Consider the following 70805-nt stretch of genomic DNA (forward strand, 5'->3'; position numbering starts at 1 on the left):
GGCGTGACGCCCGTTCCTTCCTTTGGGGCCGTACGGATAGCCCATAAGGCGCCCGGTACTTCATCCACCTAGCATCCTCCCAAATGATCGAGCCGAGCGCGTAAAATGCGAAGAATTTCCCGGTTGGCTACTTCGGCTTGACCATTGCTTTGGGGATACGCCACGGACGTGAAGTGTTGCTAGATGTCATAGCTTTTGCACCAATCTTCGAGCAATTTTCCCGCAAATTGCCGCCCGTTGTCGGAAACAAGTCGGCGAGGGTGCCGAATCGACAGATGATGTGTTGCCAGATGAACTTTTTGACCATCTGCTTGGTGATCTTGGCTAGCGGCTCGGCCTCTACCCACTTGGAAAAATAATCGACTGCCACCAGTAAAAATTTCCGCTGCCCGGTCGCCATAGGAAATGGACCGACAATATCCATTCCCCACTGATCGAACGGGCAGGCGACCGTGGATGCCTTCATCTCCTCTGCCGGTCGGTGGGAGAAGTTATGATACTTTTGACAAGAAAGGCACGTCGACACGGTCCAAGCGACGTCTGCTTGCATCGTTGGCCAGAAGTACCCGGCCAGCAGGATCTTTCTTGCCAGAGATCGTCCGCCCGGATGTCCCCCACATGAGCCTTGGTGCACTTCCTGGAGGATGTATTCAGCGTCTTCCGAGCTCACACACTTCAAAAGTCGGCGGGAGAAAGCCTTCTTGTAGAGTTGATCACCAACGAGTGTGAACCGACCGGCTCTCCTTCTCAATAGATGGGCTGCCTCCCGGTCGGATGGTGTCGTACCCGAGCACAGAAACTCTGTGATAGCTGCCCTCCAATCGCTCGAGAATGTGATGCCCTCCATCAGATCGATATGTGCCACCAAGGACACTTGCTCGACTGGCCGCGGAAGGATGACTGGTGTTAGTGCACTTGCGAGCTTGGCTAACTCATCTGCCGCATGATTTTCTGCTCGGGGTATCTTCTGGATAATGACTTCTCTGAAATTGGTCTTGAGCTTTTCGAAGGCCTCTGCATAAAGCTTGAGCCGGGCGTTATTGATTTCAAAGGTACCTGAGAGTTGTTGGGCGGCCAGCTGAGAATCCGAGTAGAGTGTCACCCGACCGGCTCCTACATGCTGAGCCGCCTGCAAGCCAGCTATGAGGGCCTCGTACTCCGCTTCGTTGTTGGTGGCTCTGTAGTCCAGCCAGACGGACAGGTGCATTCGCTCGCCTTGAGGAGAGAGCAGTAGGATGCCAATGCCGCTCCCTAGCCGAGTGGAAGATCCATCCACAAATATTTTCCATATAGCTTCGGGCTCCGGCTTCTGCACCTCCATCACAAAATCTGCCAAGGACTGTGCCTTGATTGCCGAGCGGGGTTGATATTGTATATCGAACTCGCTGAGCTCCGTCGTCCATTTGATGAGCCGTCCGGACGCTTCTGGATTGAGGAGTATTCTTCCGAGCGGGCTATTAGTCTTCACAATGATAGTATGCGCCAGGAAGTATGGGCGAAGCCTCCGAGCGGCGAGGACCAAGGCGAAAGCCAATTTCTCGAATCCGGTGTATCGAGATTCAACATCCTTTAAAATGTGACTTAAAAAATACACTGGTCGTTCTTCGCCACTCGAACTCACAAGCGCCGAGCCCACAGCGTGCTCGGTAGAAGACAGATAAATATAAAGCTGCTCACCCCCGGTCGGCTTGGCAAGTATAGGCAGAGAATTGAGATATGCCTTTAACTCCTCGAACGCCCGGTCACATTCTTCATCCCACTGGAATTTAGTGGTCTTTCGCAGGATTTTGAAGAATGGGAAGCTCTAGTCAGCAGTCTTGGATATGAATCTTGATAAGGCAGTTATCCGACCGGTCAAGCGCTATACTTCTCTTAAGTTTCTCGGAGGCAGCATGTCTTGCAACGCTTTCACTTTACTTGGATTTGCTTCGATTCCCCGCTCGGTTACAATATAGCCCAGGAAGCGTCCGCCTTTGGCTCCAAATAAACATTTTTGCGGGTTCAACTTCACTCCATATTTTCTCAGCGTTTGGAATGTCTCTTCCATGTCCGTATAAAGATCGGCCGCTCGGACGGATTTGATGAGAATGTCGTCCACATATACTTCTAGATTGCGTCTGATCTGCTCTTTGAATACTTTATTCATCATGCGCTGGTAAGTTGCTCCTGCGTTTTTTAATCCGAACGACATTACATTGTAACAGTAAGTGCCGTCGGCGGTGATGAAGCTGACCTTTTCTTGATCATCTCGGGCGAGCGGCACCTGATGATAACCCTAATATGCGTCCAACATGTAGATGAACTCGCATCCGGCCGTGGAATCCACTAGTTGATCAATCTGGGGTAGTGGGTAGAAATCCTTCGGACACGCTTTGTTCAGATCCCGGAAGTCGATGCAGACTCTCCACTTGCCGCCCGGCTTGGAGACCAGGACCACATTGGCGAGCCAACTTGGGAACTGTATTTCTCGTATGTGGCCGGCCTCCAGGAGTCTTTCCACCTCCCCTCGAATTATAGCATTCTGCTCGGCACTGAAATCTCTCTTTCTTTGCTTTACTAGCCGAGCGTCCGGTCGGACGTGGAGCTCATGTTGGGCGATGTTTGGAGATACTCCAGGCAGCTCATGTGTTGACCAAGCGAAGACGTCGCGATTTTCCTGGAGGCATTTGATCACATCTTCTTTTTGGCTTGCTCCCAGATCAGATGCTATGAATGTAGTGACTTCCGGTCGGGAGGGATGAATCTGCACCTCCTCCTTTTCTTCATAAACCAAGGAGGGAGGCCTTTCGGTTATGACATTCACCTCAAGGCGTGGCGTCTTCCTCGCGAAGCTAGATTCCGCTCGGACCATCTCAACGTAGCACTTTCGAGCCGCTAACTGGTCTCCTCGTACTTCTCCAACTTTGTCTTTGACGGGAAACTTGATTTTCTGATAAAAGGTGGAGACGGCCGCTCGGAATTCACTGAGCGCTGGTCGGCCCAATATAATATTATAAGTTGAGGGGGAATCAACCACTACGAAATTGGCAGTTCTGGTCCTTCTGAGCGGCTCTTCCCCTAATGAAATAGCGAGCCGGATTTGTCCGACCGGAAGAGCCTCGTCGTTGCCCGTGAACCCATAGAGTGGGGTCGTCATAGGCAGCAGGTCGTGGGTTCGATTCCCACAGACGGCGCCAATTTGATCCTGTCCGAATCGCTGAATCAGCGGACGCTGGGCACGTGGTGCTCTCCTAGTTGATGACGTGGCTCCCCGCTGATCGTGTGGAGCTCCAGTGAACCTGCAAAGAAGTCGGGCCGGGAAGGAGTTCCCGGCGACGACCCTCCGACGCTCAAGTCAGGCAAACGAGCAGCAAACAAGTGGTTTCGAATATGAGAGTCACTCTACCTCCGGCGAAGTCTGTGAGCTCTTATATAGAGCTGGAGGAAGCTCATGCACACCAATCGAGGTGTACACGTGTACTGTGGCCATACCCGAGTATGGTTTGTCAGGTGATCTTGCTTGACGCCATACTGCTACAGTTCGACCATCTTTCTGATGGGACATGAGGACATTCTGTCCTAGGCCTTCGTACATAACATGTCCTTCGACCATACTTCCTGTCAGAGGATGTTCCCTTGCTTCACATTTATGGTGAACGTCCCGCCGATCGGCAATCCCATTCTACCCAGCCAAACTTAAATGCTAGTCTGCTCGGGAGAATCTGGGTCGTGCGCTCGGCTACGCCTATTCAGTCTGATTGATTTATGCATTGGCCGAGCGGACCTCCATGTCGGCTTGGCGTCCTTGTTTATCATGAGCGTCGGAAACCCAACCCCTCGTCGGGTCTATGCTTCTGTTTATGCCCTTGGGCCGTTCCGCCCCTACTGCCCGGTCTGTCGCCATTCCCCAATCGGCCTCTGGCCTTGGTCTTCACATGGTGTTGACTTCTCTATGAAAAGAAAAAGGGGGGCCCACCTTATCACCGGATCACACATAATTTATCTTAAATTTTACATTTTATATAACAAAAACTTTTACATAGTTAACCTATTCATTCTCTAAATTTAAATTTACTTCTCTAAATTTAGGAATGCAATATATTCCCTAAATATTAAAATATCATTTAATTTGATAGAGAAAAAAAATAAAGGAAATGGATTGAGTAATGAAAAATAGATATTATATAGGGAGAGAGAGAAAATAATAAATAAAGTGAAAGAGAAAAAAGAAATTAATAATAAGAAAATTAAATATAATGGAAATTATAGGATAGCTAAGAACATCTACACCAACTTTCTTATCAAAAATATATAATTTATGATAAAAAAATTACTTTATTAAATTTTGATATTCACTTTCATTCACCATACAATAACTTCCCTATTTTTTCTCTATCTTTTATAATATTTAGATAATGAAATTCATTCTCTAAATTTAAAGAATTCATAAATGTCAAATTTAGGAAAAGAATAGGGTAGCTAATGCACATGTTTTTTAACTACCCTATCCAAAATGTAAGGTAAAATTTTTGGATAGGATGACTGATGTGAATATTTTAATATAGTACGTAAAAAAATAATTATCTAAATTTAATAAAATGGATGATTTACTCTAAATTTTAAAATATGATAGCGAACACAACACGACCATAATTGGATTGGGTCACAAGAAACTTGGTCCAATTGATCTTGTTAACCCACTAATCTTAAAAATAATTAGTTTTTAAATTCATCTATCAAATAAATTTAAAGAAAAACTAATCTCTAAGTTATTTAAAAAAAATATACACATCCTCTTATCATCCTATAAGTATTGTGTAATAAATTATAAAATATTATACAACACTCTTTGTGTTTCCTATATTTCCTCATAAATTTTATAATCGTAGAGTATCCTCCTCCTCCATGTATCGCGTAATAGATTATAAAATATTATATAGCACTCTTTGTATTTCCTATATTTTTATCATGAATTTTATATTTTTTTTTCCCTATTTTATCTCATCAGCTATCTTAATCACCACAACTTTTTTTATCAAACAAACTCATTATTTCCTTACCAAGTTTACCAATTCAAATGTTTCCTCAATTTAATAAAATGGGTAAATGACAAATGATTAATTGTATTTATAGACAATAATATTTTCTAATTTATTTCCTCCCATGCTCCTTTAATAATTAAAGTCTAAACTAGCGGTCCCATAATTAACAATAAAAAACAAGAAAGGTGGTTACTTGTTTCTTTCTAAAATAATGATTTTACATTAAGCATTAACTAAACCAATTATTTAGACATCGTACAAGCTAATTGTGGGATTTATATCAATAATTCGGGAAAATACACATTTCTCCATCACGTGTGTATGTCGTAGCTAAAAACAGCAACATATGAATGAGGCAGGATTTTTTTGGATCATTTTTTGTGATCCAGGAGTGTGTCACTCTTATTTACGGTTGGATCATGACCGCGATCCGATCGCAAATGGTTACGATTCTTTCTTAGGTTCATCGTCTCCATCAGATTATAGTTTTTGTTCGGAGCGGGTTGCCGGAGGCTGCCCGAAGGATATCCTCACTCGGCGCCCAGTAATTTGACCACTTACTCACCACCGGAGGCATTCGGGTGGCCTTCGGCCACCTACTCCGAACAAAAACTATAATCTGATAGGGATGGTGAATCCTAAAAAAGATCGCAACTATTTATGATATGATCACGATCATGATCCGACTGTAAACGAGAGTGATATATCTTTGGATAAAAAAAAAAGTGATCTAGAGGATCAGTGCTGCATATGAATATATGGTTATATATAGCACAGACATAAAGCCTTTTTTGCGGGTAACTAACAAAAAAAAAAGAATTTTTAAATGTATCGGATAATCACAAAAGTAATAGCCACTTAAAAGTTTGGCACCCAGTGCATACCCTCATCTGTTGCCAGAATCCGTCCAATACGATCAGCTCGCTAGTCATCTTAATTTTGAGGTGGAGACTTTCTGAGAAAAGCATGGTGGCGGCAACTTGAAGACAACTCATTGTCGCACTCAAAATTCCAATTTTTAAGATAAAAAACGAAAATTTTCTCTGTTTTTTTTTTACTCCGATGATTGATATCGAGATTATAAATAATCCTGCAGGCCTTCGATCCTACAACAAGAAAGCCAGGCGCAATTCGATGGCCGTCCCACGCTTCTGCCGCGCTCCCCTGTTGGGGTTCCTGTTCCTCCTCGCTGGTGGCCTCTCCTTAGCGGCTCCCGAGGGTGCTCGAATCACGTCCGTTCCGGGATTCACTGGAACGCTCCCCTCTGATCACTATGGCGGGTAGGAATTGAGACTAGTGAAAGAATAAAAAAAGTTTTTTCTTTTTTTTGAAACCTTTCCGTTGGGGAAATAGGTACGTGACGATAGATGAAGAACATGGGAAGAAGCTCTACTACTACTTTGTGCTCTCGGAGGGGAACCCTTCCGAGGATCCGCTGGTGCTGTGGCTCAATGGTGGGCCGGGATGCTCCAGCTTTGATGGATTCGTGTATGAGCATGGTAATAATGTTGTTCTTAATCTCTTCTTCAATTTTCCAGTGAATAGACACCATGCTCATGCTGGATGTGGATTGTTCGTCTGGTGTTCCTGTTTCCTTAATGAGGTCTGGAATAATGGATATGCACTTTCCAGTGCCAAAATTCTCTCTTTGGAGGAAAGAATCAATGAGAACCAAATCCTCAGAGAACTGTAATTAGTACTTGAAAAATCTGCATCTTCATCCTTGGAGATACTTTTCGTTGTATCTCGAATCTCAATTTGTCATGTAGGCCCATTGAAAATTGTAAAATACTGAACCATTAGCTTGTAGAGCTTACTTTGCACTGTTCATGAGAGGTATATCTATCCTTTTCTGTCTTCTTATTCTGAGTCTTCCTATAAAGATGTTCCACACTAATTTAATCTTTCATGGCAGGTCCATTCAATTTTGAATCTGGGAACAATAGCCTGCCAAAGCTACATCTTAATCCTTATAGCTGGTCAAAGGTGACGATTTGCCCAAGATTTCACAAATAGTGGTTGCAAATTCTATGTTTCTGCTTGCTTATGGTTCTCATCATCTGATAGTTATTTTCCCCCCTATCCTCAGGTATCTAATATCCTCTATTTGGACTCTCCAGCTGGAGTTGGACTGTCCTACTCTAACAATATCTCAGATTATGTCACTGGTGATCTGAAGACAGCTTCTGATTCACACAAGTTCCTTTTGAAGGTGCCTAAATGCATTAATCTATCCCCTTATATCATTAAGCAAGCTAACGCTTAGTAGTTGAGACAAACATGGTTTAATCACTATGATGCCTCATTAAGTAAGATATTGAGTCTTTAAGGATGAAAAAAAAATACAAAAAGTTCAATTATGTGCATATCAATTGGTTTGTATCTTTTTTTCTTGTGGGAGCTTAAGCTATTTTTGGTTTGATTGTACAAGCAGTGGTTTCAGTTATACCCTGAGTTTCTAGCAAATCCATTTTACATATCCGGGGAGTCTTATGCTGGAGTTTATGTTCCAACTCTTTCTTATGAAGTTGCTCAAGGTACAAAGACAACACTGTTGAGTTGGCTAATTTCTTCCTCTTTGCTTTTGTTGATCAAAAGATTTCCTTCCAGGAATCAAGTCTGGAGTAGAGCCTATTCTAAATTTCAAGGTATCATATAATGGTTTTCTTGTTTGCTTTCTTCGATATATGTTCAGACATAATTTCAAACCTCTCCCATATACTCCTTTCAGGGCTACATGGTTGGAAATGGGGTTGCTGATAATGTGTTTGATGGAGATGCTCTTGTTCCATTTGCATTTGGAATGGGACTTATATCAAATGATTTGTTTCAGGTGTTACTTTCACGCTGCACTATACCTAGTTTCATGGATCGTGAAAGTGAATTTATTAACAAAATTCCACAAGATGGCCAATTTGCTGATGGATGCATACTATATCTATATCTGCTTAGTTCATCCAATTTCAACTGGTCTCTGTTTACTTGGTTACATCATTTTGTGTGCTTATGTTTCAGGAAGTTAATAATTCTTGTAATGGAAGTTACTGGAATCCAACAGATGAGAGTTGTAAAAGCCAGCTAGACAAAGTTGATAAGGTAATATTGATCTTATTTTGTGTCAATCTACTTTAACTGATAATATCAAGGTTCACTTTGCTTGCATGGCCAGGTACTTGATGACCTTAACATCTATAATATCCTGGAACCCTGCTATCACAGTTCTGAAAGCAGTGAACTTGCACTTCGTAATGACAAATTGCCTTTGAGTTTCAGAAGATTAGGTGAGACCAATAGGCCTTTACCTGTTCGAAAAAGAATGTTTGGTCGTTCTTGGCCTTATAGAGCACCAGTCAAACAAGGTCGTATCCCTACCTGGCCAGAACTTGGACTTGGAAGTGAAACAGTTCCCTGTACGGTGAGTATCCGAATAGTAGTAAATTTATAAAGGGGATTGGAAGCATGTTTAATAGTTCGTAGTTTACTAACTTATGGAATGATCACTTGTCAAATTAATAGGCACTGCAGTGTTAGTGAGAAGTGAACACTATTTTGCTAGATCATTTATTAACCATCAAGCAACGATGTCATTCTTGACTTGAATTATGCTGTAGGATGATCAAGTTGCAACTGCATGGCTGAATGATGAATCAGTGAGATCAGCAATTCATGGCGAGATGGTACAGTAAAAGATTACTGAAAACTATTAACCACTTCATTGTTTCAATGAAACTAAGTCATTTGTTTTTGATCCTTTTTTTCCCTTTCGCTCTAAAATGGTTAGGAAAGCATAACAGGACCATGGGAACTATGTACAGACAAGATTACCTTCTACAGTGATGCTGGAAGCATGATCAAGTATCACAAGAACCTAACTGCTATTGGTTATCGTGCACTCATATTCAGGTAACTTGCCTTTAATTTTTCTTTGGAGTGCAATCTTTCTTGGTAATAGAAGTCCTTCTATCCTTTTAACTTCTGGCAATACAATTTATGTGTGCAAAGTTTTGTAAATGAGTGTAACAAAAAAAGCAACATCTCTTCCAAAAGTTTCCCACCAGTGCTCTGATTTCCAGTTAAATGTTTTGTTTTTGCTCATCAAGGTTAAGTTCTATACTGTACTCGCAGCGGTGACCATGATATGTGTGTGCCTTTCACCGGTACCGAAGCATGGACTAGATCACTGGGCTATGGAATTATTGATGAATGGAGGCCTTGGTATGTTGATGCTCAAGTTGCTGGGTAAGCATTCAACCTCTTGTGCTCTAACACAGCAGGTGGACAAATTTTATCACATCTGCCGCAATTCATTTCTCCTCTTCACTTTTTATTCTCTTCTTTGCAGATACACCCAAGGGTACGGGCATGATCTTACCTTTCTCACCATAAAGGTATCGTTTTTAAAATTCCAAACATGTTTCTTTGATCAGCATCCAAAGTTTTTTCACTTTGCTTGTGATATCGTGTTTCAGGGATCTGGTCATACTGTTCCTGAATACAAGCCAAAAGAGGCATTGGCCTTCTACACACGTTGGCTGTCTGGCACAAGCATTTGAACAAATTGTTTTGCATTTGTTTCCTAATTCTACCTCGATGCAACCATGGAGTTTGCCTCGATTTAGTACTTAACCTATCACCTGGCCAACCTCGCACTAACTTGGATCTGTTTATGTTAGTGTTCTCTTTCTTAAATAATGCAATGGTTAACTGGATTATGAAGAAGATTCTTGCCTCATCACTCAACTATTAGTTATTGATGTTGCAATTTTTATCTAATAAAAAAATAGCATGGTAACCGAAAACAGCAATAAGAATGTTCAGTTCAGGCAATGGCAACCTCGATGTCATTGCGTCGACCATCTTCCTTACTGTTGGCAGTGGAGCTGCTGGACTCATCTGAATTAAGGAAGAGGCAAACCACGGCGCAGTCGTCGATCTTTGACGTTGGATACTTGAACTTCCAAGCCAGAGCAGCTGATTCAACGAGAGAGCGAGCAGACGACGACGACGACGACCTTGTGGGAGCAGAAGCAACGATGCTCACCACATCTTTGTTGGACAAAGCATCCCAGACCTGGCAAAAACTGGGAAGAACTTAAGGATATTTCTCGTAGAACAATTACATCATTCGACTGATCATGTTTCAGCGGGCTTGGAATCTCACCCCATCAGTTGCCAAGACGACAAACTCGTCTTTTGCCGTAACGCGTCTGTATGAAACCTCAGGAACCGAGATCAAACCGAAATCCTTCAAACAAAAATCTCCAAAAGCCCGCGCCATGGCCAAGCCGGGGGAGTCCTTATTGGGCAACCATACCCGAGCGACTTCTGGTTCATTTTTCAAGGCAAAGACTCGGCCCCTGTGTCGCCTAATTCTTTCGGCTTCCCCTTGAATTGAATTGAAAAGAAAAGAATCTATAAGATTTAGACTACAATCATGGAAGTAAGATGAAAAGAGTGGTGGAAAAAGCATACGGGGGAGGCTCGGTTTGAGATCCCTGGTCAATTGAACTGCAATCAAAGAGTTGTTTTCATCTCTAGTGCCCAAAACTGCTCTGGAATCTCCAACATTTCCAATGACAAGTTCTTGCCCCTGAAGAAGACGAGATCGATCACAAAAGAGAAAACAACCTACAAGTTGTAAATAATATCAATCAACCTGCTTGACCAGAGCGACTGCTGTTGTCCCACTACAGAAACAATCAATCTCCGGGTGAAGCCTGAGTTCTTTATCCACGACTCTGAAAGCCTTCAGGAATGAATCTTTCCATGCTTTAAAGAAATGTAAATGGCCATCAGAAGCTCTTGCAGATGGCGAATTGGCACGTAGATTCAGAGGCAGAATGTCTCTTACTTTCCTTGCCACCATGTGGCCATTTGGACCGTGGCCATCAAAAACTCCGCAAAAGACTGTATCGCTCCTACCATCAAAATTCTGCATGTTGAAGATGAATTCGTTACGATTTTATCTTGGATAATCAAGATCAGGAAGTTAGTCTTACAGATATAGGATCTTTAGTCGTGTTCTGTCGTCTTCCGATGTGACGAGACATAGATAGTTGGCTGGAATTCAACAAAACAAGCAAAGACGGCGACAAAATAAATCACCTCCCAAACGATCATGGCGTCCTGGTTGGTCCCCTTCGTGCCCTGCTGGGTGAAGAGCGACGCGGCGCTGGTGGCGCCGTTGAGGCACATCCTCCCGGGGATTCCGTGGAGCTCCTCGTCCTCCGGAGACGACAGGCAGGACCCCATCGGGAGGGTCCTGATCACGTTCCATATGCATTCCAGAGCAGCGAGGCAGTTGAACCGAGCAAATAGAGTTGGAGGATCCGTCGATTCCTTCTGCGCCAGGCTTATCCTCCCCTCTCAGATAGGAAATATCATTACAAATAGATTAATAAAACCAGAAGAAGAAGAAGATTGATCTCCGCAAGAAAAGAAAAAAAAAACGCTTTTTTTTAAATGATGAAAAGGAAGATACTGAATGGAAGAGAAATCGGGCGACGGAAAAGAAAATTATCGAACGACGTTGAGGACTGTGGACTCCAACCGCTCTCCTCCTTCAACTCCAAATGCAAATCCGTGTACGCCAATGCCTCCTTTACTCCTCCTCTCCCTCTTGCTCTGTCTCTCCTTCCTCTTTCGTTTTGGGTCTGTTTGTATGATGATCCTCGGTTTCCTGTGGACGTGCGTGCGTTCTTCTTTTTCCTTGCAGTTTGTTCTCCACTCTAGTAATTTGTGTACTTGCGTAATCTCAGTTTGTCTAGACAATTTAATAATTGAGATTTTTCTATTTTCTTATTTAGAATATTTTACTTTTATTTGCTTAATTATTCAATGGATGTAACCATGCAAAAAAAATAAAAAAATGTAAAAATTAACTGGCCAACAACCGTGGCAGGGCGAGTTGGTCTGTAATGGGCTAGCCAAATGGCTGAATGAGATAGATTGAAAAATTTATAATCCAATCCAAAGTGAATTATAGGATGGACAGGTCAATTTTTTTTTTTTTAAAATGATATCTTCCAGATTTTAAATAACATTAATTTCCATCAAAAACAAATTTTTTTTTTTTTTTTGGCAAAAGATCATCTCAATTAAATATATTTTAGAAATATGTATTTTAAATATAAATAGATAAAAATGTATCATATTTGATTAAAATTAAAAAAATAATAAATTGACATAAAATTTAATTTATACGTGTTTCTAATCTAAACCCATCGTAGATCGACTCACGAGGGTCACAGGCCAAGGCGGATTGGTCCATCTAGACCCATCTTAAAATTGATTAATAATATTTTAATCCAATATACTTAAATTATTTAGTAGAATGAACAAACCTAGCAAACCCAACCTAAATTGGCAGTTTTAATATTAACTACTTAATAGTTTTTTAATATTAATAAGTAATTATTTTATCTTAGTTAAAATTACTACACATAAAATAATATTACATCAAAACAAATATTGGTACTGCTTAAATTTTATTAAAATTACTTTAAATGAATCAAAATCTCTTTGAAATAGTTATAACTTGCAATCATAGAAACTACTGTATAGTACTATAATATTACAATATTATGAATGACTTTTGTCACATAATATTATAATATTATTATATTAATTGCTATATGTTATAACAACTACAGAGTCCATGTAACAACTAGTTGTAGTTATTACAGTATGTCAAATATATCACTAGAAGCAAAAAATAATATTGAAACTATTATACATCATAACAGTTAGTCATAACTATTATAATAACTTTGAACATAAGAATATTTTTGAGAAAAAATATTTGGTGGGATGTCTTTTCATTTTTAATTTTTTTGGAAAAGGGAGCGTTTTTTTTTTTATGATTTATATTATTTTGGAGGCTCTTTTAATATTTACTCGATAAAAATATGTTAATATTGGTGGATAGATGACATTTTTTTAAAAAAAATTGCTTTAAATAAAATATTTATAAATTTAATCACTCTAACATGTAAAACAATTTAATTTACCTTTAAAATGTGAAACAATTTGGCATGATAAAAAAAAGTGTAACTTATAACATTAAATTTATGACCAAAAGGAATCTAAATTTATATAATATGAAACAACTCAAATAAATTGATATTCAAATTTTTTTACCTAGAAGATCTCCCAATATTTCACAAATTTAAAATGTAAACACAAATAAATAAATAAATATATATATATATATAATATTAATATAAAAAAGTCACTCGCAAATACTAAAAAAACAACAAAAATATCGATCAATTCATCATTAAAGTTAGATATGGTGTAAACTTACACTGTGTTAAAAATAAATTGTATTTTTGTTGTTATTTGACGTTTGAATTATATTACAAGGATCCTAATATTTTTCACTTTAATATGGTATATAGATTTACATTGAATAATGTTGATTGTTATTATAATAATTGATCCTGTCTGTATACTGAGTCAATGGAAATTAAGGACGTGACGCTTTCTGCTATCTCCCAGTGATCTTCGCAGCGACGTAACCTCCAATGAATCTGCAACAAAGTCAGGCCAGAAAGTGGTTCCTGGCGACAACCCTCCGACACTCAAGTCAGGCGATGGCAAGAAGAGTCAGAATAAACACTGTGACTACAGTATAATAGGAGAAAATCATACCTCCATCGAAGTCCGGGGGTCTTTATATAGGACCCCGGAGAGGCGCGTGCACGTCCCTCAAAGCATACCTTGGGATGACTGTGTCAGAAAAGCATGTCTGACGTCATACCACAATGGTCCGAACATATCCCTGTCATGTCAGCGAAAACTCCCTCCGTATGATCTTTGGTACGGCCCGGTCGTCGACAAGCGACCGGCGACCATGCTGCTTGTCGGCGGCATACGTCTCGAGAATGATATCACTAGCTGCCCCTTTTGTTCTCTTCTAAGCACTTTGTCTTTAACTGGGCCTGTCGGGCTGATCACTCGGCCTCGCGGGCGCCCGGGTATACACGTACCTCGGACCGGGTGAGCCGGCCGATCGGTCACATACTCGGATGGGGCACCAGCTAATTGTTATGTCATTCGGCCCAGCGGCCCCGCAACTCGGCATAGCAGTTCCCCTATAAAGGAACTTGTGAGCGTCGAAAGTTCGACCCAAGGTCAAGCTGTCTTCGTGCCGGTCCGGGGTCTGCCCAGGCCGGTTGGTCGAGAGATTCCTCGCGGCTCGGCCGAACCTTTGACTTCCTCCCAGCTCGGCCGGACCTTTGACTCTCTCGTGTCATTGACCCCTTCCTCTGTTGCCCCCGCTCCTTATCGCTGGATCAATAACATGAGATAAATATAATATTTTATAAATCCAATAAATGAAATATAAATGATTTCAATTTTCACCACACTATTGAGTTTTTTTTTTAAAAAAACAAAGAGTATATTTTGACTTGTTTATATTTTCTCTATTTTTATTATTATTTAGTTGGCATCGATATTTAATTTACTCAACTAATATTAAAATAATAAATTAAATCAGAATTAGTCAAATACTTTTAATCATTAATAAAATTTATTCTTTAACTCATCAAAATTAAAATTTGATCTTTAAATATAAAAAAAACAACCGAGAGCGACTTATTTATATTTTGAAAGGCATGCAAATTAATGATCGACAGCGCAAAAGCATTCATGAAATGCATGCTTTATTATTCAACGCATTAATATTGTTGACGTGCACTACTCGGTCAAAATTATATGAAAATTAGTGTTTATTTATATAAAAAAATCACCATGCATTTCACGAGCCATTTTTCCACCCATAAAAAATATGAATTATATGGATAATATAAATATACATATATAAGTAAAAAAAAAAAGTAAAATAATAGCGGGCCTTATTTACTCTATATTAGGCCGGCCGATAATTGATTTGGGCCGGCTCAACTGGGCAGAAACTGAGAATAAAGATGACGCCATTGTGGTGAGGAAGAAGAGTTTGAAATGCGAGATGAAACTGAGGATGGGAGTTAAAGAAAATTTAAAAAAAAAAATGGTGGCGATGGCTAGTAGACTAATGTAAGTTCTTGATACTATATATTTTATTTCATGCTAATTAACGATTTTGGCATTTATAATTAAATATCATGTTTTTAAAAATTAAGAGACGAATGAATATTCGGTTATAAAATGATCATTTTCTTGTAATGTTTTTCATTATGGTCTTTAGAAGAATTATTACTCAGACTGTTGCATATCTTCTAGGGTATGGGGAGTTGAAATGGGATAGATTCTGAGATGTTAGGTATGGAAGTGATGTCCCTAGCCTATTCATGTTTTCCGTTGATTCGTGGAGCTTTTAGAGGCCTGACTTTTATATTTTTCTGCAGGGTCAACATCGCATATGAAACTACTAGGAGCACTGAACTGCTCCATGTATCAGTGGAAAGAAAAGAAAAAACTCGTCCACGGGTATATCTGAGTTGGTACTCGAATGGTAAAATTATCACATAGCAAGATTTGAATCTACAGTTTCCATTAGGGAATAAGTTCTTCCTATTTAGAAAGTCATTCGGTACCGTAATCTATGACCATTTCATTTGAGGACCGTGAAAGTGTTAGTGTATATTAATATGTCAAAATACTCATTATGTATTTTATGGATAATTATTTCATAAAGATAAATATTTATTGTTAATCATTTATTTTTCTATATATATATATATATATAATTAATGATAAAGTTTTATACATTAATGAATTAATATATTAATTTGAAAATAATTTTTTATTGAATAGATTCGAGAAGAGACATGAATATTTAGATCAACGCTAGTATGACTAGGTCGAGATAGACCAAGAGATGAATATCTAAATTGTACTTGGGGGTGCCTTGAGTTTAGAGGTACATTGGACATGACCCGCTTAAGAGGAAACCACATATTAATTAAGCATCATTGGTCATTCCTCTTATAAACGAGTATAACTGATCTTTTGACTTGAGACCTTCATTTATTTTATACGTGGAGTTTTATACTTTGACGTTGTTAAAAGTAGTCTTTAATTAAATTATGATTAATATAATTGTTGGGTATATGACAAAGCATAGAGAGAATAGTATTGAGTTAATATAAGATTCATCACTCTCTTGGATTAGTAGTTAATATCCTGACCGCTTAATAGAGATATTAGTGACTAAAAATCCATGGTCATGAGAGGAATAATTTATGACTCGAGAGGAGTTTATTATATCTTAAAAATCAAATAAAATAATTAATTTGATGATGACGCATAATGTATCGAATTAATTGGAATGTATACTTAGATAAAGAAATTGAATTATACAGTGATTCATAGTGGTTTATAGTTTATAACTAATATTATATCACATTGGGTGACTAAAAATTATTACTAGACGGTTTACCTGACATGTAGACATGAACATTATTTATAATTGATTATTTTAATGGACACTAAAATTAATTAATTTTATCATTTCTAAATTAGAATTAATTGGATTATTAATTAATTCTGAAATATTGGAAGCTACAACATATCAAGATCAAATATGAACTTTTTTGATAAAAAAAAAAAGAACAAAGAATTCAAATAGTTACAATCATGATGATTAATGAAAAATTTGAATAATCATAATCATGATGATTAATAGAAAATTTTAATAGATACAATCATAATGATTAATAGATAATTCAAATAGCCACAATTATGATAATTAATGGAAAAGTTGAATAGTCAATGATTAATGAAGAATTTTAACAACCATCATCATAATAATTAATGAAGAATTTGAACAACTGTCATCGTGATAATTAATAGAGAATTTGAATAGTCATACCTCTTCATTTCCTTTAAAGGCTATCTTGAAAAATATTCTTAGGAACTTTCTCTCCATTTCTCCCTTGAAGATTTTTTCTTCGCTTTCTTCCTTCGAAAGAGATCGATAGTACTTCCAAAATATTTTATCGATACGAGAGACAAACAGCTAACGAATTATGTTTCGTGATCTAATGCACGTGGATGTTGCTAGAAGTCACACGTGAGATTTTTATTTGTTTGTGATATCATTTACTCAATTGAGAACTATGAGGTAAGTTTTATTTTATGTTATTTTATTTAAAACTATATATATCACTAAAATATCTATAATTTAAAGAAAAAGCTGATTTTAATATATGTATTTCACTATGCTATTCCAAGAGAAATGACAGATTGAGTGAGCTTTATCATCTTTTAAAAAAAAAGTCAATATTTTATTGCTCTTAGTTTGATTGCGTACCAAATTTGAAGTGCAAGAAAGAAAGCTGGACTTCTACAGATCGTTGTATCACGATGTGCCAAAGATGCACAAGAATACATTGAATTGCAAAAAGTGCTCCTGAAAGCATGATTTATACCTGGATGAATTAATTTGTTAATTTCTTATGTGTATTTTTTTAATAATTCAGATATCTCAAACCTTATAGACCCAATTAATTCCAGAGATGAATTATTCATCGAATAAATTCAAAAGCACAAACGACTCCTCATTCAATAGCCAAAGTCTCAAATTTTGGTGTCCATACAGAATATCACTGCTATAAATTTTTCTCTATGGCTAAATTGTCCCATCTTGGCAAACAAAAGATAAGCATTTCCACGACACTTTGCTATAGTGGTCCCCTTGTCTGCACTATATATATATTTCTGAATTGATTTTTTGATCACTACTTTTGCTATAAAGTTAGGATTGAAAATCTACCTTATCACGCTATTTCATTTAAATTTCACTCTCGTATACATTTTGTATTTTGTGGTATCTAGTTTATGCAAATATATATATATGATACACACGATCGATCGAGCACTTAAAATAAATAGGATAATAAAATTATCATATATATACGTGATAATATTATTAAAATTATGCATCATTATCAAATCTGTCTCCCAATATTTTCCCTCCAATCATCATGATGCGTTATCGTTAAGAGACCGAGATGCATGCCGGTATAGGTTCCATGTGACGTGGGGACGCCCGCATACATGTCGCCAAATTGAGCGAGACTGCCTTCTTTTGTCGTGGACTTTCGTGCTTGCAGTTGCAGGGCGACAACTACTGCTGCAGTGCGGCCTCATCACTCTCTCTTATTTGTCGTATGCGATCCAATTCTTTCAAGTAATTTTACTTGATCTAAATAACATGATTTATTTTATGATATAATTATAAACAAGTCACAGATTAAATCAGCAATCCAATATATTGCACTCGCAACAAGTTAATTATCATTTCTTGTATATATATTGCAAGTTCACGTACATACATACAACTCTCTAGTCCACTGATCATGCACATCCCTGCCTAAAACGCCAAGATCGAATTAAGGAGTTAACTTTGCCAACACAGCCTCATGCATGCATTCAGCAGCTACAGTTCCAACCTTCATTATTGCTGACAACCTTTACAGGTTTCCCTATCCATTAATCCAACAGTCAAACGCAGCACAGGAAGCTACATGCCTAATGGAAGGAGTAAAGCCTTCACCTCCACTTGCGCCATTATTGCCCATGTCGTTTGCAGACCCTTCAATATTAATCCAATACTCTACCATACTGTACACATTATATATATTGCTACAATGGATAGATGGATAGATTTCCCCCACAATTTTCCCCTATAAATAGGGTGGTGCATCAGGGTTGCCCCAAGCAGATAGAGGATCAAGAATATGATCACAAGAAACATCAAGAGCAATGGCAGAAGAGAGAGAGTACAGCCTCAGCTAAGTACAGAGTCTCAAGGCTGAAGGCTGTACCCTCTCTCTTCTTCTCTTGCTCTAGTGATGAACATATCTATATATACATGCATATATACATAGCATGCAGTTACAAGTTATGTTCTTGTGTCGAATGGTATGTAACAGTTTATGTATAATATATACTCGTTGCAGGGTTTAGGGTTCATGCATGGTTCGCAAATTATCTTTAATTCATATAACTTTTCATTTTTCTATATAGTTGTTTACAGTCTTACAGGCAGAGGATGTGGATATCTGCTGACTGTTTCAGTTGACGTTGAGAAATAGAGCCTTCAGAAGTCAAAACACATATTTAATTACTTGGCCTGCTGATTGTACAAAAATAAAACGTTTATTTAATTTTTCTCTAATTTTGATAATTCCTTTGGAAGACTGTTTAAATAAAGAGGAAAAAAAAATGTTTTTTTTTCTCTTGTGTTCTTATTTTGTATGTATATTTTGGTCGAATTAAGAGACAAATACGAGATCAAAAGTGCTAATGGAATTGACACAGTATGGAATACTTTAGAAGTTTTAAGAGTTGGGAAAAGATAATTGATTAGCAACTTAATTAATAATTTTAAATGGCATAAGCTAGATTGGTATTATGCACTAGTGATGCAAAATATAAGTAATAAATAACGTACTAATATATTTTTGCAACTTAATTTGTGTTAAACATTTTTTTTGTCATTTTATTGTTTTGAGTCATTTCAATTATTATCATTTTTTTAATTCCATTTTTCTGAAAGTACACTGTGCTTCGTTTGTTGTTTTTTTAGTTCAATTATTTGACACTATAATTAATTAATTTTTAGTATACATTGATAAAAAGGAACTAAGTAGTAATTATTTGAGTTAAAAAAATTGACTAGAAATATTAGTATACATATTTAAACCCTCATATATTAATAAAACAATTCCTAAATTAAACTCATTTACCAATAAATTAAGAAATATAGCTTAAAATGATTCTTTAATGTTACTTTTCACCAGACTAATTTATTAATTTTCTTTTATAATTAGAATTTTAGAGGTTGATTTTTTAATAGGTGTAAGTTGTATTTCAAAGCGAATCAAAAGGAAATCATTAAAAAAATTTAATTATAAGTGAAAAATTAATTCAATCAAGATTAATATATAGTAATTTTTTATTATTTATTCATACATATTCAAATAAAAAAAATAATTAATCAGTTCAGATAATATCAAATATGAGATGATAGATTTGATCGTACGAAATTTTTTTACCAATGGTTAAGATAAATTGAAAAATACTCATGAAAGCTAAACATTTTTTGATTGTAAATTTCATTTGAAGAAAAATTTCTTGCATTGTAACTAAAAATCAAATAATGAATATAATCTGGATGACAACTAGACGCTATGATGCTTAGTCGCGTGAGATAATTAAATCATCTCATGGGCGATAAAAATATTTTTGTGATTAATTTAAAATGATTTAAAATAAGTTTTAAATAAAATATTATACTGAAAATTGGGGGTTTGACTGGCTCCTCCTTGACGCTGACGCTGTTTCTATTTCTAACTAGGAAAAGTAATAACGACATTTGTTTTAATTATTATTTTACTTTAGAATTTAGGGTTTCTGTCTCAATTATGCTTGCTACCGAACAAGCGCACGGCTTCGTGCCCCAAATCGAACCACAGTATCTCAGGAGCACGCGAAGTCTCATCGATGGCGTCTACCCAATTTGCGATGGTAAGAGAATCCTCATCTTGTCCCTAATTATCTGTTATTTGGTTCTGAAGGCGTTCTGTATCTAGAATAGTCTGATTATCGGTGTTAAGTTCGCCACTTTTTGTATAGTATTGTTTCGCTGTGGGATATCGGTGGAAGGTAGAAATTGAGAAGTGAGAAGAAGGATTTAGGAAGGAGTTTCATTTCAAGTATTATATGTTTAGAAAGGAAATGTTCCATTTTGTGGGAAAAGAATAACATGATCGGTCGCCCAGTGGGTATATTCGTTTACCAGACAGTTCAACTAGTTGTTACGTTACACGCTTTGACAGTTACACGCCATTACAAAAACAATTTCTCAGTACCACATGCGGTGATTTTGAAAGAGAACTGATTGGAATACTATATGATTTCGGCTCTGTGCTTGAAGTGCTCAGGCAAAAATGGTTGTTGGTCTATGTCTGTAAGATGTGAGAAAAAGAGGTGCAAATTTTAAACTTGGGTGAGAAAAATAAGTTTTTTTGTTAAATGGAATAAACCATCACATCCATTCATTTTATGTTGGACAATGGCTGTGTAAACCAAGGAAAACATATAAACAGAAGTAGAAGGAAGAAGATGCAAACATTCTCTTGTTTAAACATTGGTGAAACAGCTGATTATGTATTTTATTGATGCGTAGCTTAACTTCACTAATATTGGACATACCTTATTAGCCCAAAATTTGTTACTTTCAGGTGGAGGAGTTGGCTTCACTGGTAAAGGATAACTTGTACAGCAAGCACCTTGTACTTTCAATAGAAGAAACTTTTGTTAATTTTCTTCAAGAGGATACAAGGTAAGGTGGCATAATACAGTGGCAAGTTGGCCTATGGATCTTTCCTGCTATTACTCCTATGCTAATCTTCTTTTGCCCGTTCTCAGTCAGAAGTCTCCTCAAGTAATTGCACATTCAAAAGTAGAACTAATTTCATCCAACTGTGATGGACTGTTCGTAAAAGTAGTAGGCGAACTTTTGTCTACATACTAAGGATGGTTCAAATGGTGCCTTGGAAGGACTTGATTGTGTTGTTTTCTTCTTATACTGTGTAGGATAGAATGAATGTGACGAACATATTTTAAGGCACCCTTCTGCCGATGTGGTTAATCTACGCTTCCTAGGTGCTGGAGCATATTTTGCTCCTGTTTGTTCTAGTGACATGGTTTCTAAGAATGCAAATCTATTTCAATGGAATGGTGTTTGTCAGTGTAGGTGTCTTTTGTTATGATACCAAACTTTGAACTGAAACTTAGTTGAAGTTGTGGTGGTGTTCTTTCTTCTCTATTGTTTTAAACAATTTCCAAGTGCAAACTACAAGTTCATACATAAATATTAAATTACAATTTAACATGTTATGCAGAGCTGTTTGGCACTGGAAGATGATGTTTGAGAGCGAAGAGGAGGTATCAACAGATGACAGGGAGGCTGCACTGCCATTGGCAGCCTTCCACTTAGGCGAATACTCGTAAAACCGTAGCCCTAGGAGGGTATCTCTGATAACATGTTGGGTTTGGGGGATTTGAATATTGTATGCTATTCATGAATTCAAGATACACAACACATGTTATAGATAGAACTCATCAAGGATGAGATATTGATAGATTGCTAGGAGGCCTCACCACCTTTGTCAGCCTCTCCCCTTAGGAGAACACTTATGTAGCCCTAGCCATAGGAGAGTAACTCTGACTACCTTGTTGAGTTTGGGGGATTTGAATATTGTATTATATTCATATAGTTAAGGTAGACAGCACATGTATATATAGGACCCATCATAAAACCCTGAACCTATAAGAACCAATGTGAGATAGAATTCACTACAACTCATACCTATAATTCTTTTAAAAATAGACATAGAAGGTGGCCCATATCTACTCTCAGCAATTTTGTGATATCAACAAAAATTATGCCCCAAATATGCAAAGCATGATCCTAATCCTGGCGGTGCTGAATTCTTGCTCATTGTTAGTCTGAATCTTTGTATTATGTGACTAGGGATTTGTAACGACCCGCCTCCTACTAACTAGGCTGCGAGACCGGACCGTCACATTATGCTGTGCTAAGCTGAACGGTGCGGAAAACCGTACTAATTAAAATCTTACTCTGCTAATGACTATTACAGTCTGTAGGACTAGATTCAAAGACCTTTCCATTGACATGCATACACTAGGGAAGGAACCCGAACTTTCGATTTGATCGAACGACTGAAATGAGACCCTTCCAGCTGAAATCTGACACTCCAATCGATCAGCTGATCGATTGGAGTCCTCTGATCGATCCTCTGATCGATTCAGCGTGCTACTGTGCACGGACAAGATTTTGGATCGATCGGCTGATCGATCCGTCCTGACTAATCGATCCATTGATCGATTCAGCGCGCTACTGTGCGCGGGGTAATATTCTGGATCGATCGACTGATCGATCCAGACTTGCCAATCGATCCAGTGATCGATTCAGAAGCTCTCTGTTCGCGAGGCTAATTCCCCGGTCGATCCAGTGATCGATTCCAGAGCTTACTGTTCGCGGAAATCAGCTCTCAATCGATCAACCGATCGATTGGGGTCCCTCCAATCGATCGGCCGATCGATTGGAGTTTCTGATTTCGCTGCAGAACTCTGATTTCAGAGCTCAATCATACACAACTCCATATAATAAACCTAAAATGCCTAGAGAACATTGTAATTAGTCTTCACTAACATTATGCATGATTTACTACTTATCAATAAGCTAGCTAGTGTCCTAGGTATGACATAAGCATGGTTTCACAATTCAGGATTCTTAAACATTCTAAAAGTGCATAAACATCAAAAAGAACAAAAGGTTCTAATTCTTTAATTTGCTAATTCCCAAGCATCTTTATTCCAAGTTCCTGCCCACACACATCTTTGTAGCATTGTCCTCCAGCCTCCGCTAGTCCATCTTTCCTTTACCTTTATCTGCAGTATAAGGAAAAGAAGTATCTGTAAACTTACGCTTAGTAAGAAACCATCTACCTCACAAAACATGCATACGATGCAATTCATGCTTTTTAAAACATGCTATTTGAAATATGTGCTGAACATGCTACAACATGAATTCTAAAGCATGGCATAATCACATACGATACATGGCAATCATAGCTAAGCATAAAACCATCATGTGAATTCATAAGACCAAACTGAGATAAAAGCCAAGCTACACTACTGTTAACTGATGCTAAGCTGCTCTGTATTCACATAAACTATATTGTGAAGTTTTGAAAGCTATTTATCATAAATAGATGAAAATACATAAACATGCTGCTGATGGGCCCGACAACTGTACTTGCTATGCGCGCATCTCTAATTAGATCCGGGGTTGCAAGTCCCGAATTTAGTAGAGTTACTAGGTTATCTAAGCCTAGGGACGACTATGGGAGCCCAACCCAAAGGATATCTAGTCCAGTACAGTGTCACTGCTAAAAATAAAATACTGGTTATAGTTGAATTTTTTTCTTATCTTGCTATTGCTAGGTTATCTGAACCTAGAGCTAGGTTGTCTGAACCTAGAGGTGACTGTGGGAGCCCACCCATTGGACCGTAGTCCCATAAAAGCTGTAATAAAACTGAACATGCTGTAAGAATGCTTCTATTGCATTTACTGAGCTATTAAAATGCCCATGGTGGCATATAACTGAGCCACACATTTTATCAAACATATGGTGTGCACTAGTTCACACCCTACATACTAAAATTCTACATACAACTAAACTAATGTGTAAAACCGCGAAGGAACTACTTATACTGCAGGTGAGGGGTTTCTTACCTCCTGCTCGAAGTTTCTTACAAATCTAGACGCTAGGTTTCCGGTGGAGAGATCCCTTCGGCGATCTCCTTGTGTCTACGTGTTCCTCTCGCGGAGAGGAGCGTCCTCGTGCCTTTGATGTTGCCGGAAGATACTCCTATGGCCCTAGGGATGGAACCCTAGGTCTTCCTTGGCTTGGGCGCCGAGAGGATGAGGGAGAGAAGAGGGTTCAGCGGAATTAGGTTGAGGAGAGGAAAAGTCACGATCCAAAATAACTCCTCACTTAATTATTTTCCCTATTTATATTAAGTGGTTAATTCGCCCAACTTAAGTATAAATATAATTGATTCTCTTTTCTTTCAGCACGACCCTGCTGGGTTCACTTGGTTACTAGTGTTCACTATAAGTCGTAGGACCCAATAGGTCTCGGGTTCAATACCCGCGTAGGTTATTTTACTTCCCTATTTGTTTTTGCTACTTCCGCTACTCTAAAAATTCTGTAAAAATATCCTAAAATTTCAGAAAAATCATAGAATATTTCTAATATAATTTTGAGAATTTTTCGGACGTTACAATCCCCCATACCTTATAAAAAGTTCGTCTTTGAACTTAGAACAACTCTGGGTACTTCTGCCTCATACTGGCTTCTGTCTCCCAAGTTGCCTCTTCTGCCGTGTGATTGTGCCAAATAACTTTTACTAATGGTACTTTCTTGTTCCGCAATTTCTTAACCGCTCGGTCTATTATCTGAATAGGCCGATTGTCATAGCTGAGGTCTTCGCGGACTTGTACCGACTGGGGCTCAATCATCTGGGTGGCATCCGGGATATGCTTCTTCAGTATAGAGACATGAAATACATTGTGGATAGCTGACATCTCCTGGGGTAGCTCTAGCTCATATGCTACCTTGTCAACTCTTCTGCTGATCAGGTATGGTCCCACATATCTGGGACTTAATTTGCCCTTCTTCCCAAAACGCATTACTCCCTTCATGGGAGCCACTCTGAGGAATACTGTATCCCCAACTGAAAACTCTAAAGGTCTGCGCCGTGTATCAGCATAGCTTTTCTGGCGGCTCTGAGCTGTCTCTATCCTCTGGCGGATCTGCTGTATAGCTGCTGTGGTGTCTGCTACCAGATCTGTCTGAAGCTCTAGTCCTTTCTGCTTACCACTCTCATACTAACAGATTGGAGATCTACGCCTCCGCCCATAGAGAGCCTCGTATGGTGCCATGCCGATAGTGGCCTGATAACTGTTGTTGTATGTAAATTCTGCTAAACTCAGATATTTACACCAACTTCTCTTGAAGTCTAGGGCACATGCTCGGAGCATATCTTCGAGTACCTGATTTACTCGCTCCGTCTGACCATCTGTCTGAGGATGGAAGGCTGTGCTAAATTTTAACTTGGTGCCCAATGCTGACTATACACACTCCCAAAAGTGTGAGGTGAACCTACTATCTCTTTCAGAAATGATGGTCCGTGGGACTCCATGTAGTCTGACAATCTCTTTGAGATACAACTGAGCTAGCTGCTCCATGGAGTAGGATATCCTGATAGCTAAGAAGTGGACTGATTTAGTCAATCTGTCGACTATTACTCAGATGGCGTCAAAACCATTCGTGGTTCTGGGTAGTCCCACTATGAAGTCTATGGAAATATCTTCCCACTTCCATTCTGGAATCTGAATAGGCTGCAGAGCTCCTCCTGGTCTTTGGTATTCTGCCTTGACCCTCTGAAAGGTTAGACAGGTGCTGACATATCTAACGATGTCTCTTTTCATTCCAGGCCACCAAAAACGTCTCTTCAAGTCCTAGTACATCTTAGTGGAGCCAGGATGCATCACATAGGGAGTCCTGTGAGCCTCATCTAAAATCTTTCTTTGTAGTTCCTTCTGATCTGGAACACATAGTCTGTCACCGAAATATACTGCCCCACTATCAGCTATTCTGAACTCTCCACTTTCTGGTTCTGCTATCCCTTGCTTGATTTTCTGAATTTCAGGATCCTGTTCCTGAGCTGTCTGGATGTCACCAAGCAGGGTAGATGCTAATGTCATAGTAGAGAGCTGTCCCACTATAAGTTCGAGACCGAAATCTGTGATCTCCTTCTGTAGGGGCGGTGACATGGCTGCTAGGGATAGTAAGGTAGCACTGGACTTTCTGCTAAGTGCGTCTGCTATCTTATTAGTTTTTCCTGGGTGGTAGAGGATGTCTATGTCGTAGTCTTTGACCACCATCTGCGCTGTCGCATATTCAGATCCTTCTGAGTGAAGAAATACTTCAGACTCTGATGATCTGTATACACTCTACACTGAGCTCCATACAAGTAATGTCTCCAAATTTTGAGAGCGAACACTGCTAGCTCAAGATCATGAGTAGGATAGTTCCTCTCATAGTCTTTGAGTTGTCTGAGGCATAGGCGATCACCTTACCATCTTGCATCAGTCTGCTCCTAGTCCCAATTTAGAGGCGTCACTATAAATATCAAAGTTATCTGTGTTTTCTGGAATGGGAGTACTGGTCGATCTCCTCTTTAGCTCATTGTTCTCACAATCCTCTGTCCTGAAATTTTACGTTCTTCCGGTGAGAGTCGGTGGGAGGCTATTCTAGAAGTCCTCTAAATTTTCTATAATAACCGCTAATCCCGTAAAGCTTCGATTTCACCGTTCTTGGGCCTTTTCGATTACTCACGACATCTTACTGGGGTCTACCATGATACCATCCTTTGAGATGATGTGACCCAGGAAGGACACCTGATCCAACCAAAATTCACATTTCGTGAACTTGGCGTACAGCTGGTTTTGCTGAAGGGTCTGCAATACTATTCTCATGTGCTCTGCGTGTTCTTCCTGAGTTCTTGAATAGATAAGAATGTCATCGATAAACACAATAACAAATCTTTCTAGGGTCCATGAAAGTAGCTGGAGCATTTGTCACGCCAAAGGGCATGACTACAAACTCGTAGTGTCCGTATCTAGTCCTGAATGCTGTCTTGGGTATATCCCCTTCTTTAACTTTCACCTGATAATAACCTGATCTGAGGTCTATCTTAGAGAACACTGCTGCTCCCTTTAGCTGATCGAACAGGTCATCTATTCTGGGAAGAGGATACTTGTTCTTGATGGTGACTTGGTTCAATCCTTCTTCTTCACGAACAATACAGGCGCTCCCCATGGTGAGTGACTAGGACGTATGAAGCCCTTGTCAAGCAGCTCCTGTAGTTGCTCCTGAAGTTCCTTCAGTTCAGCTGGAGCCATGCGATAGGGTGCTTTGGAAATGGGATTTGTACCGGGAATAAGTTCTATCTCAAATTCCATCTCCCTGTCTGGTGCTAGGCCTGGTAACTCCTCAGGAAAGACTGCTGGGTAGTCACATACAACTCGGACCTCCTCTAGCTTTCGGTCCTTGTCCTGGCTGCTACTGACTACATGTGCTAAGGATCCCGTACATCCTGAATCTAGTAGTTTCTGTGCCTTCAAAGCTGAGAGAAACTTCTTGGCTCTTCTCTTTGGCTCTCCGCTGTACTCAAACTGCACTCCTGCTTCGGGTTGGAATATAACTTTATGTTTACGGTACTCTATGGAAGCACCGTACTTGATCAGGAAGTCCATTCCCATGATGACATCGTAGTCAGCCATATCTAGCACTATCAGATCACAAAAGAGTTCTCTGTCTGCTATAATGACTGGCACTGCTCTGAGCCAGTGCTTGGATGCCATAATTTCTCTCGAAGGTAGTGTTGTCAGAAACTGACCACTGAATACCTCTGGGGGTACTGCTAACTTTTCGGCAAATGCCCTGGATATATAAGAATGGGTTGCCCCAGTATCGAATAATATAGTTGCACTTTGTTGTAAAATACTAATCTGACCTGTAACAACTGTCGAGGCATTCGCCACATCCTCTCTGGTGAGGGAATAGATCCTTGTGTTCGTCGTGGCTGAGGGGGCTTCTAGTCTGCCCTGGCTGATGGATGGACCGTCTAAAGCAGCCTGCATCTGATGTAACTGGCCTGGCTGGCCTCCTTGCTGAATCGGCTGTGGTTGAGGAAAACCGGTCTTGTTCGGGCACTGCTTAGTCATATGCCCCTCTTGTTCACATTCGAAGCATCCCCGTGTGCCCTTGCGACAAACTCCTGGGTGGAATCTCCCACAAGTAGAACACTTGGGATAGCTGGGCTGTTTGCTAGCTGGTCCTCCTTTTGAGTAACTCTCTGGTTTGCGTTTGTTGCTGGAGTTCCCTTTCCAATTTGAGCCGTGGGAGCTGTGACCCTGGTGTTTCTGAGTACCTGAGCCTCCCTGACCTTTGGACTCTGAGAGGACTTGCTTCTGTTTGATATTGTTCTGGTAGTGTGCTCGGTGGTCAAAGCACTGCTTACTAGTTCTTCAGTGGTTTGCGGCCTATGGACGCCGCTGGTCACGTTCATTGCTATTTCCGGTCTTAGCATCTTGAGCATCAACCGGACTCGTTCTTTTTCAGTGCTGACTAATTCAGGGCATAGACGAGCCAATCTGTTGAATTTCTTCACGGCTTCCTCCACTGAAAGGTTGCTTTGGCGAAATTCAGTGAACTCGTCGTAGTGGCGGTTTGTGACCCGCATGTGAAAGAACTCCTCGAAGAATTCCTTCTCGAAGTCAGCCCATGTCATCTGGTTCACTAGGCGCTTCGTTTTAATTCTCTCCCACCACATACGTGCATCCCATGTCAAGCAGAAGGAGGCACACTTCACCTTCTCATGTTCTGGCCAGTCCAGAAGCTCCATCGTACTTTCCAGTGTTTTGAACCAGGCCTGAGCATCCCATGGTTCACTGGTGCCTGAGAAGTTCTTTGGCTTAACTCTCTGCCACTGGATCAGATAGGCTTCTCCCCTTGCCCCTACTGCTGGGGCTACTGGTGCTGCAGGTTGGACTGGTGGAACCTCTATCACCACTGGGGTCGCTAAATTGGATTTTGGGGTGACAGTGGGAGTGTTCTGCTAATTAGCCCTGAGGGTGGTTATCTCCTGTTGCTGTTAAGCTAGTTGCTTCTGTAACTGAGCTATTACTGCTGTAAGGTCTGGGGGAGGCACTGAACTGCCTGCCTCATGCTGGGGCTCAGTAGCTGGTGCCCTTCTAGCTGGGCGTCCTCGTGTCATTTCTAGAGACATAGAGGACATACATAACTAAGACAATCATATTTGCATAACTATGGTTATCATGTTAGATACTATCATGAATAACATACTTTAGTTATCTCTAAACATGAAAACATGAAACATAAATAAAGTGAGAGATGTTCTTACTTGGAAGCTGCAGGTTCAATGCTGATGTGTGTGTGTAGGAAGTATGGAACTTTGCTCTGATACCACTCTGTAACGACCCGCCTCCTACTAACTAGGCTGCGAGACCGGACCGTCACATTATGCTGTGCTAAGCTGAACGGTGCGGAAAACCGTACTAATTAAAATCTTACTCTGCTAATGACTATTACAGTCTGTAGGACTAGATTCAAAGACCTTTCCATTGACATACATACACTAGGGAAGGAACCCGAACTTTCGATTTGATCGAACGACTGAAATGAGACCCTTCCAGTTGAAATCTGACACTCCAATCGATCAGCTGATCGATTGGAGTCCTCTGATCGATCCTCTGATCGATTCAGCGTGCTACTGTGCACGGACAAGATTCTGGATCGATCGGCTGATCGATCCGTCCTGACTAATCGATCCATTGATCGATTCAGCGCGCTACTGTGCGCGGGGTAATATTCTGGATCGATCGACTGATCGATCCAGACTTGCCAATCGATCCAGTGATCGATTCAGAAGCTCTCTGTTCGCGAGGCTAATTCCCCGGTCAATCCAGTGATCGATTCCAGAGCTTACTGTTCGCGGAAATCAGCTCTCAATCGATCAACCGATCGATTGGGGTCCCTCCAATCGATCGGCCGATCGATTGGAGTTTCTGATTTCGCTGCAGAACTCTGATTTCAGAGCTCAATCATACACAACTCCATATAATAAACCTAAAATGCCTAGAGAACATTGTAATTAGTCTTCACTAACATTATGCATGATTTACTACTTATCAATAAGCTAGCTAGTGTCCTAGGTATGACATAAGCATGGTTTCACAATTCAGGATTCTTAAACATTCTAAAAGTGCATAAACATCAAAAAGAACAAAAGGTTCTAATTCTTTAATTTGCTAATTCCCAAGCATCTTTATTCCAAGTTCCTGCCCACACACATCTTTGTAGCATTGTCCTCCAGCCTCCGCTAGTCCATCTTTCCTTTACCTTTATCTGCAGTATAAGGAAAAGAAGTATCTGTAAACTTACGCTTAGTAAGAAACCATCTACCTCACAAAACATGCATACGATGCAATTCATGCTTTTTAAAACATGCTATTTGAAATATGTGCTGAACATGCTACAACATGAATTCTAAAGCATGGCATAATCACATACGATACATGGCAATCATAGCTAAGCATAAAACCATCATGTGAATTCATAAGACCAAACTGAGATAAAAGCCAAGCTACACTACTGTTAACTGATGCTAAGCTGCTCTGTATTCACATAAACTATATTGTGAAGTTTTGAAAGCTATTTATCATAAATAGATGAAAATACATAAACATGCTGCTGATGGGCCCGACAACTGTACTTGCTATGCGCGCATCTCTAACTAGACCCGGGGTTGCAAGTCCCGAATTTAATAGAGTTACTAGGTTATCTAAGCCTAGGGACGACTATGGGAGCCCAACCCAAAGGACATCTAGTCCAGTACAGTGCCACTGCTAAAAATAAAATACTGATTATAGCTGAATTTTTTTCTTATCTTGCTATTGCTAGGTTATCTGAACCTAGAGCTAGGTTGTCTGAATCTAGAGGCGACTGTGGGAGCCTACCCATTGGACCGTAGTCCCATAAAAGCTGTAATAAAATTGAACATGCTGTAAGAATGCTTCTATTGCATTTACTGAGCTATTAAAATGCCCATGATGGCATATAACTGAGCCACACATTTTATCAAACATATGGTGTGCACTAGTTCACACCCTACATACTAAAATTCTGCATACAACTAAACTAATGCGTAAAACCGCGAAGGAACTACTTATACTGCAGGTGAGGGGTTTCTTACCTCCTGCTCGAAGTTTCTTACAAATCTAGACGCTAGGTTTCCGGTGGAGAGATCCCTTCGACGATCTCCTTGTGTCTACGTGTTCCTCTCGCGGAGAGGAGCGTCCTCGTGCCTTTGATGTTGCCGGAAGATATTCCTATGGCCCTAGGGATGGAACCCTAGGTCTTCCTTGGCTTGGGCGCCGAGAGGATGAGGGAGAGAAGAGGGTTCAGCGGAATTAGGTTGAGGAGAGGAAAAGTCACGATCCAAAATAACTCCTCACTTAATTATTTTCCCTATTTATATTAAGTGGTTAATTCGCCCAACTTAAGTATAAATATAATTGATTCTCTTTTCTTTCAGCACGGCCCTGCTGGGTTCACTTGGTTACTAGAGTTCACTATAAGTCGTAGGACCCAATAGGTCTCGGGTTCAATACCCGCGTAGGTTATTTTACTTCCCTATTTGTTTTTGCTACTTCCGCTACTCTAAAAATTCTGTAAAAATATCCTAAAATTTCAGAAAAATCATAGAATATTTCTAATATAATTTTGAGAATTTTTCGGGCGTTACAGGATTAGTTTTGGTCGACAAGACAAGAAAGGAGAGGGAGGTGTCATATAGCAAAAAATTGTATAAAAAGTATTCAGAAAAGAATAGAAAGTTGATCAGTCTATAGGTCAGGCCAACTGCTTTATTCTGCTTGTCCAGTTAAACTGATACGGTATACATAAAAAAAGATGTATTGCTTGATAAGAAACTTCCTTATAAAACCTGGTCCTATACTATATATGAATAATTTCATAGAAAGATGAGTAGAAATGTTTAGAAAATCTTATCACTTGTTTCTATTACATAATGCATAGTTATTGATACCCTACCACTGATATTGGGCAATGTTCCTATTTTGACTTGCCCTATCTCATGTATGTTTTGTGAAATAGCTTATGTTTTTGGAATTGTTCATGCTATGAAATATGAGTTGAATTGTTATTTTATATATATATATTGAATATTGCATTGAGTAAGTATGTTGCTTTCACCAAGCATAATCCAATTGTTAATTTAGCAATGGCTGCATATTTTCATCAAACTTCTAGCAATCTAGCAGGTTTCGTAACTTGCTCTCAAAATCCCAAACCTAAATGGTTTGTTGATTCATTTAATGTGATGGCTTAATGACTCCCCATTTTACTCTTTGAGTTTTATGCTAATTTTGATTACTGTGTTGTATTAGCTCCTAGAGAACAGTATATTAGGACACCGTAATGTTTTTTTTTTCTGCTTTAATGCAGTTCTGATGGAATCCTAGAACTTCAACCAATGAGTCCGTACCACCGCCTACTTTTGCATCGACTTGCAGATATTTTTGGGTACAAAATCTTTCTTTATATACTATGTCGCCATATCATTATTGTTTATGGGGAGAGTTTTTTTTCTTATAGGGATCAGTATGATATCACTGTCTTGTTGTTTAACTCTTTTGCTCGTCTTGTTGTATCCTATCTGAAATTATTCACTTTCTAGATTTGCCCATGAATCTGTTGGCGAAGGGGGTGACCGCCACTTAGTGTTGGAGCGATGTGCAGATACCACAGTGTATGTTTTTTTTTTCTATTTAAACCTTTTTTAGTTTATATTTGTAGCATAAAAATTTCATTAGAAGTTCTTGTATGATTCCAGTAGGATTTTCTCTAGTTATTGTTGGCAATCATAGAACACCAGATTTTTATTTTACTTTTACAAAGTTATAGTTTTTTTTTTTTTTTAAATTTCAACGGTTGATAGGTTGTCATGTTACCAAATTTACCCTAGAGAATAGGGTTTCATTGTTTTTGGGTCGTGAATTCCCAATGAATGCAAGCATTCATTGTTAAATACCTCTAAATTCAAGGGAACCTTCAATTACGAGATCTATGAATCTGGAATTATCCAACGGAATCATTAAAAATATTCATAGTTATATTATTCTAGTGAATAAATGACATGTAGAATGTACTTTACCCCTTCAAGTTGATAAATGACGTGGAATCATCCCAAGGAATCATTAAATAATTATATGTATATCATTCTAGCCAATAAATGACATGTGAAATATATTTTATCCCTAAGATTGAACTTTTACTATGAACAGAAAGTAGCAAATGAAATATAACTTCTTAGGATTAATTTTGGTTTATGATTATCATTCAAAATTATTCAAGAGAAATTGTGGAGGATTATGTTTATAACATTATTATCTTACAAGGGGTATGTTGAATATATTTTTCCCTTTGGAATTACTACTTGTCTATTGTTGACATATGCAATTATCCAAGAAATCAATAAAGAATCATATCCATATGACCATATTATTCTGAACAATAAATAATTTTAAAATATTTTTATCATTAATTTCGAAGTATGATTAACATATGGAACTCTTCACTAGAAATTAATGGAGAATTGTGTTATTTCAATTAATTACTGATAAAATATTTTCACAACTAGAGTGGTTTTTCAGTAAAAAAAACATAGAAAACATAGAACTTTGGATCACCTAATAGTCAACTTTTGCTTAAGCTTCAATAGATAGAAATAGACATTTTGTAACAGATAATTACCTATCATGTTCAAATAAGGGACCGTTAATTTAGGATCTTGATTTGATAGGACAGGTGGTGCTAGAGAAACTCATACGCCCTTAATCAGTTTGATGTTGATCTTCAAAAACCTCAAATCACATGCAATTTGAGTGCCTAAATTGACTAACAAGGTAACACAGCTAACAAAACAAGTAGGCAATGATAAATCACAAAAAGCAACACAGGAGGGACACTAGGAAACGATGTTTCTATATTAGACTTACATAAAAAAAATGACAAGACAAGATACAACCTAATATGGTCACTATCCCACATCAAATTTGCAATGAACGTACATATTTTTAAAATATAAGATTCAGAGATGAATAATATGAAATTGACTATAAATCCCATCATAAAGATTTTTCTTATTCGAAGCATATTCATCATAGGTCATTTAAATATTAAAACTCTTCCCATGTTCTTTATGTCCCATAGAGATGGACAAATCTCATTATTAGTTAAAAAACAAGAATTTGTGATAAGTGTTGGGATTGCAAGGTTGCAAATATAGTCTCATATTGAAAACACATGGAAAAGATCATGGATTTATAAGAAAAAAATATCTCCCCAAGAGTAAAGCCATGAGGGCTTAGGCCCAAAGTAGACAATATCATATCATTGTGGAGATATCTAAATTCCGACAGGTTGTGACTTCCTAATCATTTAAAAACTTCTGATGTTTTTAATGTAAAACATCTAAGTCATTGTGTTCTGGAGCCGGATACACCCACCCTAAACTCGAGGACGAGTTATCTTCAACTCTAGGCAACTGATACAGGAGGGGATCCAAATTGTTTTTTTTTAAGTAGTTATTCGTTAATTAAGTTTGTTTATTTTTTTCTTAATTATAATTAATTTTGTCTTAAATTTTAGGGACCAAGTCTTGTTAGTTAATTTATCCTAAATCTTAGGGAATAAGTCTAGTTGGTTATTTTTTCTGTTTAGATTTTTTTGAGGGTTTTGAGAGCTATATAAACCTATGCTTAGATGATGTTTAAGACAAATTATTTTGATATTGAATCTATTAGTTTCGCTTAGTCCATGTTACGGCTACATCTCTTTTTCTTTGCACTCTTAATTTTATAATAGGTTTAAGCCTAATTTAGGTTATTTCTTTGTTTTTTGTGTTACTTCTCGCTTGTTTTCTTATTAATCCCTTTGTAACTTCACGTTCCAGAATAATATACATATTCTGTTCAGCGTCACAATCTTTACGAAGATAATTATTGCTATTTGTTATACATTTTTGTCTTTACAAACTTTTAACCAACCCTTAGTTTTAACTTTTAACAGATTTTTAATGTATGTTACTGATTTAAAAAAAAAAAATCTTAAGACAAGCATCGAAATTTAATGGATAATCCATTTTGTCAAGATTTGTTGGTCTATATATTTCTGAACCATTTTTTATTGTTTTCTTGATACCTTCTACTTTTACTGCAGCCCACCAATTCTAGTTAGTGATATACTGTTCCAGTATGATGATCAACAATCTTTGGCTACTTCTGAATTTACAATAAGAAAAAATGAGGCTCCTGGTAGGTTTGTATCTAATTGCTATTTGCAATCCAAACACGTTTCATTCTTTAATTCTAATGTTCAAGTTTCTTGTCCTGCTTTATTTTATTTAGCTAACTATTTAGGCTGCAAGTGTTCATAATTTCTAAAATATGTACATGAACAAGAAAGGACTTCATTTAGGAAGTTGGCTGCAGAAGATCTTCAGTTATGCTTTGTGCCTTATTTGATACCAAAAGTACTTGTTATTGTTACTCATGGCTGCATGATTCAGTTCCTCTTTCTGCAAAATGCATGAGAGAATCTTTGTTGCCAGTTAAACTATTCTGTCAGTTAAAAACATCCTAATGCCACTTTATCCTAGGTAGATGATTAGATATTTTTGGGGTTAATTCCACTAGCATTCATCATACTGTGGGTTCAATTAAGAGGGATACTTCCTAAGTATTTCAATTATGGCAACGCCCTGATGCATCATGTAATGACATTGAAGAAATAACTTCTTTTCTGCCTTCATCGGCTTGAAGTCTATGATTAGCTTTGAGTTGAATACTGTATTAACTCATAATCTCAATACATTTCCTAGCAAAAGTTGATAAATGTAGGATTAGCTTATTAGAACGTGAACTGCAGCCAAATCAATATGTATTTGATCGCATGGCTTTGATTCTTCAAGTTTTATCTCTATATTTACTAATTAGAATTTCCAAGTGTTCTGATGATTGATTAAAAATGCATAATAAAATCACTCAACATTTTCATACAAACAATACCAGATGACATTAGTGAGTCAAGACTATGTCAGCAGGGGTTGGTTGAGAAAATGTAACATCTAATCATAGAAGATGCTAAGAGATGGTGTATCTAGTGCACTTCACTTGAAGTGAATTCATGGGGACACTAAAGAACTTTGGACTAATTGTACACTAATACAGTCCAGTATTCGTGTAGTTGTCAAGACTATTTTTTCAACAAAGATGCTTGAAATTGTTGACTGGTTTTGATCATCTGTTGCTCCTAAAGAAATTTTGGGTTCAAAACCTTATGAAATGGTGCCAAGGATCTGACCTGTGCCTACTCATCCAAAAAGCAATTCAGTTTTTAATCGTGCAAAAATGAAAAACTAAGCTTGAGACAAGATGAAGTTTTATCTATAAGATTTTCTAAGTAAACTGACCTGTGTAACTTTTGTAGTTAAATTGATCTATTTTCTGCATTCATATAGTTGGTCGGTAGATTTGTTTATTTCTTTTTTCCTTTTTACATTGGTGTTCATATTACTGATTGCAAACTCTCAAGCCCTGCTAGCTTTAAAGACTGTACGCCAAGTATCACCTTCAACCCCACTTGAAGAAAGAGAAGCTGCTTATAAAGCTGCTCGTGAGAGGATTTTTTCATTTCATGATGACAATGAACAAGGTGCAAGTGTTTCAAAGTCCCGTAATGTTCCAGATGCTGCTAGGAGGATGATCGCACATGCACTTGGTCAGAGGATTTATTCTACTTCCATTGAGAAGCTTTCCCTGGATGAAAATGAGGGTGGAAATACTGATGAATTAACCAGGGGTAACGGTGAAGGTTTAAGTGCAAATGTAGAAAATAAGAAAGGATCAACTGCTTTCTCCACTGGGAAACTGCAGCTCCATGAAAAGCTGAAATATAATAGGAATGCCAGAAACGGTATTGAGTCGACTGATCATACATCTGTTAGCTACAACGAAGCATACAACGGTGCTTCTTCTTGGAATAAATTCCCTCCAGATGGAAGTCGTAGAAGGATGATTGGTGTTGAAGATTTGAAGAAACAACAGACTGGAGCTGCTAGGCGAATTTTTGCCAATGCAATGGGTTTGCCTCCCGTCAAAGGAAATCAGAACCTTACACTGAAGCCAAATGTTGGAAATAGAGATTCAACTAAAGAGACATAGGGGCCAGTGATCATGAAGTTAAGAGATTACTTGCTAGTCATGTCAGTCATGAAGAACGTAATACAAGGTAGCACTTTATCATGTTGGATTGTAATTGTTTTACCAATGACGGAGAAACAGCTCTAAGGATGGAATTTCTGCATCAATTATGAGGGCCTTTCAATTCTTGAATTAAGAAAAAAAAAAGGGAATGAAGGATGGCCAGTGATTTCCATTTGGAATATAAGGTGTTATTTAATGATTTTTTTTCAGAGAGGTTCCAGAAGAAAGCATTTGCATGTGAACCGTGCGTGCTTTACCAGGGTGGCTCTGTCAACAAGTTCCTTAATTGTCAGACATTACTTACCTTGATGAGCCCCAGTTATACCTCTGGAAGCTGGTCTAATCTGTTAATTTGATCTTTGGTAGCACTGCAATCAAATTTAAGCGTGCAAATATATGAATAATTATGGGATTTATGGAACACCTGCTAATCTCTAGTCCATAATTAAGGTGTGCCTCAAATATGACGTCGCACAAAGAATCTCATGTTCATTTTTTTCCTTAGTTCAATCATGATGTATCTTTCTTCTGGATGAAAACCTACTTGTTCCATAAAACCTTTCCTTTGTTTTTTGTATTCATCATCATTTTCAATAATTTGGTTGTTTTCCTATTTGTTGCAAGGTTTACCATGATCAATCTAAAAACCTTAAGGGTGCATTTGGTTAGAGGTTATCCATCTAAGATTATTAATCAAAATTTTATTTGATTTAGATAATTGATGGTTCTTAAGTCATAATGTATGCATGGCATATCAGCAATTTGAGCATATAATTCGGAATCAGAAAATTTTAAAAGTGGGTTTTTTTTTTTAATTTCAAAATTAATAAAAATTTTAAGTCAAAATTACTCTCCAATATTTATCCTTTGAGATAAAAATAATTTACAGATTTATCAAATTTCAATATGTCCATTAGATATAATCAAACCTGAGTGGTTCCTATTCACAGAAAACCCTAGTACAAGCAGCGTTCGTCCACGGCGATCCTCCTCTCGTGCACATGCACTTAGCTTTCCTCCTCGTGGCGATCCTCCCTCTCGTGGTGATCCTCCCTCTCACGCACACACAGTGCTCCTCCTCGTGGCGATCCTCCCTCTCGTAGAAATCTAGCGGCTTTCCCCCTCACGAAGAACCCTAGCGGCTTCCACCTTGAAAGACGTATCATTTGCGAACATCCCCACTTGCTTTCTTGAGAAAGGTATGATCTTATATACTGTTAATATGTATCTTAGATTTTTGATCATTTTTTTTACAATATTATGGAGTAGAGCTCATGAATATTGGCAGAGGGTGGAGAACTCATGAAAGGGCAAGAGTATAGAACTTGTGAATGAGTGGGAAATAATTCTAGCTAAAGTAGTTTCCTTTAAAAAGTTCATTGTTGATCATAATACAAGAATTGCTTTTACCTATATTTGTTTCGATAGCAAATCCCATGATGGATTTTGTTGTAAGGTTGCATTGAACAAGTTCAACAGTTTAAAATCTGGTCTTGTTGCATCATGAAAGACATTTTTTCCCATGAAATAACTCTATCGACATTCTTCATATTTGTTTTAGCATTGTCTTGCTGCCCTTTTGTTTTAGGTTATGTTTAGCTCTTGATGTTTAGTTTTTATTTAGTTCTTGTTGAGATCTTATGTTTAGATCTTGTTGTTTAGGTTTTGTCGTTTAGTTATTGCTGTTTAGTTGATGTTTAGTACTTGTTTTTATGTTGTTTAGTTCTTGTTTAGTTCTTGCTGTAACTTACTGTTTAAAATTTGAGATTTTCTACCTTGCTAATTTATTGTTTGGTTCATTGCCTTATTTACATGATAAGCTAATATGGCTCAGTTAGCAGTAAGACAGGAGATGAAAATAATTTCTGTACTCATTATGCGCATGAAGATGATGGAAAGCAAGTTATTTGTGCTTGTATCGTTGGCAGTTGTCTTAGCTATTAAGAGAAGAAGTGCTAGATTGAGGAGGAGCATATCATATGTGATCCTGTTCGGAATCTGAGTTAGACGAAGGACGGATGAGCTGTTGCTGGTGTTGACGGAGAGGCGACTAGGACACCCTTCTCATATGTGCCCACAAGAACGGACCCCCACGTGGTGCTGACGGACGACGATGATTGAGCCGGCAGTACTTGAGCTCTGCGCACTCAGAAAAGTACACGGAACGTTAGAGGTCAGAAACTAGGGAAAAAGTCCCCGGAACAGATCCTCTGACGCTCAAGTCAGGTACTTTTTCCCCCAAAAGAACAGTGTATGAAGGAGAAAGAAAAGTAGAAGACAAGTGCGAACGTGCGAGAGAGCGTACTTGGGCAAGGGAGAGGAGCTCCCTTTTATATGATAGTGCGTACCTCGGGAGCCTGACTGATGTCAGGGAATGTCGAGTGTCAGGACCTGTCTGGTGATGGAGGACACGTGGCACCCTCTTGTGGACTGGAAGAAGGTTCCATTCGCAGATGACTACAGACCATTGGAATATTTCCTGACAAGCAGTTACGATTCCCTGACCTTGTTATCATGCAGTGCCTTCTGTCCTGCTCGGTCATGACTAGGGTAGCTCGGGATGATCTGTCAGGTATGATCTGTTAGGTATAACACCTGGCATAAGTCTTGAGGGGCAGGGAGAGCTGTAGTGAGATTGCTTTAGAGCTGACCTGGAGTTGTCCTATTGAGAGAGTCAGGCCTGGGTATGACCGAGCTATGAAAACCCGACTAGTCGGAGTAAGTCAAACATCACCCCAATTGCATATTCTGATTCAGATATGAGATCCTGATCTGTAAACACTAGACCGGGCATCCTGCGTTTGACGACACCCAGCGGTCCTACCTCTTCTTTCCCTAGCCGTTGATTGCCACGTCCTCTTGACTGTTATTGCCACATCCTCCTGATCGTTGACTACCACGTCTGTTGACTGCCACATCCCCTTGACTTCTAACTGTCATGTCTCATTGACTGTTGACTGTCACATTTCATTGACTTCTGACTGCCACGTCTCCTTGACTATTGACTGTCACATCCCCTTGACTTCTGACTACCATGTCTCCTTGACTCCCAACGACCGGGCCCTACCATTATGCACCTTATCACAAGTCTCCCCTCAAGTCTAGTCGAAGGAGGCTCAGGTCCGACTGACTAGACTCGGACACTAGTTTCATTTATTTCTCTATTATGTCCTTAAATGCCTCACTCCACGGGTATTTGGGAGTCAAGGGACCGAGACAAACCCTCAGCCGGTTGGCATGACTCCTCGATCAAGTACGTTACGGGCTCTGCTATCTTTTTACGGTTATAGGATCTGCTATAGCTCCCTGATAAGAGAGTAAGACTCTAGTTCCTTGATCAAAGACTAAGACCTTCGATCTTTGATCGGACACTAGGGGCCCAGCTCCCAGATAAGACATTAGGGGCACAACTCCCCGATCAGTGACTCGCAGTATAACTTCCCGATCAGGATCTAAGAGCCTCGCTCTTTGGTTACAGGCTAGGGGCCTTACTCTCCGATAAGAAACTAGGGGCCTAGCTCCCCAGTCAGGTGTGCTACAAGCTCTGCACCCTTCACCATGGGGTCTGCATCCTCTTACTACTACATGCTCTGCACCTTTCACCATGGGACTCTGCATCCTCTTAGTGTTCTGAGCTCTGCATCCTCTTACTACTACAGGCTCTGGACCCTTCATCATGGGGCTCTGCATCCTCTTACTTCTATAGGCGCTGCACTCTATTACTGCTATATGCTCTACATCTATAGGCTCTGCTCCCTTTACCCACGGTGCTCTGCTTCCTTCTATTACTATGGACTCTGCTCCCTTATATGACTATGGGCTTCACTTCCTTTGACGGTCAGAGCTCAGATTATTCTCTCACTGATTTCGCGGGCATTTGGGAGTCAAGGGATCGATACTATTTCTCTTCCTAACTTCACGGGCATTTTGGAGTCGAGGGATCTAGTCAGATCCTTAGCCTGATCCCTCATATTGCTACGGGCTCCGCTTCTATGCACTTAAGGGCTTCACCTCCCCCATTCGGGGTTGAGCTATCGGCAGTAGGCTCGGACCAGAGTATCGCTAACGGTCTCAGACCAGAGTATCGCCACTGGTTTAGGACTAGAGTATCGCCACCGGTCTTGGATCGGAGTATTGCCACTGGTCTCGGACCAGAGTATCGTCACCGGTCTTGGACCAGAGTATCGCCACTAGTCTCGGACCAGAGTATCACCACCAGTCTCAGACTGGAGTATCGCCAACGACCTCTCGGTTGGGCTCCAGACTCTCATCCCAGCGCGAGTTATAAGCGAGTATGCTCTCTCGCGGCCAACGATCTCTCGATCGGGCTCCAGACTCTCACCCTAGTACGAGTTATAAGTGAGCATGCTCTCACGCCTTCAGACTCTCGCCCCAGCGCGAGTTATAAGTGAACATGCTCTCACGCGGGGTTACTCCCTAGTCAGGGGCTCGCTTCGCTAATCGCTCTGCTCAGCACTCATCACACTTGCTTCACTCGTCGCTCTGCCCGACACTCTCCATTCGTGTTTTCGCTCACCGTTGTTGCTCGGTTGGCGCTCACTGCTCACTTGCTGCTTTGCCCGACACTCATCACACTTGCTTCACCCGTCGCTCTGCCCAGCACACACTATTCGTGTTTCGCTCATCGCTGTTGCCTAGTCGTGAGTTACTATCGCTCGGTCTACATTTTATCGGTCGTGCGCTTGACATCACTCGCCCATCGTCTTTCGACCCGCTCGGCATTCTCCCTATTGCCCGGTCGGCATTTTTGGGTCGCTTGGTCGCATTCTCCGATCACTCGGTCTACATTTTTCGATCGTCCGATCGTGGTTTATTGTCACCCGGTTGATATTTTTCGGTCGTCTGGTCGCGAGTTACTGTCGCTCGGTCGATATTTTCTTGGCCGCGCGCTTGACACCGCTCGCCCATCATCTTTCAACCCGCTCGGCATTCTCCCTATTTCCCGGTCAGTATTTTTGGGTCGCTTGGTTGCATTCTCTGATCACCCGGTCGATATTTTTCGGTCACACGGTAACGATTTATTGTCACCTGGTCGATATTTTTCGATCGCTCGGTCGCGAGTTACTATCGCTTGGTCGACATTTTCTCGGTCGTGCGCTTGATACCGCTAGCCCATCGTCTTTCGATTCGCTAGACATTCTTCCGAGTGCTCGGTCAACATTTCTTCGATCTCTCGCTCAACACTACTTGGTCAATCACTTTGTTTTGTTTATACGCATGCTCAGCATCCTTTCGTTCGCTGGCATTCGCTAGGTACCATTCGGACGTTCGATCAAATTCTCTCGGTCGGCTTGCCAGACTCGCCCGAGAGTGAGTTATAAGCGAGTAGGGTTCTCATGGCCAACGACCTCTTTGTCGGGCACAACAACCAGCTAACCGAGTTCTCTCCTTGATCTGTTGTTGGTCTCTGTTGCCGCTCTATTCGACACTCGTCGCCTAGTCGATATTCATCTCACTTATCGCTTGCGCTTTATTCGTCGCTCTGCCAGGCACTCATCGTTCATGTCTCAATCATCGTTCTGTTTGGTACTCGTCGTTTACTCGTCACTCTGCCCCGCATTTGCTGCCCAGTCAACATCTATTTTTACTTTGCATTTGCATAATCGCCCGATTGCTCTGCTCAGCATCGCTTGACCGTCTTCTCGATATAACTCGATTTCCCTCGGCATTCGATCGATCCCTTACTTGGCATGTGTTTTATACTATTTCTTACGTCACTCAGCTCGACATTCCGTACCGTTCAGCTTGACACACTTTTATTCGATTGATCGCCCCTTAAGTATTCGCTCGGTCGCCTGCTCAGCTTTCTATCCCCTGTTCAGCTGGGCATCGTCATAGCTACTCGTTCGACGTTTTATGACAGACCCCACGATATGACTCTGCATTTAATAGAGATTCTATTTTTCGTTTGGCTGGGTCTAGTCAGTCGGACTTGCGCCTCTTTCAACTAGACTTGAAGGGGAGCCACCCCCCCTCCACTCAAAGGAGAGTCACGCAATCGCCTCCCTTCTCGCCGATCTCTAACACTAGCCGCCTCCATTGCCAGACAACCTCTTCTCCGATGTTCACGGCCGAACAACGACGTTGTCTCCCCCTCTATGCGCTGGCAGCATGCGCTCCGCCTCCCTCCATCTTTGAGTTCGCTAGTACTCTGATAGCCGCCCTTCAGCGGTTGCCACCTACCGCTCTCGACCCACTCTAGAGCCGAGGGTGTCAGCATCGCACTATAGCTGGCTGTTACCTCCGTGCCATGGTTGGCAGGCGCCATCTTTGGGGATCCGGTGCTTAGCCGGTGCAAATTTATCATCGCCGTATGCCTCTGGCCTGGGTGCCGTGATCACGTTCCGACCTTCAAGCCTACGTGCCATTTATCTCCGACCTGTGTGCCACTATTGTGTTCCCGACCTTTGTGCCGTTATTGTGTTCTGGCCTTCGTGTCGATCTGGCTTGTGCATTGTGTTCCAACTTATGCGCTAATCATGTCTGTGTGTCGTGTCTTGGCCTACGTGTCAATGTCCTATCCCGGCCTACGTGCCAATGTCCTATCCCGACCTACGTGCCAATGTCCTATCTCGGCCTACGTGCCAATGTCTTATCCTAGCCTGTGTGCCGATGTCACATCCCGATCTACATGTCGCTGTTAGGTCCCAACTTACGTGTCATCTTCCGGATCCAGGTTGCATTCGGCTCCGCACCGCCAAACCCAACTCCACATCTGGCTCCCGGTCATCTGCTCTTCCGGGTCACGACAACTTGAGCAGCATCTTGACCAGCTCACCAATCCACCCAAGAGCACCCCTTGGGTCAGGGTATGTTCCTTATTCATATTTTATACGTATTTTATTATTTTATGTCTTAGTCTGTTACTTATATACTCGTTGGATCTGCCTCGAGCATCGGGGTACCAGGGATCGGGGCGTCCCAATCGCTGGCTGCAGGTAGCATTGACCAGAGGACTTTTGATGACTTGGTCAACATAGAAGTCATCTCAGCATACTTCCTCCTTCGGGACATCACGATTCGGTTAACATTCCATCCACCTTATCCGGCGGTCCGTCTGAGTCACATCCCGGATAGGATCAATATGCTTATTAGACATTGTCTAGATATAAGAGGAGAAGTGCTAGATTGAGGAGGAGCATATTATATGCTTATCATGCATTGTCTAGATATAATATTAGGTCTATAAACATAAATGAGATGACTTTTCATAGTGATCGACAATGTGTTGATAACTGTAGCATGGATAAAAGGTCTTTAAGCAAACTTTGCTATTTGCTAATGACGCATGGAAAATTGAAAGGAAACATAAATATGTCAATTAATGAACTTGTAATATCTTTTCTTCACATTATTGCACATAATATGAAGAATAGGGTCTTAAAATACCAAACAGCTAGATCCGGTGAGACAGTTAATAGACAATTTCATTTAGCTTTGAACTATGTTCTACGGTTGCACAACATTTTGCTTAAGAAACCAGAACCAATCCCAAAAAATTGCACGGGTGAGAGGCGGAAATGGTTCAAGGTACAAGTATATAATTTCTATAAATTTATTTTTATTAATCAATTTAATATACATAATAAAATAAATTGATTTTATGATACTTCTTTGAGTGTATGATTGTTTGGGAGCATTAGATGGTACTTTTATTAATGTCAATATCCCAGCAAATGATAAACCTAGGTATCGAATCAGAAAAGGTGAAATTGCAACCAATGTCTTGGGTGTATACATATCGAACATGCAATTTAGCTATGTCCTACTAGGTTGGGAAGGATTTACGACATATGGTAGAGTCTTAAGGGATGCTATTAGGACTTGAAGATTCCTCAAGGTAGTTAAGTTGTAATTATTGTAAAATAATAGTCACTTATATATATATTAATACCTATTCACTTGTAATATATATAGGTTGTTATTATTTGTGTGATGCTGGATACACAAATGGGGAAGTTTTTTTGGGGACCATATAGAGGTCAAAGGTACCACTTGACTGAATGGAGGTAAGGTTACCAACCAGCGACATCCAAAGAATACTTTAATATGAAACACTCTCAAGCAAGAAATTGCATTGAGAGGCGAATACAAGAGGCTTATGCACACATACTGCGAAACAGCTCTATCCAAGAAATTATGGAGAATACTTTAATAAAATGACCCTTATATAGAGCTGTGAAGAGGCTTATGCACACATACCGAGGCGAATACGTGTCCTCTTACCATACCTCGGTATGGGCTTGTCAGAAGAGCTTGCCTGACACCATACTGCTACAGTCCGAGCACTTCTCTGATAGGACGGCAGAACCTTCTGTCGTAAGGTTCAGCGTATGACTTGATCGTTGGACATGCCTGTTGTCAGAAGATGTTTCTCGATGTTTCCCTTGTCCTTTTGTCTCCTCTGTTCCCGCGCCGAGCGTCCGGCCGCTCGGCAGTCCCATCACGTCCGACCGGACGTAGGTACTGATCCGCTCGGGAGATTCCAGGTCGTGTGCTCGGATGAAACTGTTCACAGCATTACTACTTTACGCCTCGGCCGAGCGGGCTACCCGCTCGACCCGGCGACCCTATTCACCATGAGCGTCGGAGACCCGACTCCCCGTCGGGTAGTCTTTGCTTCCGCTTATACCCCGTTCGACCGGTCGGTCCCCCCTTTTCCGGTCGGCTGAACCTCACACTGCCCTTGACTTTTTTCCTCCACGTGGCGTTGATTCCCCTCAAAGGGGGTCCCCTGTCTATACCGCCGGATCATATATTATTCATTTAAATAATTTGATTATGCTTTATGCAAGAATAATGTGTTATTTGGATGGTTTAATTCAATTTTCAATAGAAGGAAAGAGCCAAAAGATGCCAAAAGTAGTTGAACAAGTAAAAAGTTTAATGTCACCGAAGTTCAAAAGAAAAACTCAGCATCAAACACTTGTGGACAAAACAAGAGGATGCTGCATTAGTTGACTGCCTTGTTGAGTTGAGCAAAGATTCAGCTTGGAAGAGCGAGAATGGTTTTCGAACTGGGTACTTGGTGCATTTGGAGAAACTCATGGCTGTTAAATTGCCATCAAACAGTTTAAAGGCTATCCCTCATATAGAGTCTAGGTACAAGCTACTGAAGAGACAGTTCTATGCTATCAACGAGATGTTGAATCATAGTAGTGGATTTGGGTGGAACGATGTTACGAAGTGTATCATTACAACAAAAGATGTCTTTGATGATTGGGTTAAAGTAACTTTTTCTACTTTGTGTTTTTCAATTTCTTTGATGATTGTGGGGGTTTTTTTTGCTAATGATATGTTTTTAATTTAGAATCATCCGGCTATTTGTTTAAGGAACAAAGAGTTCCCCCACCTTGATGACTTGATGTTTGTGTGGGGGAAAGATCATGCCACATGAGCTAATGCAGAAACCCCTGTTGATGTAGTAGAAGAGATAAATTTATACGATGAAAAGGTTGACACGTTTAATATAGAAACCCCCGCTCAATGTTACAAAGATGAAGAATCTAATAATGTCAACCAAGCAATAAGAAAATCTGAGACCCCAGATTCATCAATTTGTCCGTCAAATAAGAAGTTAACCACTAGAAAGAGAAAAGGGAAGGCTGATGATGTTCTTGGTGACTTGGTGGGAGAGATTCATAAATATGTTATTGCTGTTAATGAGGCTAATGAGGAGATGAAGGGACTTTCCACCTACTTCAAGAAATAAACTGAGAGTAGTGATAGAAAAATGAAGATATATGATGAGTTAATAGAACTTTCTGAATTCTTTGAGCAAGAAATTATGGATGTTGGGGAGTATATTCTCAAGGATAACACAAGGTTGACAACTTCTTCGCATTGCTAAAGGCATTTAGGAGAAATTATGTGGTGAAGCGACTCAATAAAATCCATCTAAAATGAATTAGATATTTGAATTAGGTTGTTGGTACTTATATTTTGATATACTTTTGGACAATCATGATACTATTTCGAATAAAATTTATTAGATGAATGTCATTTAGATTGAACTTGGATGATATTTTATTTTATGTTTATCAAAATTGCTGATTGGATTAGTTCAAAAATAAACTTATTATTAAGTTTTGATGATAGCATGCTATTTTCTATTTGTATTGCTGGTTAAGTCAGATACAATTTCTGCTTGTATTAATTAATGACAGTATGTTATTAAGTTTTGTTGTTATATTTATATTTTTTAGTGTAGTTCTTTTACTTTGACACTGTCCTTACATAGCATTGGTACATTGCGTTTTAACATGCTTGCTATTAAGTTGAATTGGTTAGCATTAAAGGGGCGAAAGAATGGGAGATGGAGAACTCTACTTAATATATTTAGAAGTGATTACAATAATCATAGAAAAAAGATTTGGCTCTATGTGTTCTCACACACAAGTTCATGCTTCATTAATTGACTATTCCTTTTGTCACAACACTTGAAACTAAACACATACCCTAGTTATTGACTCACTTGTTTCTTGTGCTTCATCTATATCCGTGTAGCTGTGGAGGTGTTTGATTAGGTGTGTTGGATGGATCAATTCATTGAGTTTCATTTCATATCAGCTTTGTTAAATACCCGGATCAGATATCAAATCACACTTTTTTGGTTCAAACTAAAAAGCGCATTATCTTAGAAACATAAGATGAAATGTTCTAAAATTTTATAGGGAATTAGTTGTGTTACTATATTAATTATTGCTATGATATTCATTTAATTGCTTCAATGTTTTCTTTTTCACATTGTGTATCTGCTACTGCTGTGTTATTACAATAAGTAGCTGTAGTAATCTCTATATGCTACATGAAAAGTGCATTGGGATATTAAGATATAATCATGGAAGTGTTCTTTATGTTGTGTTTCCTTATTATGTATCATGATAAATAGGATAATTTAACTAAAATGAAATAAAACATCAAGATGATATAGTATCTTGTCTCCAGGGTATAGTACAGACGGTGAGCGCATGACATCTCTAGCGTAATAGTCAGGGGTTAATTCTCAGGAACTAACGACCTGGGAGTTACCTCATCATCCACCTGACACCTGCATACCTACATGTATCTCTTTTTATATCCGTAGGATCGATACTAAAGAGACCGTTAATATAATAGATCTACATTTAATTATATCATATCAGAATGTCTGGGTCAAACGGTTATGCTTTTACACTTTGCTGATTCCTATACATGCTGCTAAATATAGGTGATATCACAAGAATCAGTTGGTATGCTTTATGTGGTTTATAAGTTTAAGGCTTTTTCCCTAAAAAGGAAAAATCTACATCTGTTGCTAAATTAGGTGTAGTTCATGTTTTTGTGATCTTGGACTTCTAAGTTCTATGTACGTCTCCTACATAATCACATACGGATACACTGTCGAGTGTATTAATCTTTTTACCACATACGGATACATTGTACAAATTGTCGAGATGTAAACCTTTTGTTGAATCGAGAAGAGATCAATTGGTTTAGTTGTAGGACCAAAGCTTAGAATCTTGAGATCCTACCATTTTAGTAAATTATATTTAAACGATATTTATCATATGTACTAACTTTTCATACACAGTAACAATTTGAACATTGTATCATTCTAATATTTTGAACTATAATTAAAATTTACTTATTTAATAGTATATATGAACAGTCGAAATTCTAAAAATGTTGTATCTTTAGAGTCTACAAGATGAATATCAGGTGTATGATAATGACAAAAGTAAAAAAAAAATCTCTTAGTTGATAATTGATTTTTTTTCAATTATAAAATATTTTACTTTACCTTATAAAATAAAGGAAAACATTAAATTAGGTGAAATATGGCTCACAATCAATCTATTATTATAATCAATATTAATATTATTTTATTTTAAAAATATTAACTAAATATCAAATTAATTTAGTTGGAAAAATATTTAGGATTGAACCTTTGGTTCACTTTTATAGATTAGAGGATGATCCCTTTATATATATTGGCGGGAATTGTGACCTCTACCTGTAAAATAGATGGAGACCATTCATTTTTACTAATACATATAAATAGATCATCTCTTGATCTATACAATACGGATCAAAGAATCCGACCTCTTAAAATTATAGTAAATAAATTGAGATGACCATGTGTAATATTCAATTTAATTTGTTAGAAGGTAAGTGTTTTTTTATTACTAAATGAGGTTGACAATCCTTCTAGTCTCTCCTTAAATTCTTATTATTTTAATTTGATAATTTTAGGATTTAGACTAGCCTCAACTTCAAACACAAAGTAAAAAACTAAATAAATTATTGTGATTGAGATATGATGTGAGCTTACATTCATAGACATAGAGAATTAATGTTTCTAATATCATACACATGTAACGTACCATTTACTCTTAAAACGAAATGGCCCCTGCTTAAGTCTGCTCCAAGTCTCCAATCCATGAAGAAATTAAACTCGAAGTGATTGAAGTGTCATTCATTTATTGGTCTTGAATATGACAAGGGAATATCAAGGGAAATTAGGGAAGCACAAGTGGTTCCAAATTTGACAGCCAGGTGCACAAGAAATTTAATACAGTGAGCATGCGCCTAACACGAGAATCAAACCTTGCTTCGAGGGTTCACCATCAATCGTTCCCAGGAGTGCCTAATTTATTAGAGAGTGATAGATATGTTATAATAAGGTAAGAGATTAATTTTTAGTAGGTACATACCTTCGGAGTCTTATCCTTTAGTCATTTGACGATCGATTATAAATTGACTATATAATTTATCTCTCTTCAGATAATACGAAATATGAGAACCGTTTCACCAACGTTGATTCTTCCACATTTTCTAGCCTCGCCTTGCTTCAAAATCCAACCTGAAGCTCCACCCTGTAGAATTTCTTGTAACAATCGTCTATATCAGCTGTTCAAGGTCAACTAGAGCCATAGAGACAACTTGGATTTAGTTTGACTTTTTTTTTTTTACTCAAATGGAAAATAATTTCTAGAAAATATTAAACAACTTTTATTGTGGATGTAGTATTTAAATAGATTAAAATATTAATTTCTTTTTAGTAATTCATGCATATATGAAAAATATTTTATTCACTCACTCTCATGTAGATCAAGTGGAGTTGGTTAGGTGGGATAATTGATTAAATTGACTTTTCTTATTCAATTAGTTCAATTAAATTGACTAAATTGATCGGCCCTTAGTAGAGGATATAGAATTTTCCTGACATTAAACGAATTTAATAATAAATATTCTACAAGTATCCTAATTTAAAATATGGGAGTATAAAAATTAAAATAAATTTAATTTAAAATCCCCGAGATCCCTTTTTAATATAATTATCTTGATCAAAGAGATTATAATCTCAAATTAGATATGATTTCTTTTTTTTTTACAAATTTAAATCCTTATAGAAACCCCTCAAATTCAACTGCTTAAATGCCTATACAATTATAGATAATTATACTTTATTTGTTATCACACGATAAGTCCATTCGACAAATTATATAAACTAGTTGTCAATAATTGTTTGGCTAGAGTTTAATTCCATTACATCGAACAATCAAAATTCTAGTCAAGATCGGGCCTCTTTTTTTATTTATTTAACAAACAATGAAGAATTTAAATAATTTTTATTTAACAAATTTTGCAATTGAAAAATATGGATAAAAATAGAATCTAAAATCGGACCCATGAGATTACAGATAATCTCGACGAAATCTAGCTAACTGCACGTTTAATAAATTTTTCATGCATTCTCTCTCACCGATATCTTCGTCATTCGTACCCTAAAAATCTCTTCACAAAAGCTATCTAATACTACTCATTTTGTAAAATTTTCTTTCGATCCTGTTCGAACCCATTGACCCTTACTTGTTCATCCTTTCTGTTGTTCGTCCATCTAAGATTTAAAATTTATATAGGGATGGACAAGGACTGTCCTAGGTTATAGCCCAGCCCTTGAGTGGCTCCATCCATGATATCAAATACAAGAAAAACGTGTATGTACCTTGAGAAATGTGCACATTTGTTACTGGAGTACTATATAAACGGAAATTCATACACTAATGGAGGTATGCGTTATTTGTGTTTGAGCTATCGTTGTTGCTATATTTTCTTCGCTGTCTTTCCACTATTCTGGTGACTGACTTGAGCATCGGAAGACCAACGCCGGGGACCCTTTCCTTGACCCGGCACTGATGTTCTTTGTGTTGTAGAGAGGAGCAGAGTCTTCACACAGTCAACCGAAGAGTCACATCCCCAATCAACCGTCTTCACTGTTCTCAGACAAGATCAGCGTCCTTGGTGAGCTCAGTCAATTCGGAATCAACCTAGTTCATCTCTAATTCCTGGATCCGTCCTTGGATGTAAGAGTTTAGGGTTTAGGATTTAAGATTTAGAATTTATAAGTCAGTGTACCTGTGATAGTAGTCGGGTACCTCTTAGTTCATCATGACGACCAGTACTAGAAGTGAATCATGGTTAAATATTGTATCTTGGGAAACAAATAACCTGAGAAATTCTCGAAGCACAATCGGAGATAGAGCGAATTTGTTTCAAAGAAACTGTTTCCATCGTAGGTCTCGGTCCATTTTACATCTCGGTCCGCTCTGTCACTCGGTCGCTCTGTCGCTCTGTCACTCTACCGCTTGGTTGCTCTATCGCTCGACCGCTCAACTACTCTGTCACTTGGCCACTCTGCACTTGACCGCTCTGTCGCACTGCCACTCGATCCCTCTGCATTCGACCATTTTACAACCTACATTTAGCACTGAGTAGAAACCATCTCTCACTGATAACTTGATATTATCATCTTAAAAATAAATTAAATTAAATTTAATATAATTTTAATTCGACTAATTCTTCGAAATCTCCAAAATCTCTATTACATTGTCCAACCGAGATCATACAGAGGATTGGAAACCATAGTTTTCTTATAAATTCCACAAAATTCAACAATGTCGAACTGGAACTGGAACTGGAATTGGAATGGGAAGTCTTTACATAACACCAAATAAAACAGTGGTTAGTTAAAGTTGATAGCTACCTTCCGGTGGTGAAGCTTCCGAATGTGATCGTCGGCGGCGTACTGGGGGAACTAAGGGTCGGCGGTAGGAGAGAAGGAAAAACCGGCACCGGCATCTTCTTCGGCAAGTTCGGTATCACTGCGCCTTCGAACCTCAAAGCTTGGATGACCTCCCTCATGGAAGGCCTCTGCCTCTGGTCCGGGTGCGCGCACCACAGCCCCACCAGCATCAGCCTCTCCATCTCCTCCGCCTTGAAGTCCGACCCCATCCTCTGGTCCGCCGCCTCCATCAGCCGCCTCTTTCCGTACATCTCCCACACCCACTCCACCAGCCGCACCGGCACCGCCACCGCCACGTTCCCGTGCTCCACCGCCGGACGCCCCGTCGCGATCTCCAGAGCCACCATCCCGAAGCTGTACGCGTCCGACTCCTTGCTGGCCTTCCCCGTGTGGAAGCACTCCGGCGCCAGGTAGCCCAGCGTGCCGGCGACCCCGGTGGCGTGCTGGCCCACCTGGTGGTCCACCAGCCGCGCCAGCCCGAAGTCGCCCAGCTTGGCGTTGAACCCGGAGTCGAGGATCACGTTACTGGGTTTGATGTCCCGGTGCACCACGCACTGCTCCCACTCCTCGTGCAGGTACAGCAGCGCCTTCGCCAGCCCCGCCGCCACCTTGTAACGTATACTCCACGGCAGCGGCGTCTTCCGCCCAAACAGATGCGCGTCGAGGCTGCCGTTGGGGAGGAACTCGTACACCAGAAGGAACTCGCCGCGCTCGTGGCACCACCCCAGGAGCTGCACCAGATTCCGGTGGCGAAGCCGGCTGATGATCTTCACCTCCGACTCGTACTCCTTCCTCCCCTGTTTCGACTGGCTCGATATCTTCTTCACCGCCACTTCTCTACCGGACCGACACAAAAACCCCTTGTAGACGCCGCCGAACCCTCCCTCGCCTAGCTTCCTCTTCTCCGAAAAGTTGTTCGTCGCCAACGCGAGCTCCAGGTACGAGAACCGCCGCGGCCCAGTCGTCCCCGTGCTGAACTCGTCGTCCATAGATTCGGTCAAGTTCAAGCTTGCATTCTCTACTTTGTTAGTCATCAATCGACGCAATAACAACGGTCGACGCGCAAAGGTCACGCCTTTTTCCAGACTTAGTATAGCAAAATACAGGATCTTCGTCCTCAACGACCCTCTTCCTCTACAGATGTAGTAAGTCAGCGCCGCCAGTATCAGAGCAAGGATCAGAGCGACGACGGGAGCCACCGTCCATAACTCGAGCGTGGATTTGTTCCTTTTCGGCTCGAGATCGGAGGTGAAATTCCATCTTGTGATCCTCTGGAGAGCCGCCCCCGATCCATTGGTGACGAAGAAGCCCACCAGCACTTTTTCCGGCAAGACTTCCCTCACATCCACCGAGCGATTAAGATTCAACGACATGGAGTTGGGACTCGCCTTGATCAGGTCCTCGAATTGGACGAGGAGAGACTTGGAGGTTGCGTTGTAGGAGATTCGGGCAGCGAGCGTGTCGTTGTTCGCAGCGGCTGCGCCGTTGGAGGTCGAGTTCACCCGATAGGAATTGAACTCCACGGCCAGGCGGTCGGAGCTCGTCGAGTTGACTCTGGAAGTCCTGTGATCGAACGAATCGTACGGTGCCAGGAAGAAGGAGAAACCACCGGTGGTGGAGGAGTTTACTGCGCTGCCACCGCCGCCGCCGGGGAAGGAGACAGAGAACTCGAAGTAGGTGGAGAAGCTGGCGTTCTCGTTGGTGGCGGCGCTCCACATCGGGATAGCGTGGGCGTAGTAGGCGGTGGCGGCGTTGGGTTGGCCGCCAGTGAGCTGGAGCGGGCCGCCGGACACGTTGATATTGCCGGAGATCTTGATGGCCGACTCAGATCCGAAGTCGTAGACAGTGAAGTTAATGCAAGAAGCAAAAGGAATTCCGGCGAGGAAGAAGGAAAGGAAAGCTAGGCAAGTGAGAAGGGAGAAGAAAGACATGATTAGGGATGGAAATTTGAGAAGAGAGATTGTGTTACCGCTGGAGAAGAAGGCATTTGATGGACTCTGTCCTGACGACCGTGGAAAACAGTTTGGGTTAGATTTTTCTGATCGGTTGACTTGAAGAAAGTCAATTTCCTTATCCTGCCGGTTCCCGCCAAGCACTGCCACTCCTCCCAAAACGGGCCGGTCCGGCCCAACAAAACAGGAGGCCCGAAAGCCTAAATCTCGGGGCAAAATGAAAATACTCTCGTATAACTAAAACATAGGACTAACTTTGATATAAACTATAATCTAAGGACTAAAACGAAGCTACCCCCTCCATAAAACCCCTCTTATTCCTCAGATCACACTTCCATCTGCCAGTTACTGTCCATTTGATACTGATAACGATGGAGGTATGTGAACATGGTGGCTACAGAGATAGAGAGAGCACACAAGCTTCCCTCTAAGCAGTTGATACGATCGATACAGTAGTTATCCATCATTGACTTCGAATCTGCTGGTGATTGCAGGACAGACGCCACCGCTACATTCCGGCCTTCGGCGACTGGGACAACTCCGACGATCTGCCCATCACCCAGTACTTCGAATCAGCAATGCAGGCCGGTCTACTCCGAGGGCACTTCCATGGCGAAGCTCCAGCTTATGATGATCTCTTCAAATCTTCTCACAGCATAAAGCAGCAGCAGGAGGAGCAGGCCCAGATCATCAAAAAGGTAATTAATTAAGGCGATCTGTAGCTCTTAATCTGCATAGCTTATTCTCGTAATTAATTTTTAAGGTGAAGATCGGAGACCTGAAGCAGCAGCAGCGGCAGAGAGGGCAAGAGAGGAGTCAGGGGAAGAAGGTTTATGATGCTGGGAGAGCTCAAACGAGGCCCGGAAGAGCTCCAATGGCAGTGGATGAAGATTTGTACAAGATCCCTCCTGAGCTCCTACAGGAGAAGCCGAGAAGGGTAAATTTCCTCCATTTTTATCCACCTTTTTAAATTCGCTCCCTAATTGCGTTCCAAAATTCGAGTCCAGAAGAGGATGCTGAAGAGCCTGTGGACGAGTTGCCTGCGATTGAACTGCAGTGCATGAGAAGGGGCATTGCTGAACCTCTTTTACGCCTGTTTTCCTCTGCTCTTCTGTCTTTCACCAGAATGTAAAGCCAAGCGAAAGAAAGATGGTGAGACAAAATTGAGTTACTTTCTGAGAAGCCAAATTAAAGCAGGTGAGTGTGTGTGTGTGTGTAAGTGTATGTGTTCATTAATTGCATGATCAGTGGCAATCTAAAGTCCTTTTTCAGCTTACCAATTTTAGCTAGGCCAGTACTTGTTCTTCACCCCTTAGAACCAGAAGTTCTTTACGATTGAAATTGTAAAATTCCTGGAAAAAAGTAGAGACAAGTTAAAAAAAAAATAACAGTAGAAGTTGCTGGTGAATGATTGGAAGGCAATGCAATGACTGGAGTTGCTGTTATTGGCTGGTGGAAGAAAAGCGAATTGGAGGTTTCATTAATTTGGGAGATGCAAGCAATGAATGGAGGTGTTGGACGAGAGTACTAATTTGCCGTAAGAAGCTGTTTGGCTGCTTCCAAACGTCTATGGTTCTTCGGCAGCATCAGTCCCTTCCTTACCTCTTTTCATGTTAACATCCTTCTAAAATTTTGAGCCTACTTTGAAATTTCTATCCAGATCCTTTAATTAAGCTATGTCCTGTTTATTTATTTATTTATATTATTATTATTATAATAATTATTGGCATCAGCGTGAAAAGTAATTAAAGAAAAGTAAATTGGTTAAAGTTGAAATCCAAATGGAGACGAACATGGCGAGATCATTCACATGCATGCAATCGTCACTGATGTAACAGATGAAAAGGACTTATTGTAATCTGACGAAAGCCACAGAATTAAGAAGGCCATTAACTCCTAATTGCAGTATAACTGTAGTATAAGAGTATTTGTATCCATTTTCTTATTTAAAATATATAATTTAAAATAAAAAATTATTTTATTAAATTTGGATTGTCATTTTTCATAATACTATTAGATATCAGTTTTCCTATTTTTTTCTTTCTTGAAAATATAATTCATTTATAAATTTTAAAAAATAATATTTATAAATATAAAATTTAGGAAATAGATAAAATATTTAATGTAAATATTTTTTAACTACAGTATCTAAAATTTAGAATAAATTTTTTAATATAATAACTGATATAAATGTTCTAAGAAGGGTAATTATTGGGCAAAAAATAAAAATATATTTTTTTATCATAGTATTTTTTGAAAAGTGAAGTTTTTATTCTTATTTGCTTTACTCGGGGCTAAGATGTAGCAGATGAATATTATCCAAGTATTTGTTATTCGATCTCTAGTTATAATATATTTATAGAGATTTTTTTTTTCTAATGAGACATATAATCATATGATGTGGGATTTCTGGGTCACTCATCACTCGTCCCTAGCTTAGGTGTTATCTGATTTATTTTTTTTATTAAAGAGAAGTTTTTTTTAAAAAATAAAATAAAATAGCACTTCAATGTATTAAAATCATAATTATATTAAAATATTTTTCTATTAACCTGGATAAAATTGCTATAGTATGTTTGTTGTAGTTATGGCCATGATCGCTACCATACTTAAATCAAGTCAGAATGATTTAAATAATTTTAATTAAGTTGCTAAATAATATTTTAATATAAATGTATTTTTTATTATATATAATGTTGATTAAATTGAAATAATTTTATTATAATCATAATTATTACAATTTACTTCACAATATCAATAACCGTGATAATTATCAGAAAAATATAAACTCGATTTTAATTAAATTAAAATAATTTTAATCAAACTTCAACAATTTTAATTAAATTAAATTATTAATAAAGAGTATCTGATATAATAGGGTTCATAATAATTTTGATTATAAAAAAAATTTAAAAATTAAATCGGTGTACTTTCCTTTGTTATAGCATCTTCAATAAATTGCTACTATTTAAGTTTGTGTGTTTTTTTAATCCAGATATCTACAGTATCATGTAGATTAACCATTTGAAAAACCTAATCGGTACCTAGTAAATCCTAAACTCTTTAAGTTTGTGTTTCTTCGACCACATACTATAAATATATGTTGAAATTTAATTAAAGTCTTATATTAGAAAGATTTAAAAAAGATTATATGATTAAAAAGATGTAAAATATTTTTATTGGTACGAGATCTTTTAAAAAGAGTCCAAAAGTAAATCCATGAGAGAACTAATGATAACTACGAGGAATTGAGCGTGATATATTTAGAAAGGGGTTGGAAGTTTTGTTTTAACCCATTTCCACTTTTATGAAAAAGCCCTTCATACTATTAACTGACTGAAGAGAGAAGCAACCACAGCACGCATAGACTAAATCCAGTTAACAAAATATATATGCGCGCGCGAGAGAGAGACATAGAACTGAACTGATCTGAGAGCAATAAATTTGACAAGCAGCTTTCTTTCTCTCAATTCCTACCTCCTCCAAGATAATAAATTGTAAATTTAGATAGATAAGAGAGTAGATCAAGCTAAGCAGTGGGTATGCTCACAGTCGTCACAGCGGCGGCTCCCTGTCGGCCCGACTCAAACTCCATCAAGCATGCAGATGCGTACGTCGAACTCGCGCCTCCCCATGCACTGCGCGTACGTCGACGGAGAGGGGGGAAAGAAAGCACACAGCCACCGCCGTATCTACCGCCGGATTGCGAGAGAATATCCGCAGATACGCACATGCATGCATTCGCCCTAGCTACAGCATGAGAGGCGGGACGAGAGCATCTTATCCACGTGTTCAGCAAGGAGTACTTAGAGCATCTGCAAAATTTAAATTTATAGAGCCGTTTGTCAAATCAAAAAGTTAAAAAAGAAAAAATAATAAATTTGAATTTTTTTTCTTTTGAAATTAATAAAAAAATAGAAATACAAAAGTGAGGCAGTAGTAGTCTTCGAAATTAAATCCACTGCGTGTGAGAAGTAATTGCTGGACTGCACTCCACGAGCATTCATTTATTTTTCTCGTACTGTTCGGAAATTTGTAGTACGAGTTCAATCTTTTCAAGATCACGCACTGCCACGGTTTTCGTGCATGTGAAAGCCAGCGCATAGTAATTGTGAGAATGCGATCAATACATATATTCTAGAGCTCTAGGATTGATATCATATGGTGTTTAAAATGTTACCTTCATTTATTTATCTATATTTTATTCTCGATATTGAATCATTTGAGATAAATGATATTATATTTTATTTTAAGATTATAAGAAGTTCTTGTCTGAGGGTGAAAGAGTCAGGAGTGGCTGAGCTGAAGAAGTCGGTTGAGATCGAGCTAGATGAGGGATGAATCTGAACTAGACTCAAATATGTTTTATCCTGAGCTAATCTCTTTGACTTACCCCTCAGCTTTATTTTTGACCGAGCAGCTTAACTTTTGACCTAGAACAGCCACGTGTAGATCCTCCTATCCACCTCATCATATGGTATAAGAATTAAGCTATCCACGGCTATCAAACCAAATTATAAATAAAAGTATTTTAATCATAATCAAAGTATGTAGAATGACGAGATTAATCAAAAGTTTCTTCGACACGTACATCATCGACTGGTTCCCGAATTCAGTCTGAAAATCCTTTGCCTGGTTTCTTCGCTCACGACTTCATGGGCTTATCATAGATGGGTTTTAAGGCCCATTAGCGCAGAAACCAAGCACATTAACGTCCCTGCCCATTCCATGCCAAACACAACGTTCCTTTTTCTCTTCAGTGCTTGAAGCCAAACGCAACGTTCCTGCCCATTCCATGCCAAATCACCAAGTGTATATATATATATAATTGTTGGGAAAGGACTGGAAGGAACATGAACATGAACATGGCTGATGAGTGACTCAGTACTAGACAGCAATAATGGTGATGAATGATGATGGCCACCAAACTGATAAAAAAGAAGGATATATCCATCAATCTGTCAATGTTGTATATGCATCGATCTAATAAATGGCCAATGCCCTTTTGCATTGTTCAGCCATATATATCCATTAGAATTTCAAATCAGCAAGGAGATCATTTAAGGCCACTTTGATTTGTTGTTTCCTTATAATTACCCGTGCTCTACTTTCTTCTGTACTACAGCTAATAGAAACGTTCTCTCCTTCATTTTAGGTCCGTTCATTTACTTATAATGCACAGCTTAAAGCTCGGATCCTTTATCAACTAACAGAGAACTGCCACTATAAATTTCACTCTATGATCAGATGCATATTTTTCCTAGCTCGGAAACCTTTCGGTGGAATAATCCAATCAACTCCAGGACAGAGATTCAAGGTCAATAAATAAATCAAGGCCCTACACTTTTCCTCTTTGGCCCGGAGTGTTAATAAATTATTGTAATTTTTTATTCAAGTTTTCTTTATTTGATTAACTTTATCTTGGTGGAATGAATGTTTCAAGATGTACGTACAAGTGGGAATTTGTGAGTGTCATGATGGCAGCGGGTTGCATCGACGGTTTAGTTGATGGATACGTGAGACCTTGAGATTTGTGGGGAGGATGTGATATCTCGAATTAAGAGGAAATATAGTTTGGGATTGGAGTTGAAGTTGGAGTTGGAGTTGGAGTTGGAATTGAGTTTGACGAATGTGGTTTGTCGTGAGGCGTGAGGGAGTGTGCCCATCTCCATCGTAAATGGTGCATCGATTGATGGGTGAACATGTGATTTGAGAAATTTTTAAATCAATTATTAAAGCTACACACTTCCCCATGGCTAAATTTAATGATTTATGATCCTAATCAATCCGTGCTTATCAAATATTTTTAATCAAAAATATTTAATATTTATATATAATAATACAACAACAACTTTTAAGCACTCAATAAAATGAAACGATGAAAGTGACTTGAGTGCCTCCATTCTTACTTAGGTGCTCAGATGATTTTCAGATAAAAATATTATATATATATATATATATATAATATTTTTATTTTTTAAATATGTATTATATGTCTGCACTATCGACATTCACCTTAAAATATTTTTATTTTAACCTAAGATTTTCATTTTTACTCTCATGCTTAATTCATTCTTAACATTTAATTCCACATAATATAATGCATGTCATCATTAATTTATATAATTTTATTTTAAATTTGGGAGTTACTTTATTATCACAAAGAACGTATAATCTACTCTTTTATTTCAATCATTTGGTTGTATTTTATATAAAATGTCTCTATATATCAATCCCTTTATTTTTTTTTTATCAAAACAACTTAGATGTTTAAAGCTTTCAATTACCTCTTATATCTTAATAATTATCTTACTATATTTACTATTACTAAATTTAAATTATATATATATATATATATATATATATATATATATATATATATATATATATATATTATATTTATTCTATTAAACTTAAAAGCTGTTATTATTAGCGTGTTCCACTATTATTTCATCATTAAAATAATATCATTTGCATATGTGGATTATTAATACACATTGGATGTGTTCCTGACTAATATAAAATATAGTTAATTAAATTTTTTTTGACCATGTTATAGGATTCAAAAATATATATACATGGATCAATTTGGTTCAGTGCTATTGGTAATAACTTTAGTTATCCATTATATCCATTATACTACTTAATCTTATTTGATTCATGCGATCTATAATTCCTAGAGATGGAGCATGTCCACCACATCCGTAAAGGGGATATACCTGAAATCACATTACCTCATAGCGACTCTAGGGTTAACGAATTCATTTGTTCAAATTTATCCTTCGTCGGTTCCAGTCAAACTCGTTTGTGTTGAGAGATTATCGGTGCAATCGTTTCCCGAGTCAAGGTTGAGCAGTTTGACTAAGCTCTAGTGGATTTGAGTTTGAGTTTCGATGTTTAGACAAAATGTTATGGATAATATGTTGTTGGACAATATGTGAGAAAGGTCAAGTAGATCAAGGAGAACCGGTACTTGATTGACAAAGTCGTAACTGGAGGTTAGGCAAGACAAGTCCTAACTCCAGGGTTAGGCAAAAGAAAACTACAAGTGAGTCAGGGAGAACCGTATATTGGTTAGGAAAGTTCAAGTAGGTCAAGGAGGACCGTTTGTTGGCAAGGAAAGTCATAATTACGATTAAGCAAAGGAAAGTCCAAGTGAGTCAATGAGGACTGCACTTTGACAACGAAAGGCCAAGTGAGTCAAGGAGGACCACACATTGGCAAGGAAAGTTCTAACTATGGTTAGACAAGCAAAGTCTAAGTGGATCAAGAAGGATCATATGTTGGCAAAGGAAAACTCTAATTGTGGTTAGGCAAAGAGAAGTCCAAATGGATCAAGAAGGACTGCACGTTGGAAAAGTAAATTTTTAACTGTAGTTAGGCAAGAGGAAAAACTAAGTGAATCAAGAAGGACCATACTTGGTGATCGGAAGTCCAATGAGAAATTGGCAAAATCCAAGTGGGTCAAAAGGTTGACTGGACATTTGGTAGAGAAGTCCCAATAGGTCACGGTTGACCAAAGATTGGGCAAGGGAATCCTAGACTCAGATTAAATGAGTTAGAGCTAGGCAATCGATTAGATAATTGATTGTGTCAAATCCAATCGATTAGTGGATCGATTGAGAGCATATTTTCGTGAAACAGAAAGGGCTTGGATCGATTTCTTAATCGATCAAGGATAACTTAATCAATTAGTTAATCAGTTGAGAGAGGTTTTTCGCGAAGCACAGTAGTCGCGTTGAGAAAATGGTGAATCAATTGGGAAGGTACCCAATCGATTCTAAGGGTTCTCACAAGAACACAGAGGCGCTCTGGATTGATTGAGTGATTGATCCAGAAGTGCTTAATTGATTGGGGAAGATCGTTGTGAGATTTGATGACAACATTTGCGCGGATCTGACATGACAATCGATTGAGAGGTAAGGCCAATCGATTAAAACCCTAGATTGTAAAATATAAAGGCTTTGGCGAGACTTAAACAAAGATTTTTTTTCTTCGATTCTTTCTGTCAATTCTTGAAGGTTCTTGGAGCAAAGTGCTACTACATTTCCAATTATCAAGAGGTGATCTACAACAACAAGAGATCAAGAGCAAAGGTTCTTCATTGCAGTATTCATTTCCTTAATCTTGTTGTATTTTTTATTGTATTTCTCGTGTATTCTAGTGTTGAAATTTGTACGAGACTTCTCCATCTTCTAAAAGAAGGATTTTATAGTGTGCTATATAAGTGAGGAGAGCAGACTCTTGGATTAGTTACCCTAAGGAGGTGAATACCAAGTAAAATCAAGGTGTTAACGTTTGCTTCTAGTTTTTTGCTGGAACAAATTATCAACAAAGTGATTGGAGCTAATCACCCCCTTCTAGCTCCCGGAGTGTCCTAACAGCTTGCTATCAACGAAACGCCGACAGAGATTGAGATTTTTGTGTTGCCTAAGTGCAACATCGTCGCCAATGTGCTGATGTAAGGGATTTTGTCGTCGCTTCTAGGAGGTCCGCCAAAAACCCTAAGGCCACCTTCACTTATAGGCAACACTTTTGCCTAACGAAGAAGTCATCGGAGGTCCAATCTGGGATGATCATTCCCCAATCTATGACATCCGCATCCATCGTTTCACTCTCATCCTCTTCCCCACCAAACACGAAATCGAGGTCCCGAGGGGGGAGGGGGGCTCTCGAGTTGAGGTCGCTGTTGGACTAAAACACAGGTGGGATGAAAGGGCGAGGACGAGAAGGGGATCGAGGGAGAGAGAGGCATGGTCATCGTTGAAGTAGTCAAAGGCGGTGTCGAGGTCGGTGGTGTTGGATCAAAAAGAATGCAGAGGGGGGGGGGGTTGAATAACGATCGTTGAAAAATCGTTATTGAGTCAAAGTATGCAGTGGAAAATAATAATGAAAATAACGCTAACACACCAAATTTTACTTGGTTTGAAGCCTTTTGTAGACTCCCACTCCAAAGTCCGCACGTGAGAGTACTTTCGTTGGGCAATCCACTAATAGTTCGCAGAATAGTTATATAATAAGTACAAGAACTATAAAATAAAGTTATCGATAATAAGGAAAATAAAAACTAAGTCGCAGGTTGTTAGAGAAGCTTCACAACGTTGCAGGAGAGTCTTTGGAGCAGCACACAAGAAAGTAGTTGCAGAGAGAAGTTGGGTTTTGTGCTTCTGGTGAAAGGCTACTTATATAGGCAATTCTGGGTGCCTGAACCGTGACGCCAGCCATCCAATTAATGTGCTCCAAGCTGGCGACAAGATTGATTTTGGGTATTCCGGGCGCTGGGACCACTCTGAGAGGCCGGATCCCTTCCGGACGCCCAGACCAACTTTTTGGCAGCCTTTATTTCCTGCAAAATGAAGTTACTCCGAGATAATAAAACTTATATTACCCTGCAAAACAAGTGTTAGTACAATTATAGTTAAGAGTAGTAATTAGATTATGTCTCCTCGAGATCAGAATCTAGTCAAGATCTCAACTTAGATTTTCCAAATGGATCTAAGTTGGATCGACGCCTACAATTCCCTCAAATGGGAAACACGTCCTCACCAAGTTACTCTCCTCCAGTGACTTACCCCAACTTACCGCTTTGCCAGACATCCGGTCAGCTCGTCGATTTGTCTGGACTTCATGCCAACTATCCGGTCGGAGCGTTGACCAAGCTGGATTTCGTGCTAGATATCCGATCAGTCTGTCGACCTATCTAGACTTCGTACCAGCTATCTAGTCAGCCCGTCGACCTAGCTGGATTTCTTGCTAGATATCCGGTCAGCCTGTTCACCTATCTGGATTCTCTTGCACACTTAGTTAAATCGTTAGATCACATTAAACCTAACTTAACTTACTTTGTCATTCATCAAAATCTGAGTTAGACCGTTAATGCAACCTGCACCAACAGATGGAGGAGGATGAGAGAGAAGCGAAGGGGGGAGACCAGAAGGGCGACAGAGGAGAAGAGGGCTCGAGGTCATCGACAAAGTGGGGAAGCAGTAGGAAGAGATCGGGGTGGTTGACCACCATTAACGACGACATGATCACCCAAGTGCTGATGTAAGGGACCTCCATGGCCATGGTATGTGGGCTAGAGGGTAAGAATGAGAAAGGGTAAGGGCAATATAATAAAATATTACACTAGATTATATTATTAAAACTTTCTAATCTCATATTAAATCAAATAACATTTGGATTATATTTTATTTCCCATAATCTCAATTATAATTGAACCAAACACACCTTACAAGTATAATGAATAGATAAAACACTTGGGAGAACAACATTAGTTAGTGATTGAAATCATATTAAGAGTTTGATTCATTCAATCAAATAAATTATTTATATTCTTTTAAAGTATTTGATTTACATGGTATAAAATATTCACAAGTAATACTATCTCTTATTCAATTTATATGCACAACTCTTTAAATTTATTTTTTAATCAAATATACAAATTATTATCATGACAGGATTTATTCTTGCTATTCAAACAAACAAAGATTAACTAAACCGAAATCGAATGTTTGAACATTTCAATTGGTCATTGAGAACCACTTTCAAATCGAAATCGGCATCACCGTTCACTGAATTAATTGCAATTCAATGCCAGCAGAATAAGAAATCCGCTTCCGTTCAAACTGTCTGCGACACGTCGCTCCAGTTGGGCCCCATCTGAGCTGTCCCGTCAGAACGGAGCTCCCCCGGCCAGGCGACCACGTCAGCATCGACTCATCCTCGCAGGGTCGCGGGCCCACCTCCCACCGCCCAAGCCCTGGACGTCCTCCCCGCGGGCCCCGCTCCCTTCGTCCTTTCCTCCCAGCAACAAAAAAGAGAACCTGCCAACTTGCCAATTTTTTCCCGTTCCTTTTGCAGATGCCTCCGTGGCTCCACCCCAGCGCTGAAATCTACGGCCGCTGCTCTTCTCCCACGATTCATCGGACGGTGAGTAATTCACCGAAAAATCCATGTCAAGAGTCGGAGTGCAAATTGATGATGCCGATCCAAACAGGTGGAATGCTACATGCGTGAAATGGAGGCGGCATGGCCAGCCAATTGTATGTGGCGTGTTGCCTGTCAAGATTCTTTTAGGCCATGGGCCTCGGCACCTCGCCTCTATAAATGCCCTCTCTCCCCGAGAGCTTCACTCCCATCCCTTCAGGCTTCATCTCCATCTCCCAGCCGCTTCTGCTTCACTCTCCTCCACCTTCCACCTCCCATGGCTTCTGCTGCGGTGAGCTAGCTCGATCGGTATATATATGGACTGATGTTTGCTTATTGATTGAGCTCGGATCATGTTGCAGGTTGAATCAGCTCCGGCCGTGGAGGTTCCGATTGAGGCCCCGCCCGCCCCGGTGGCCGAGGTTGCCGTGCCGACGGAGGAGCCCGTCGTAGAGGAAACCGCGGACGCTCCGGCAGTTGAGGAGGCCGCCGAAGCTCCGGCGGAGGAGCCCGTCGTAGAAGAAGCCGCAGACGCTCCGGCACCGGCCGAGGAGGCCGAGCCAGAGGCCCCTGCTCCGGCAGCCGAAGAGGGCGCCGAAGCTCCGGCGGAGGTGCCCGTCGCAGAGGAAGTCGTAGAAGCTCCGGTTCCGGCCGAGGAGGCCGAGCCAGAGGCCCCCGCTCCGGCAGCTGAAGAGGGCGCCGAAGCTCCGGCGGAGGAGCCCGTAGCAGAGGAAGTCGTAGAAGCTCCGGCTCCGGCCGAGGAGGCTGCTCCGGCCACAGAGTGAGGAGGAGGGAGGAGTCGTGGTGGTTGATCTTTTCAGATCTCGTTACGGTGGTCATGGTTTGCATGCCTATGGCTATGAGAATATGAGATGGAGGTTTCTTAGCAATAAGAGTTAAGTAATAACCAATAGCTGTTGTGATAATAATATGAGTCTGTTCTTGTGTGAGATTTAAATAATTAAGCGTCTGTATCTTAAATTTGTTAGTTGATGGTGTAAGTGATAATGGTCAATCATAGTTCTATCAGATTTTTTTTCGACTTATTGTAAAGATCGACATACCGATGGGATACAACGCAGGAGCAGATTTAACCCATGGAATACATGAAAAAGGCATCACAGCACCTCAAATTGTGCACTGCTAGCCATGCTGAGGATGAAAGTGAAATGAACAGGAAGAACTTATGGTAGATCCATTAGAGTATAATCTATCATAACATTAATAAACATTTCTTTGAACCTAGCTAGCATTTTAAAATCAAACCAAACAAAATACTATGTATTTTTTTTTGAAAAAAATATTGATTCGGTCTTAAAACTGGAATGATAGCACACTAAATAGGTGATTATGAAATTGATTGAAACAGACGGTGAACTAGAGGAGAAATGGATTCCTTCTCCTTTTTCTGCGTACACCAAAGAGAGCAAACAAAAAACATTAGCGCCAAGGCTAAGAAAAGGGTCTTGGCTAGGCTCTTCGACGCTGGAGTCAGTATAGTGTCTGAGCAGAAAAGTAGAGAGTTGAACAGTAAATACATGTGCGTAAGTAAGACGGTGCTGTAAGAGATATACTATGACCCCTTTATATACATCCTCTCATAACTTTCACCATCATGAGATGATGACAAATAATGTCGAGTGTCAGAGGTTGTCGAGTAAGAGAAGACGTACATCCTGACAGATATACCATCACTGTCCGAGGAATCTTTCATTACCCATATGTGTCCCTCTTTTATAACTTACGTCATTAATGAGGCTATTGAAAGAATACACCATGAATGAAATGGTTGAAGGAATATGCTATCATAATATGTCAGTTGATGAAAAGTGTAAAGTAACCTTCGAAGAAGGTTTAATTGAATGCTCATACTACAATAGAAGAATATTCTCTGATAAATGATTATTATTCTGATAGGTTGTTGTGATTCTTTGACCATGTTATCTGCTAATGTATCTCGATCAGATATTTAAACCAGTTGACTGTATACCCGCCCTTCCCTTAAACTGCTCGGTTATGCACTAGGTGATGTTGGAGATCTACTCTGGAATTAATATAAAGTTAAGTCTTCTAGGTTCGGTCGGTTCTATGATCGACCGATCATATATCGAGCTACTTACCTCTAAAAAATGGGGAACTAAGTCTCGAGAGATTCAAACCATACTTTAAGCTAATCGTCTATATGAGAGAAGACTTGTCTTTGAAGTGAGAACTTGAGATCTAGAAGTCCGACCGAGTTTATAAGGAGAATTACTTTACACTTTTATCTTCTATATGTATAGGAGACAAACATTTTGAGCTGTATAAATTTGACCAAAGTTATTATCAACAGGTCATATAAAGGAGGACTGACATGTGAGAAAACCCGTAAAATCGACCGACAGTGGGGTTGACCAGTCATATGCTAACAGACTTATACTGAGTAGGAAGCTGGATTCCCTTACTTTGATTGGACGTATGATCAACTGACTCTGTGATAGATTAGACATCCCTTTAATTCCATCAGTTATCAAATAATCGTGTATATATATATATATATATATATATATATATATATATATATATATATATATATATATATATATATATATATATATATATTTTAACTAAACTAATGACTTTATTGTCCCTATTGATTCACCTTAATCAATTTTAATTGAGTTTCTTTTATATGTCTAGACCAATCAAATAACATATGAATTTTACAGATAACACATAATCATATGATTGTGCATGAATGCTCGTGTTTCTATTTGCTTATAAATTTTAAAATATTTTATACATAAATCCTAGAATATATTAATTTTCTCTTAACTCAAATAATGTATAATATAATTTAGTAATACCTATAATAAAATTTAATAACACTTATAATACAATTTGTTAATGTTTAAAACACAATTTAGATAATGCACTCTCTATGCCGTTTGTATTTGCAATTATCTGATTTTTGGATGAATGAGTTATGTAAAATAGATATTTGATTCATCCATTTTTTATTCATTAAAGAAATTAATTATTCCTTGAAAACTACAATGTCCTATCATTCATTCTCAATCTATTCATCCATCAATCAGTCATCCACTAACTTAATAGTCCAATGTCTACCAATGTACATCCACTCACAAATAATATTAGCGCAATCAATGAACTTATTACACTAGTGAAAGAGACATTAAAATGATCTCAATGAACAACTTGACTATATTAACATTCTACTACTTTTTAGAAATGACAGTGAATTAAATATGAAGATAACAAAAATTAACTTTAATTTCATCTTCGCCACACGAGGTTGGTTAGGGCACTAGAGAATTTAAAGCTCTAAAAACCTTAAAGAGTAGTTGGATTGTTTTGATAGAAACAAATGCATTATGGGATAACATTTTCATTATTAAATATTCATCTTAAAATTAGCCAAATCTGAGATGATTGAATCGGTCACATGAAATTTTTTTTATCGATTCATTAAAATAAATAAACAATAAATAACCTAGAAACACAACACCCATGATTATTTAAAATTTGGGAAAAGTGCACCAGTAAAGGAAACTTATACTGATCTGCGGAGCATCTCACGCTAGACCTTGTTGTCAGCTGAGTCCTTCGAAGTCAAATCCGCCCGTTGCCGCTTGCCTCTCTCCCCAACGTCTCTTTCCGCCGTTGTTAGGGTTCCGATCGCTGGCTCCTATTCGTGAGCCTATGGACCGCTAGGGTTTCGCCCTCCGAAGCCGCATCCCTGTCGTCGTCACACAAACAGAGGCCTCCCCGGATCCCCAATGAGAATATCGGATCGATTTTCATTTTGTTCCTTGCTCGCCCACCGCTTCACTTCAAACCCGATAGAAACCCCCTCGAGAAGAAGCTCCGCTCGGAACTCGGATTCACAAGAGGCGGAGCTACCTTTTATTTTATGTGTAATTACTGTAAGAAAGTTGCCGGAGTTGAGAGCGAAGATGTGAACAGAAGCAGGGATGTGCAGCTGGTGCTTGCTGATGGATTGACAAGCAATGGTACGAATAGTATTCATGTTCCTAAAGTAGATTTCAATTCTGTTAGATAAATTACTTTCATTTTTAACTTTTTTTCGATGCTTCGGATCTAAAATATTGTCCGTGGAACAAGTCTTGGCCGGATCCCTCAGATGGGAAAAAGGCACTTGAAGATCTCACAACTAAACATGCTGCTGAATTAGCACAGCTGAGACTATTGGTGATTGTCTTTCTTCATCTATTAAGTTTTTTTTTTTTTTTCGATTCAAATGCTCGATGTTGATCTTCATTGAAGTTCATTGCAATGCAATGATTGCTCAAACTGGTGAGGATAAAATTGCACGTCTAGAGAGTTGGTATTCTTCCAACAGAAGCGGGAAGAATTTATTGCACTTGAGAACGAACATAGGGTCTTAGCGATCCATGTCTCCATTGCTAATTTCCTTTGTCTTTGCAGTTGCTTTACCAGTTTTCTTTTCCATCAAACTTTTTTATAACCAATTTTAAAAGAATAATTGCTTTACAGCTTCTGAAAGAGAAATACGAGAATCATCCTGAAATTTTAATTGTTGGAACATTGTTCAAATGAGTGAAAGGGATTTTAATTGCTGAACAGATTTCTTTGCTTCAGCAAATTCATCAGGGAAGAACTACAGCCCCTCTCAGCATAAAGGCGAACCCAGGGTTAGAGTGAATCACGATATAGCAATTGCTCTAGTGAATTGCGCACGCAGGCACATTTCAACTACTGATTATCATTTGTTTTATGATTTGTTGTTTGCAGTTAGTATATGGTTAAAAAATTGATCTTGATAATGTTTGTTTTTGCAGCCAGCCATGGTTTCTGGGCCTGGTGATGATGCTGAGAAGACAGCGAAGTTTATTGCACTTTACACAATAAGGTTATCTATCTCGATTGCAACCTTTAACGCATGATTTGATGCTCGAACCACAGATGGCTTGAGAACTCGAGCTCAGTCCTAATCGACCAGTGTTAGGTCAGTTGCATCGAGTGATCTGGCTCCCTCTAACCCTACTACTCTACCACTTGCTCCCATGTGAATTCCTGGGATTCACATTCTCTAGAATCTAGATTAGGTCTCTAGATTTGAGATTGTGCAAACAATGTAGGCATAGCTTGAACATGGGCAGGAAAAAGAAACCAAATACATCACCAAAGGATGCTTCTCCAAATCAGAATCCAGCAGTCGTTCAGTGACATCTGACCTTCCATCACTTTTATTATCATTGGCAATTGACATTCTGACGAACAGATAAGGTGTTGTTTGGATTAACCAGATCTTCCTGGATTTGTTCACTGAAAGGTCAAAATCAACA

General features: G+C 39.3%; 6 protein-coding genes across 10 annotated transcripts; 4 read left to right on the forward strand and 2 right to left on the reverse strand.

Annotated features, from left to right (window-relative positions):
* The first annotated feature begins 6115 nt into the window (after window positions 1-6115).
* LOC122005359 (serine carboxypeptidase 1-like) lies at window positions 6116-9740 on the forward strand. The gene is made up of 14 exons (XM_042560379.1): window positions 6116-6301; window positions 6375-6520; window positions 6937-7007; window positions 7111-7233; window positions 7456-7558; window positions 7632-7669; window positions 7753-7854; window positions 8037-8117; window positions 8191-8436; window positions 8633-8698; window positions 8803-8924; window positions 9147-9260; window positions 9364-9409; window positions 9491-9740. The coding sequence occupies exons 1-14, from the start codon at window positions 6156-6158 to the stop codon at window positions 9572-9574; spliced, it is 1488 nt and encodes a 495-aa protein (XP_042416313.1). The 5' UTR covers window positions 6116-6155; the 3' UTR covers window positions 9575-9740.
* Window positions 9731-11753, reverse strand: LOC122005360 (probable protein phosphatase 2C 33). 4 transcript variants are annotated; one of them, XM_042560380.1, is made up of 5 exons: window positions 11503-11753; window positions 11127-11386; window positions 10678-10953; window positions 10183-10611; window positions 9731-10092 (listed from the first exon to the last, which is right to left on the reverse strand). In XM_042560380.1, exons 2-5 carry the CDS (start codon window positions 11271-11273, stop codon window positions 9841-9843), a joined length of 1104 nt encoding a protein of 367 aa, XP_042416314.1. In that variant the 5' UTR covers window positions 11274-11386; window positions 11503-11753; the 3' UTR covers window positions 9731-9840. The 4 variants fall into 4 exon arrangements, with proteins under 4 accessions (XP_042416314.1, XP_042416316.1, XP_042416317.1 ...); XM_042560382.1 differs by having other exon boundaries at window positions 10183-10406; window positions 10494-10611; window positions 11127-11753; XM_042560384.1 differs by having other exon boundaries at window positions 9850-10102; window positions 10183-10406; window positions 10494-10611; window positions 11127-11753.
* An 8604-nt stretch (window positions 11754-20357) lies between these two features.
* On the forward strand, window positions 20358-38103 carry LOC122005361 (R3H domain-containing protein 2-like). Of its 2 annotated transcripts, none has more exons than XM_042560385.1 (6): window positions 20358-20501; window positions 21218-21318; window positions 32687-32764; window positions 32919-32990; window positions 35462-35556; window positions 36836-38103. In XM_042560385.1, the coding sequence occupies exons 1-6, from the start codon at window positions 20478-20480 to the stop codon at window positions 37462-37464; spliced, it is 999 nt and encodes a 332-aa protein (XP_042416319.1). In that variant the 5' UTR covers window positions 20358-20477; the 3' UTR covers window positions 37465-38103. The 2 variants fall into 2 exon arrangements, with proteins under 2 accessions (XP_042416319.1, XP_042416320.1); XM_042560386.1 differs by having other exon boundaries at window positions 36845-38103.
* A 14310-nt stretch (window positions 38104-52413) lies between these two features.
* On the reverse strand, window positions 52414-54581 carry LOC122005362 (L-type lectin-domain containing receptor kinase IX.1-like). Its single transcript, XM_042560387.1, has one exon. The coding sequence runs from the start codon at window positions 54523-54525 to the stop codon at window positions 52552-52554; it is 1974 nt and encodes a 657-aa protein (XP_042416321.1). The 5' UTR covers window positions 54526-54581; the 3' UTR covers window positions 52414-52551.
* Window positions 54582-54775: 194 nt separating this feature from the next.
* Window positions 54776-55822, forward strand: LOC122005363. Its single transcript, XM_042560388.1, has 4 exons — window positions 54776-54923; window positions 55041-55244; window positions 55310-55483; window positions 55554-55822. Exons 1-4 carry the CDS (start codon window positions 54918-54920, stop codon window positions 55608-55610), a joined length of 441 nt encoding a protein of 146 aa, XP_042416322.1. The 5' UTR covers window positions 54776-54917; the 3' UTR covers window positions 55611-55822.
* A 9715-nt stretch (window positions 55823-65537) lies between these two features.
* On the forward strand, window positions 65538-66521 carry LOC122005364 (skin secretory protein xP2-like). The gene is made up of 2 exons (XM_042560389.1): window positions 65538-65767; window positions 65838-66521. Exons 1-2 carry the CDS (start codon window positions 65558-65560, stop codon window positions 66258-66260), a joined length of 633 nt encoding a protein of 210 aa, XP_042416323.1. The 5' UTR covers window positions 65538-65557; the 3' UTR covers window positions 66261-66521.
* Window positions 66522-70805: the final 4284 nt, after the last annotated feature.

Source organism: Zingiber officinale, chromosome 7B (genome assembly GCF_018446385.1).
Source record: "Zingiber officinale cultivar Zhangliang chromosome 7B, Zo_v1.1, whole genome shotgun sequence".
Classification (NCBI taxonomy): domain Eukaryota; kingdom Viridiplantae; phylum Streptophyta; class Magnoliopsida; order Zingiberales; family Zingiberaceae; genus Zingiber; species Zingiber officinale.

Excerpts from the sequence above, each read along its gene's own strand:
- LOC122005359 (XM_042560379.1), top strand. The coding sequence starts at position 6,156 with ATGGCCGTCCCACGCTTCTGCCGCGCTCCCCTGTTGGGGTTCCTGTTC. Across the intron at positions 6,521-6,936 it reads TGGATTCGTGTATGAGCATG|GTCCATTCAATTTTGAATCT; the intron begins GTAATAATGTTG and ends CTTTCATGGCAG. Across the intron at positions 7,559-7,631 it reads TTCTTATGAAGTTGCTCAAG|GAATCAAGTCTGGAGTAGAG; the intron begins GTACAAAGACAA and ends ATTTCCTTCCAG.
- LOC122005360 (XM_042560380.1), bottom strand. The coding sequence starts at position 11,273 with ATGGGGTCCTGCCTGTCGTCTCCGGAGGACGAGGAGCTCCACGGAATC. Across the intron at positions 10,612-10,677 it reads CAGTCGCTCTGGTCAAGCAG|GGGCAAGAACTTGTCATTGG; the intron begins GTTGATTGATAT and ends CGTCTTCTTCAG. Across the intron at positions 10,093-10,182 it reads TCGTCTTGGCAACTGATGGG|GTCTGGGATGCTTTGTCCAA; the intron begins GTGAGATTCCAA and ends AGTTTTTGCCAG.
- LOC122005361 (XM_042560385.1), top strand. The coding sequence starts at position 20,478 with ATGGCGTCTACCCAATTTGCGATG. Across the intron at positions 21,319-32,686 it reads TTTCTTCAAGAGGATACAAG|TTCTGATGGAATCCTAGAAC; the intron begins GTAAGGTGGCAT and ends GCTTTAATGCAG. Across the intron at positions 32,991-35,461 it reads CGATGTGCAGATACCACAGT|CCCACCAATTCTAGTTAGTG; the intron begins GTATGTTTTTTT and ends CTTTTACTGCAG.
- LOC122005362 (XM_042560387.1), bottom strand. The coding sequence starts at position 54,525 with ATGTCTTTCTTCTCCCTTCTCACTTGCCTAGCTTTCCTTTCCTTCTTC.
- LOC122005363 (XM_042560388.1), top strand. Across the intron at positions 55,245-55,309 it reads AGGCCCAGATCATCAAAAAG|GTGAAGATCGGAGACCTGAA; the intron begins GTAATTAATTAA and ends TTAATTTTTAAG. Across the intron at positions 55,484-55,553 it reads TACAGGAGAAGCCGAGAAGG|AAGAGGATGCTGAAGAGCCT; the intron begins GTAAATTTCCTC and ends ATTCGAGTCCAG.
- LOC122005364 (XM_042560389.1), top strand. The coding sequence starts at position 65,558 with ATGCGTGAAATGGAGGCGGCATGGCCAGCCAATTGTATGTGGCGTGTT. Across the intron at positions 65,768-65,837 it reads CTCCCATGGCTTCTGCTGCG|GTTGAATCAGCTCCGGCCGT; the intron begins GTGAGCTAGCTC and ends ATCATGTTGCAG.